The 72,089-nt window shown below is 39.3% G+C and overlaps 1 protein-coding gene across 1 annotated transcript; it reads right to left on the bottom strand.

Annotated features, from left to right (window-relative positions):
- Positions 1–29,461: 29,461 nt before the first annotated feature.
- syndig1l (synapse differentiation inducing 1-like) lies at positions 29,462–69,592 on the bottom strand. The gene is made up of 4 exons (XM_053488944.1): positions 69,394–69,592; positions 58,230–58,898; positions 37,874–38,011; positions 29,462–29,919 (listed from the first exon to the last, which is right to left on the bottom strand). The coding sequence occupies exons 2-4, from the start codon at positions 58,740–58,742 to the stop codon at positions 29,761–29,763; spliced, it is 810 nt and encodes a 269-aa protein (XP_053344919.1). The 5' UTR covers positions 58,743–58,898; positions 69,394–69,592; the 3' UTR covers positions 29,462–29,760.
- Positions 69,593–72,089: the final 2,497 nt, after the last annotated feature.

Below are 72,089 nucleotides of genomic sequence, written 5' to 3'. Positions count from 1 at the left end.
CCTAAAATCTAATCACCAATTAGCAGTGGTCACAAAATCCAATCACTGCTCCCTATTTTCCCCAAAATCCAATCAATGATCTCTATTGTCCCCAAATTTCAATTAATGATCTCTATTATCCAGAAAATCCAATCATCAATCAGCAATGTTCACAAAATCCAATTACAGATCCTTATTGTTCCCAATTTAAATCACTGATCCCAATTGTTCCCAAAATCCAATCATTAATCCCTGTTGCTCCCAAAATCCAATCAGTGACCCTGTTATTCTCAAAATCCAACTGTTTCATCTGTTTTTCCCTCAAAATCCAATTACCAATCCCAATTTTTCCTAAAATCCAATCACAGATTAGCAACTCTCACAAAATCCAAACACTTATCAGCATTGATTATAAAATCCAATCACCAATCACCACTGTTCCCTAAATACAGTCACCAATCTGCATTGTTACCAAAATCCAATCACTGATCAGCAGGGTTCACAAAATTCAATCACTGATCCCTATCGTTCCCAAAATCTAATCACCAATTAGTATTGCTTACAAAATCCATTCACTGATCCCCGTTGTTCCCCAAATCCAATCACTAATCTGCATAGATCCCAAAATCCAATCACTGCTCCCTATTGTCCCCAAAATTCAGTCAAAGATCTCTATTATCCACAAAATCCAATCATCAATGTTCATTGATCCCAAAATCCATTCACTAATTCACGTTGTTCCTAAAATCCAATCACCGATTAGCACTGGTCACAAAATCCAATCACTGCTCCCTATTTTCCCCAAAATCCAATCAATGATCTCTATTATGCAGAAAATCCAATTATCAATCAACAATGTTCACAAAATCCAATTACAGATCCTTATTGTTCCCAATTTAAATCACTGATCCCAACTGTTCCCAAAATTCAATCATTAATCCCTGTTGCTCCCAAAATCCAATCAGTGACCCCGTTATTCCCAAAATCCAACTGTTTCATCTGTTTTTTCCCCAAAATCCAATTACCAATCCAAATTTTTTTTATACCAATCACAGATTAGCAACTCTCACAAAATCCAATCACTTATCAGCATTGATTATAAAATCCAATCACCAATCACCACTGTTCCTTAAATACAGTCACCAATCTGCATTGTTACCAAAATCCAATCACTGATCCCTATCGTTCACAAAATCCAATCAATGATCCTAATTGGCCCCAAAATTTAATCAGTGATCATCAATAATCACTGATCTATTTTGTTTGTCGTCTTTTTGTGACATTCACAGTAACAAAACTGTAAACTCTCACATTATGTTCTCCATACAGTATCTATTTATTATGTCAATTGATTTATAATAACTCATTACTCCTGTTTCATGTAATTTAAATCATGCTACAAAAAAATCATCATGACGATGAACCGTCTATGCAAATTATCATGTGACATCATCTGACAACTTCTAAAGAGTTTTTTTTAATGCAGTAGGTACATTCGTCTGAAAAGACTTGGCAACACCGGATGCTCTCCTCTGAGGGAAAAACCCAGATGATGTGTCAGTCCTGACGGCCCACATGGACCTTTTCCCAGAACGCCTCCGCTCTTTTCCCATTTAGCTCTCAACTTTTTAGCTCAGTAAGCATTTGATGCTCGATTCAGTAGCAGTGAGATCAATAGAGGGGCGAAGGGAGGAAAAAAATTGCATGCTTATTTGGCTGCGACGCAGAACGGATCTCAGCGGTTTTACTTGGACGCGGTGTAGTGGAAGCATCTGGAGGTGTGACAGCAGGTGGAGTGTGAAAGGGTGGGCGGTGTAGAGGAGAGCTAAAGGAGTAAGAGAAAGCATGTGTGTCACTGTTCTCTACATCTTGATGGTAACAAGAAAGTGTGTGTGTGTGTGTGTGTGTGTGTGTGTGTGTGTGTGTGTGTGTGTGTGTGTGTGTGTGTGTGCTAAAGCTGGATAAACACTCCTGGAAAAAAAATAGTGACACAATGTCAGGAATTGAGAAACTGTCAGTCAGCTTGTCTCAAAATACAGATCATCCAGACGAAGTTTTAACACACTGTCTTAAAAATCCACAAAACCGCCCACCAAAGCACCAGACACCATTAAAGAGGGTTGTGTGTGTGTGTGTGTCTGTGTATATGTCTGTGTATGATTCAAACACACTGCAAGTAACTAATTTACTGCAAACTCACTTATGATGTTGGTCTAAGGCCAGTCAATGAATTCTGTCAATAAACATTTATGAGACATCTTTCAAAATCTGTGTTAAAAAAAAAAAAATGTTTGCTCCATCCATCCATCCATCCATCCATCCATCCATCCATTATCTATACTCTTTAGTCTGTGTAGGGTTGGGGTGCGTACCCATGAAGGGAACACCCTGGATGCGTCGCCAACCAACCAATCACACAGCAAACATGTTATAATTAAAACAGAAATTGATTTTCATTACAGAAGTTAACAGTTCTATGGATTTTTTTTCTAAATTTTTAAACAAATTTCAAATAAAGCCAGGCAGAGTCTCAGTGGTCGGGAAGCCTAACAATTTCCCGACTTCTGTGTCATAACACTCAATATTTTTGGGGGGTAAAAGATTTATGTCCATCTTATGGTCACACACACATTTATTGTTCCAGAGATTTGCTTTATATAATCCATTTATCTGCCAAATTGTCTCTTCGTTTTGATTTTCATTAAAGAACATGAAATGCCCTCGGTTTCACCTCCTTTCACCTCCAGTACAGATGCTATAAAAGGAGAATCCGCGGGTCATTGAGCTGAACTCGACTGAAACGAATCACAGCTCCACTCGTATTCAGTAGCGGGAGCAGCGAGGGTGACTTTTATGGCTTTCTTTTACACAGACAACAAAATTTACACAGGGTCACAGTGCACACAGGTGCCTCTACCTGCTGATCCCGAACACTACGAGTCATAAACTCTAATATGGAAGTTTCTTCTTAGCCATTTTAAAGTCTGTTGTCTACTGAATTTCCAGGAATTTTTTATTTATTAGTTTAATTTTATTAGTATGGGGTACCAATTATTATTTTTTGTTTTATCTCAGATATCATGCATCATGTACTGAAAATAAAATACATTTTAAGAGATACACTTTCGACTGTTCCTGTCAAGCGTTTGCCACAGTGGACCATCCGATACGCATACAACTTGTCACAGGTTTTACACCGGATGCCATTCCCGATGCAATCCTCCTATTTTATCATGGGTGCAATTGAACTGCACCACCAACGCATATATTATACTGTATATAAACGCGGCAAATGTTAATGCTTCCTGCCTCGGGGTGTGTGTGCGTGGAGTTTGCATGTTCTCCCGGTGCTTGGTTGGTTTCCTCTGGGTACTCCGGTTTCCTCCCACAATCCAAAGACATGCTGATTACGCTAATTGGTGTTCCTAAATTGTCCATAGTGTGCACCCCGCCTCGTGCCCAGAGTCTCCTGGGATAGGAGGCCCCCCCGTATCCAGGATGATGTGGTGTAGATGATGAGTGAGTAAAGTTAAGCCTATTATTATAATGTATCTCCAGCTTAAGTAGCAGTTTATCATCTAAATTAAGCCTTTATTTGTCACATATTTGTCCAGCATAACTGGGGTCAGAGACCAGGGTCAGCCATGATGCAGCACCCCTGGAGCAGATAGAGTTAAGGTCCTTGTTCAGGGGCCCAACACTGGCAACCTGGTGGACTCAAACCGCCAACCTTCTGATCAGTAACTCAGTGCTTGGCCAATCAATTCCACTTGTCTCCAAAATAACCTGCCACTCTGCACTATAAATGCTACAATCACAGTTCTACCACTCTCTGCCAGATTGTCTCTTCGTTTTTTTTTTGTGTGTTTGAGTGTCTGTTTTCTGGTTGTGTCTGCAATCCTGACTCCGCCTGCTTGACCTGTTCTCAACCTGGTCCTTCTCGGTGACTGTGAAAATCAGTCTGCTTGTTTGACTCAATAAATCCAAGTTTTGTCTCTGGCTCTTCCTTGTCTTCACTGTAGTAAAAGTTTACTGGATGTCTGACCTTTTTGGACTGTTTTAGCTTTTAATATTGTTGTTTACCTGATCTCTGACCCCTGTTTACCCTGTGGATTTGGATTCTGTTACTGTTTGTCAGCCTGTAGGGGCGGCTCTGGTGGTTGAGGCTCTGGGTTGCTGATCAGGTTCGAGCCCTGCTACCCCCCAGGTTATCGCTGCTGGCCCTTTGAGCAAGGTCCTTAACCCAATGCCCATATACAATATACAGCCACTTAGATGCAGGCCATGGAGAAAGGGGCGGGTTGCAACAGGAAGGGCATCTGGTGTAAATCCTGTGACAATAACTTGCAGACTGAATGATCGAACGTGGTGACCCGGAGGACAGAGGGGAAAAACCCAAGTGGTGGGAGACTTTTGTTTGCCTTTACTCTTAATGGATATCTATTTAAGCTCTGGGTCACTGAGACGTGCCGCAGCCTTTCCACATTATTGTCAGTTTTTCCAGACTCACCTGTTTACACCTTCACCTTCAAACCTCTTACCCAGCACCTTCAGCCTGCAAGCTCACTTCAGTCTCTCTCTACTCAACTGCTTAAATATTCCTTCACTATGTACAATAAACTTAAGAAAACTCTTAACTGGTGTCCCTACACTTGAGTGTCTTCCAGCTAAGACATAGCAGTGAATTTTCGTTTAAAACATTTTCAAGAAATCAATGTTTTCTGATGCATCAAACAACCAATGCAACAAGCACATTCATATAACCCTGTGATTTGCAGCTGCGCCACTGTCAGAGCTGTTATTATAGGAAACTAATCAACACCTGAAAAATCCAAACCCAAAATCCAGTAGCTAGTAGGTGTAACTGCCATGTAACTTGATATTTTTTTAACCCAGCTCTTAGAGGTTATTGCGAGCCACAGTTATGGGCAGGTAGTTCTGAGCCTCTGGTGATTTCAAGTGCAATATACCTCTGAAATGGAGGTCAGCATGTTTGTGTGTGTGTGTGTGTGTGTGCGTGCCGTCTCGGGCAGGTGAGGAAATAGCAATCCACCTTACATTAAGTGAAGAAGTAAACACTTGAGCTCTCACTTTAGAAGTAAATCTGTTTATGCCATGACAAGGTCAGTCTACAGTACGTATCATCCATGACACGTTTCTCCCGAGAGCTCGGCTGGTACGTGGTGTTGAGTATTAATAGTTATCTGATGGTTTCCTTGTCACCAAAATGCCCCAGTGGCCTGATATGAAGCTCGAGGCTTTTACAGATCTGGCCCTGCCACCCTGCTATCTTACACAAATAAACCACTCAGGCTATAAATGCCGGCTAGCTGGTGAGTCACTGCCTGTAAAACTAGCCTCGGCTATTAAGTATCCGCGCGCCGCTGAGGTCGACCCAAATGAGCGATTTTATATGGAGATAATGGCAGCTTCTGTCTGGGATTTTAAACCATCATTTAGCCCCACAGAGCGTGGATCTGAGACCGAGCGAGCAGGAGGTCTCATTCATGAGCTGAGTATCATTTCATCAATAGATATTTTCCTGGTGCTTGCATTAGCAGTGCCATGAAAATGTCTTGCAATCACAAGCTGCGTTAATGACACGCGGAAAAGTTTCTGATGCAGATTTAACACATTTTCTACTGAATTTGCTCTTCCAAAAAGTTGCTTAACCGAGAGCCGTAACGTTCCAGTAGTTAATCATTTGGATCCCCTGTAGAGCCTGAGAATGCAAAAATACACACAACTCCTGGGAAAACACACCCCACCACCAATCCCCTTTACAGATGTTTTAATAGTACTGCCATCACAATGCTGGGAATCTCGAACCTCATGAACTCATCAAATCAACTGACTGAAGTAAGAAAAGCATCTCAAGAAAAGAGTTTAAGCAAAACTTTAATACTGACTGATATAAATATTGATTTGCCGAATGTGAGAGGTGCGAAAATCATTACATTAGAGTCAAACACTGATTCACCCAACATAAAATGATCGAATTGCGTCCTAAAGATTCCCCGGATTCCTAGAACACTGATTTTCTGAAAATAAAATTAGAAAATAACAGTCATTACCGAAGTACTCACTAAATCAAACACTGATCCACTGAGGATAAGTGAAACTCAATTAGAAACAAAAGATTAACTGAGTCAAATATTGATTCACTGAACTATAATAAAATGAGTGAATCTCAGTCATGACCAAAAGACTCACCGAATCAAATAATGATTCAGTAAACACACACTAAACAGCGACTCGTAATCTCCTTACCAAAAGACTGACTCGGCTAAAGAGTCACTGACCCAATCATTACTCTAATAATAAGAGAGGACTGGATGGTGAAAGATTCATTCAGTCAAACACTGAGTCAATGAAAGAGAGATGAATCTAGCTCAACAAATGGTTTATTCTTTTCTGCTAAGAGGAATGAATCTCTTTCATAACAGACAGATTTTACAAATCAAACCCTTTTTTTGTAAATGAAAGAAAAACGTTGATGGAATTTGGCAGAACAGGTTGTTCTGAACAAGAATTTAGTCAATCTCTGGTCATGACTGAAATATTCACTTATTATTCAAACACTACTTTGTTGAACAAGACTGAACTGACCTCAAGGATTCGCAGACTAAAATACTGATTCACCAAGGATGAATCGTGATTCGAACATGCACTAGTGAGCTAATGAAAACTAACCTCCCTAATCCTGTTCAACTCAAACACTGATTTACTCAATAAGAGATGAGACAAGTTTATTCTTCCTCTTATTCAAAGCGCTGATTCAAGCACAGATTGTACATGAAATCTGTGCTTGATGATCATAACCTAGATATGTATAGAAAAGCAGTTTAAATGAGTTATAAACTTGTTTAAAAAGGCTGATTCATTTACAAATTAAACATATCTAGTAATAATAAATAAAAAAAAAGATAAGCTACTGTAATTACAGCCAGAGACCCAGCCATCTGCGTCAATACGATTTGCGAAAGCGTTCATGACAGAGCACTCAAACGGAGTAAAACTTCTAATCAGATTACAAAGTAATAAAGTGCTAACAAGTTCTGCTAATCGCTGGATATTCAATTAAATTACCGAATGACTTCGGGCAATTCATAATCTAAACGAAGAATCGATACAAAAATTACTCATGGGCCGAAAAGCGTTCGTTTCTGATGAGAGAAAAACACAAAGATTAATTGGAACAGAAATCCGCTCACAGCTCGGGGAGATAAAGCGAAAACAACTGTGATACGAGGCTAATTGACTTTCTACTGAGTTTGTAGCAAAAGACCGCCGCACATGGCAGGAATTATTTACTGAATGTATTCTAAAAGTGATTTAAAAAAAAAATCTTTGTGAAGTATATGAAAGATGTTTGGGGTGCTTTTGATTGAGAAAGTGCGAGAGAGCTCCTGGAGCTTTTATAGGCTGGTTAATTAGCTTGAAGTTATGAGTGAAAGTAAGATACTGATAAGGAAAGAAAGAAACAAAAGCCAATTATGAAACCCAGGAAGCTTCCTCAGACTACTCCGGCAATATGATAATAATGATCTGTTATTTTTTTCCCGCTCTTTGTTGACTGCTCAGGCATTGTGAGTGGCGTCACTTCTTATTCATGTCTCGTCTTCATGTTTACAACAACTGAGCACGTGGAAGACGTGTAGAACGTATCAGCGACTGCAGAACAAGTTAAAGTGATTAATGGCTCAAAGCATGACCACTGCACCTCGAATTATACATAATAAATGCCTAATTTGGATGGTATACCGCCATAATCCATTTTCTTTTCAAATATGTGATTTTCTAATTAATACTATCAAATATATTACCCCCTCACATTACTGGAAGATTTACTGAAGATTTAATGTTATGAATTTCTCATTTACACGAACAGAACTGAAAACAATCAACAATCAAAAGGTGATAATATTTAACGCACATCAAAGTGATTGACAGAATAACAAAATTCTTTTAAAAAAACAATTGTTTTTGTAGCGTAGGTAAGAAATAAGACACGCTGCTGTAGGAAAATAATCAACACCGTATAGAAATAAAGCAAACATAATGCGAATGTACTAGAACTTTATATACTGAAGTTGCTTAATTTTTCAGATAAAAACACTTTCCAAAATGTTTGTTCTTTTTAATTCATGTAAATGAACCAACAATCACAATTTCCATTGATTTATAGCTACATGTTTCATTCTGCGTCATGTTCCTGTTGGTAATGCTGCAGAACTATGCTACCCATCATCCCTGGGAAAATCACATGATCATGATTCATGTCACGCGCCTTATTGATCACTCACAACTGAAAAAGTTCTCTTGTTGACACTTCTTGCAATCACATTAGTTTTGAATATCTGACATTAAGAAACTTATGAAATAAGTTGTTGTTTCTTTAAAAACATCCAGAGACAATGTCGACTAAAAATGTGAATTTTTTTTTTACATCAGTGAAGAAAATTTAATTGCAACATTCCTCCAGCCTGCTTCCTGCTGTGATTAAATTGTACATATAATTAAACCAGTGGTTCAATTTTTAATTCAGAATTAAAACTTTTTAAATGATTTAGGTAACCTTACAAATGTTAAACAGTCTAAAATTGATGAATTACCTAAAAATATGCTTAGCTTGCTTTTGCTAGCTAAAATGAAATGTAAATACTCAAGTTTTGCAGGAGTATTGCCTCGTCTCTGTTGAGTTTCTTGATGGGTTTGTGCAATACTACCACCTACTGGACTGGAGTTTGGGGCCTCAATTGGCGGGAAAAAATATTTTCCTGTTGTATGGAACAACCAATAAAACACATTTCACAGCATTTCAGTGTATGTTAGATCATTTAAATAGTTTTCAATGCTTTAAAAAAATGAAAGAAACATAGCTGGTTGAGTCAAATCTAATCTAATCTAGTTGACAGTTGCAGTTCCCAATAATCCAATCAAAGCACAACATGAATCAAATGTGATACACAGTTCCACTGCCAGCGTTATCCTCTCGTGTTTGAAACAACACATGGCTACGACTTAATAACAGAACGATTTTACTTGATGCCACAGCTTAGTAACATAAGACATGGTGACTGCAGTATATCACCCTAATTGATTTAATGATGAAAATAAAAAGAAATCAGTTCACTTTATCCGCTGTCTAGCCCTGAGGGCCAGACGGCTCAGCTTGTTGCAGACACGCCGCAATAATCCGACCTTATGAAGCACTGGCTAAGACTTAATTCCCTCGTTTCTTGCAACTTGTTGAGCGCCTTAATAGAAGTCATAGATACGCATTATTTTTATGGAGAAGGGATGTCAGCGGTGGGGCGCGGATTACGCTGGTATAAGAGGAAATAAAACACTCCAGGACTTTACTGTTATAGTAAATTAATCAGCTCCGGGGTAGTAACAGTTACTCTGCTTCATCAAATCACCCCGATTCTCGTTAGTTTCCCCAGAACAGCACGACACGGAGCACTTTTATTCTTCGCTTATTTCACCATACACGTTCCAAAATGCGGGAGGTCCATCTTTAAAATCGGATGTCTGAACCCACTTTGAGGTTAAATAGCATTTCAGACTTTCATACATATGAAATGCGAGTCAGTGGATTCGTTTCAAAGAGCGCTGTGAGGTGAAACATATCTGCTCTGTCACAGGAGGAAGGTGGGATTCTGGCAGTATTGATTTATATGAGGTCTGGGGTATGGATGGGGGAAAAATGGATGTCCAGCAGCACAGTACACACACACACACATACAGTACACACACATACACACACCACAAAGTCCAGCTGGAAGGATGTTCATCTGAGAAACTTGCTTTGTCTTTAAATCGAAGTTTATTTTTTTAAAGTGTAAACTTGCCCGGGCTTTTCTTTAATACAGCTCGTATCCTTGACCCGAGTGAGATGAGGTCGAGGAAAGCACACTTAACGAAATATAATGGAGTGAGTTATGAAACGTTCAGGGAAGATGCTTCATGAGCAGCATATCATTAGGTCTGTTCTGGTTCTTATATACAAAATGCTTTTATTCCCAAAGGAACATAACAGTTTTAGGGCAAACCGGATAAGTTTTGAACTTTAAGTTGTATTATTTATCTTTAGTTTCTCTTTCTATGGGTGGACAAACAGGACGAAGAGTACTCTTACTGTCCATACCCTTATCCTGTACAGGGTTGAGGAAAGCATGAGGTGGGGTCCTTTCTGGATGAGGTACCAATCCATCCACAGACCAGAAGCAGAAACACACACACACACACACACACACACACACACACTACGAGCAATTAAGGGACACTAATTAGCCTAATCTCCATGGGGGGAAACTCACCAAGCACAGGGAGAACATGTGAACTCCATGCACACACAGAACTGAGACAAGACCACGGTGTTAACCGCTACAGCCAATTAGTTAAACAGATTAAATAAAGAGACAATTGATTTAAGAAGTAGTTCTTTGATGTATGTTTTACGTGCTTGGCTTAATGTCTAGTAATTAGCATTGTAAGCAGATTTGCAAAGCAAACTAACTGGACTAGCTCCAAACACTCACTAGAGATTTTGTAGCGTCTCTGAGCACATTTAATCGGATAATGTATGTTAAAGGATGAAATGAAAGCGCGTTATGAGTTTTTTTCCCCGCACTCCCAAGTGTGTGTATGTGAAACGTGCTGCTAGGAACTCAAAAATGCAGAGTAAAGCCATACATTCAAATGTTCAAACTGAGGACAGAGGATTCGTTGGGGTTATTTTTGGTTAGGTTTTTATGGTGGGGGTTTGGTTAATCTTCTCTGTAACATGATGAAAAAGAGGGAGAGAGAGAGAGAGAGAGAGAGAGAGTGAGAGAGAAAATGAAAGACAGGTTGGTAAAATTGCCTGCTGTAATGTAAGTCGAACATAGAAGAATGACATCATTCTTTAGTAAATAGAAATTGAAAAATTGAAATTGTTTTAAGATAAGGAGTAAAAATATAGATGCTATAGAGCAAGCTATTAAAGGAAAAAAAAAACAGTTTGTAGTGCTAATAGTAGATGTACTGTATGCTCACGGACCCTAATATTCCATGATTTATATAATATTGATGATTGGTATAAGAGCCCTCAGTCCATTCAGAAAGAATTTTTGATCATTAAGGCTCATGGTGGCTTAGTGGTTTGGTTCAGGTTCAATTCCCATCTACACAGGTTCTCCATGTGTTTGGTGGGTTTTCTATGGGTTCTCCGATTCCCTCCTACAATCTAAAGACATGCAGATTAGGCTTATTGGCTTCCCTAAATTGGCTGTAGTGTGTGAACCACAGTCGTACAAAATGGGAATAAATACAATGGACACCATTGAACTCTACGGTTCCTAGTTGGACTACAGAGGTTCCTAGATGGTTGGAGATATTGTACGGATGAGGATGAGGTGCCCATGTAAGGAAACACTTGTTGGAATAAATATTTTCTTTCTGGAAAGCATGTTTGCTCCACGTAGGGTTAACATTAGATGACGTGACTAATTTCCAGGAGTGAAGTTTTGCCACCAATCCTTACTTTCATCCACAGGACTGATTCCTAGTAAAGCATGTAACCAATCACAGATGAGACTGATATCTTGTTACCAATCATAATGCAGAATGCAGATTTCTTTTTTTTAATCTAAATGAATTTTTGTTGATTATTATATATATTTTTTATTTTTATGACCGCTGATCACAAAATGGTTTATTTCTTATTTAACACATATACTGTATGATGTGATGTGTTTGCTAGGCTCGAGACAAAGCATTCATGAGAGCAGGTTACTTTAAGGAGGAAGACGATTATAACATGCTGAGTTTTACAGCAGAGCGCTGTATTACAAATCAAAAGGGCCCAAATTTGATTCACGGAGCAAATCGAATAAGAATCGACTCACCCCAAAACGTCATAATGCCCATACACAAGGGTCACCTGCGTCTCAGTCCTGCAAGTGCTGCAAGACAATCGATACATTGCTTTTCTTGTCACGGCGTCAACCCTTCGACCATGACAAGACGATTGTTTCATAAACACCCAGACATCTGGCTCATGCACTGTAATTAAGAATTGATCATTTCATGATTATCTTGCCAGTCGTCTATGGTCCTTCTCCCGTCCACAGCTAGCTCCGCTCCAGATGGAGTGATGAGGACGGCTTGGAGAAAATAACAAGAGCTGTGAGACAGCAGATTTTTAAGGTATAATTAACACCACAGTGCAGGGTGATAATTATCCACCCTGTCTTCATGCCTCATACATTTTGGAGTGTCATCATCCAATCTGGCATCTAAAATTAAAAATGATTCCCACCTTGTCAGTTCCTCAGACTTGCTCATCTTCCAAAAGGCAGCCTTCCATTCATATTTTTTTTTTGTTGTAAGTCCTAGGTTGTAGAGAGCTGTTCTGAGTTTATCCTGAATAGAAGAAGATCTCTGATGGTCTAATTTGATGCCGGAGATGCCATAAACCTGGGCTAGCATTTTAGAAAAGCTGTCAAACTCATAAAAGAGCTGCACTGGTCCATCACGGAGAGATAATTGACTGTCATTTGAAGAACGTCTGCAGGTGAATGGTAAATGAAGACCCATCCATCTCAGACCTTGTTGTTCAGGTTATTATCCTGGGCAAAATGTCACCACTTAACACACTCGCATCAATCATCCCAAACTTAAATTAATCATCTTTTGTCTGTTTGGTTAGAATGAAAATCATGTCTGGAAAGTGATTACCTTCCCTCATTCTCACCTCTTCAATTATGGATCTCTTTGTGTCTGAAGCAGAATTGAGTTTAAGCTTCACTGTATGAAGATAAATGTGAGAGTTCTCATGAAGACAGCAACAAACTGCAATCACTCAGCTAAACGCTAACATTAATGTGCCCAATGCAAAACTTTTTATTCCTTATAAACTTTTTACAGTTTAGTTTTTTTTTTATGGACTTGCACTAGAGTGGATTAGATTTGACTTAAATTGGACTATTTGGGGCTGGACTGTATTAAAATAAACTAGATAAAACAAAAACATTATTTTGGACTTTTTGGGATTTCACTAAGCTGGTCTAAACTGGACTCGGCTGGATTACTGAACTATACAGATTGTTGATTGTTGAATATCCAGCCATCAGTTTGTGACTTCAAGTTCAAGGGCACTTGGGTTATGCAGCAGGTTTTACATCTATACCACTTTATTCTATATACGGGGTTGCAGGGCCTGAAGCCTATCATTGAAGACCTGGGGCATGCACCGTGGATACAGGATAAAGTGGTATAGATGCAAATCCTGCTTCATAACCCACGTGCGCTTGAACTTGAAGTCTCAAACTGATGGCCATGACTTCATTACTTCATAACTGATTGAAATCTTCTTCCCGCAGACAATACAGTCTCGTAAACAGTACACCACACAGTACTGATCCGTTGGCACATCCAAACATATGTTTCTTGCACTCATTTTGGACATTCTGGACATTCATTGACACTAGTGGTCACTGTACACCTGCACATTCATGGACATCCCTGATGCACAAAGTCTCTTTAAATATGACACTTTCAGGCATACTTGCACACCCCCTGGACATTTCTATTTATATACAACGTCTATTTATATACAACTTTATTCCCATACAAAAATTCCATTATTCTATACTTTCTATATTGTGAAGCTAGGTTTTTCTTATTTTTCTTATATTTTTCATATATTGTATATTTTTTTATATTGTACAAATATTTTTATTCTTTATTAGTTAAATTTACTTCTATTAACCCTTTTATATTTATCTCCTAATAATAGTCTTTTGTTTTAAGGTCACAGGCGGCCGTTTAAGCATTTCACTGCATATTGTACTGTGTTTGACTGTATATGTGAAAAATGAAATTTGAATTTGCAGGCTTTTCCTGCTCGAAAACCCTCCAATGTGGCTGAATTAAAACAGTTCTGCAAAGAAGAGTGGGCCAACGTTCCTCCACAGTGATGTGAAAGACTCATTGTCAGTTATCACAAACGCTTGAATGCAGTTGTTAGGTTTAGGGGGCAATTACTTTTTCACATAGGACCAGGCAGATTTGGACAACTTTTTTTTTCCTTTCTAAATGAAATCATCGTCTAAAAAAACTGCATTTTGACAGCACTCCAAGTGGACTGGTAATAACTGAAATACACTGGATTGGATGCGCCTGGAATAGAGTGGCTTTAATGGACTGTACAAGACTAAAGTGGACATATTAGATCAGACTGGAAATGGTGAGACTGGAATAAAATAGGCATGGACTGGAATTGGACTTGATTAAAACTAGACTTGGCTTTCAAGGAACTGGACTGTGTAGATTAGACTAGACATTACACAAGTGGACTGGGAATGAACTGGACTTTAGCAGTATTTGAGCAGACTGGTATTGACTGAACTAGATTCGCACCAGATTGGGGGTTTAGACTGGAGTTTTTGTTACAGCACAGTTCATGGATGTATCATGGATTGCTCTGGACTTTGACTGGGCAAGATTGGAATGGATTTAGTCTGGTTTGGATTGGATTGGATTGGATTGGGTGTGCTCCAACTGGGCAGCAGTGGCTCCGTGGTAATGTCTCTGGGGGTCTGATAAGACTCTTAGGGTTTTAAGCTAATTTTGGGTCTGTATCATGATGCCATCTTGTTAGAAAGATATGTGAAGAATGGAATTTCAGACAAATAAACCCTTCTCCTTTTTTCTTCTCTGATGCTACACAGAACTAATCCAAACTAGACCTGACTGGTATTCACTAAATTCACTTAATTGTTTTACTTATTTAGATTTAACTTGACCTTGATGGACTGGTCCAGGCTATGATTTATGAGTGTTGAGTCATTTTTGTAAATTAAAAACGTCTTTTTTTCTTCTGAAATGTTTCAAACATCTTTGAAGGACGTCTAGCATGTAACTTCTAATACATTGTCGAGGCACTTGGCAACCCTACAGCAATTAATAAAAAATGTAAATCCTATTAAATATGTCATTGATAAATCATTTGTAAAATTTGAGCCATTTTTTAAGGACTGTGAGCCTGACAAATCTGAGACCTCTTTGGAAAATAATGTGTGTAATTATTGACACATGAATAGAAGGCAATTTATTTCTCTCAACCACAAATGTCTAATTAGCATTGCATGGTTAAAATAAGAAACTGAAGAGAATCTTTAAAAGTACAAACCACAGAGGAGAAGTGTGGAGGCTTCGGCGTCGGGAGTCAGGGGTACAGGCAGGGCTTGTTATCAGAAATAATGAAACAGCGGGATTGAGAAGGGAAGCGATGGCAGTATCATTAGTGCAGGAGGGTAGAGAGAGGTGCAGGCTCATTAGGAGACAAAGAGACCCTCGCTGATGTATTTCTGAGTCTGGACATTTCCCCTGATGAGACAGCATTCGTGATGTAAGCAGAACCAGGTGAGGCTTGGAGAGCATTTTTAACATAATGTGATCTTTGACATTACATTTCTGTTATAGAAATAACATACTGGGTGAGTGGTTATAATTCAGGTGGGATCTTCAGGTTTAGCAAATCTATGTGTGTGTGTGTGTGTGTGTGTGTGTGTGTGTGTGTGTGTGTGTCATGCTGTGCTGTGTCACAGTGTGAGTTTGTCTACAGCATCTCAACATCTGCCATGTATTCTAGTTCTCCCCGTGCACAGAACAGGTGATGTCACTCACTCCTTTACAGTATCTGTCTGAAGAGCCGTGCTAATTAGAATCAGCTGCTTCAGTTAAACGATGAAAGAAACATGTGGCAGGACTTTGACTTTTTCCGAGGCCAGGATGTCCATCTCTGCAGAAAACTCCTTCTCAAGAGGAAATCTCCAGTGAATTTCTGTGCGTGATCTTTTTGAAGAGATCGAGCAGACACGCATTGAGTGATTGACACCAGAGTACTGCAGACGTATTTATGACTCCATGTCCAGCCGGATCCAACCAGCCGGTTTTGATAAACTCCTTTCTATAAAAGGACTTCATAGAAAATACTGTTTGTTGTATAGCAGTTTTATATGCAAAAAACAACAACAACAACAACAACAACAACAACAACAAAAAATGGTTATTATCATGATGCCATTATTTTACGAATTTGAGAATGTCATTAAAGCATTAAATTTCACTTATGAATATTTTGGCAGACAGTCTCTATATTAAAACACGCTGTGTGTTTGTAAACAAGCAAAAATATTAACAAAGCCCTATATTTTTCTTTTTATGATTTCATGCTGGCTTGCTTATTGATTGATTGATTGATTGATTGATTGATTTATGTATTTATTATAATGTCACACTCTAATGAGGAACAAACAAACAAATGGGATAAACAGGGGGAAAATATAAAATGCGTTTGCCTATTTGTTTGATTAAAGCAATCTTGGATTGATAGTTTTACTAAACATATAAAGTAGAAAAAAAATAAACAAACAAAGACATTAATAAAGTACTACATTTACCATTCAAAAGACTTCTCTGTTTATGTTTTGATGTTGGCCTGATGGTTTTGTTTTGATTTATTACAATCTTAAAGATTTTTTCTTATCGATTGATCTGTTTGTTTTATCTTTAGTTTTAGTTTTTTTGCTACTTTGTTTTTATGTATGTTTACTTAAATTGACCTGAATAAACAAATTAAACAAAAATAAGTAAACGAAAATATTAATAAAAAATGTTTTTTTATATTTTCACCCTTGCTTGCTTTTTTGTTTGTTTGTTTGCTTCATGGACTAACTCACACACTTCCAGCCTTCTCTCCTCAGTGTTCTAATTGTTCGAGTCTGTTGCAAGCATGAGTGTAATAACATTATATTCTCTGTATTAATGGTAATTCGAGGTCTATTTGAGCAGTAATAAATGATATCGGAGGAGAAATCTATCGAGTCTGCTCACGCTGTGCTGCAATGCATGAAAATAATGACACTTTTGCTCTCAATTCCCGTCGCCGACTCAGACAGCGCTGGATCTAACGACGCGCTCTATTCTCGCTGCAGGCTTTTTTTGAAGCCAATATCGCAGTAAGGAGCTCTGGCATCGGTCCCGAACAGGTTGTCTGCCCACTCCATTCTTCTTTCTTTTTTTCTCTCACCTTCATTTATTTTCCCCTCTCGTCTTCCATTCGCTTCCAGAGCAGACAGCTCTTTCGGATTTCATGAACAGACGTGAAAAGATGATCCTCTGGCTGAATGTTTATTAGCGAGACAAATATTCTCATAAAAAGCCAGAAAGGAAAGCTACGCATTAGCCCGACTGCTGCTATTAGCCGGCGTTTTTTGTCCACAGGCAAAAGACCGGAGTAACGTGTTTGTGCCACAATGCTAATACGAGTGTTTACTAGCGCGTATCTGCCTCGCATGCTAATTAATGTAAAGCCTCATGATCGCTCCTGATAGCTTGCAGTTACATAAATCACCCCAAATCACTTGCTTTTGCATTATCCATGTGCGACTGCTGCGCTGTGTGTGTTGTTTAAGTAACCCAAGGACAACACGAAAAAGACTTCAGAAATGGATTTTTGTCTCTTTAGAATAAGCTTTGGCAGCATCCACGGTACTAAAGGGTAAACACCATTAACTCTCACAGAGTCGTTTCTACAGAGATATAAAGCTGAATTATCAAGGCGAATTATGTCAAATTGCTGAATTTGCAAACTGAAATCCCTGAAGTAGCCGGCTTTCAGCACGACATCATGCTTTTAACTCCGCAAAACCCCATAAACAGAATAATTATCAATCAGAATAATTACAGCAGCTAGCAAAAAAGATTAGCACAGACTCAGCAATGACCCATCACCATAATAAAGAGAAAAGGGCTGGGACGGGGTTTATTGGACCGGTGGACGAGTTCAAGAGGGTTTTTTTTTTTTTTTTTTTGCTTGTTTTTATTTATTATTATAATAAATCTTTTACAATTGCCATTAAACAGAAATTTAGTTTAGCACGATGTTTTTATGGAATTATAATAAAATTAAAACATATGTAGGCTATAGTTTCCAGTACACATATGCGAAAATATGTGAAATATTACATTCATGGCCAGGTCATTGTTTTTATACTGTTTATTAGCCTTATATGTAATGTTCTCATTTTAAAACATTATCATTTCTATAGTAAGATCTGATTCATAGGCAGATATACCACATACACAGGTTAAAATGTGTGTCATTATTATTATTTTTAGTCATAGTAGTAGTTGTTATTCTTTATAAGAAGATGTTTATTTTATTTAGTCTTTTTGGAACTTTAGGAGCTTTAACTTTAAAGATATACTGTATATATATATATATATATATATATATATATATATATATATATATATATATATATATATATATATATATATTTTTTTTTTTGTTTGTTTGTTTGTTTTTTGTTTTTTGTTTTTTTTTTTCATTTTAAACTCTCTTTAATTCACTTCTTCTCCAAATGCACCATTTCAGTGTTTATTTGTAAATGACCTTCTTCTGAGCCACGCCCCAAGGGAATAGCAGAGCTGAGCAACAAGTCGGGGGAGGAGCTCTTCTTATATGAGGTCATATATGGGGAAAAATCTAAACAGCTTGTTGAAATGTTGGCCAGTCAAACATGCAGAAAGGGACAAAGTGCAGGTAATGTGTTTTTGCTTGCACACACACACACACACACACACACAGACAGACTGGTGTCTAAAAGTGAGTCTTTGCATAAAGGGTGCCGTTTAAGTTTTTCAGGACAGAGCAGTTTATGGGTTTGTTGCTAAGATGTTCAGTGTTCTTTTGTTTAATTAACTTCAAGAAAAGATAAAAGAAAAAATATTAAGTGAAGGACTGTGTATAGTTGCTGTAATGTGAGTGTAGTTATAAATAGATGATGTAATTTGTTGTGGTATAAGAATTAAAACAGTTCAGGACATATAATAAGGACAAGCTTGATGATGATTATTTTCCCATAACAGAACTTTTTCCTGCCCCTTTGGGAGAAGTTTACTTTAGGTGTCCTGCTTATAATAAAGTATTAAGCACAAGATCCCTACTGTACAGTGTATTACATCCCCGGTGAGACTCCAATCTGAGCACTAACCTAGATTTCAGGTTTGTATTCCATCAGAGGTGCAGTCTCTGAGGATTCGCTTGAGAATTGTCTTTGCGGTAATCACTGCACGACTCTCCTCCATGAGTCCGCTGGGCGGTCTGTTCGGCTTTGGAATCCATGAGGGAGTCGGTGAAGTGCTGGGAATTCAGTGGCTGGTGGCCATCTTCGTCAACAGAGAGCCAGAGGAAGTGATGGCGGGGCCGATCTCCTGAGCAAAGGCAGGGAGCCAGGAGGAGCAGGAAACTGTCAAACACCTGCCCTCATGAGGAATTACACAGACACATGCACCCCACGTCCCTGCTGAGTCCATGAAGCCACACACTGCTTTCAGTCCACCACATCTCCCCTGAGGACATAAATGTCTGATTTCTCACTTACTAGATGTAAGTGCGTATACTGTACACAGAAGGTTTATGCATATACTAAAGATAGCTGCCTCATATACCTGTGGTTCCAAAGTCTTGGAAATAAATGGGAGGTAATGCAACCTCAAAGTAAATAGTGGAGGCTGTATTTTAATCCCAGGAACCACTGGTGGTCGGAGGGACAGAGAAAACTACAACAAATTGGGTCTATCAAGTGACATGATTTGAATTGAATTTAGTCGTCTCTAAAGGATGTCAACATTCCGCCAAAGCACAGGTGCTGATTTCCTTTTTTCTATGATGAACATATAATACAGTAAATGTGTGCAGCCAAAGAAGCTACTTCTAAATTTTATGCAACATGGAAGTGACCGTGCTTCCTAAAAATGTCAAGTTGCTAATTTCAGCAGTTTTGGAGAGATGATTTTATATGTGTCCCCAAAATGGCAATTTTTCAAACAATAATCATTTAAAATGAAAATCATTCCTATTTCTTTTTGAGTATTACAAACTTAGTGTAAGTATCTATAAGGATATAATGTACAAATTGTTGCTTAAATAGTTTTTTGGTAAAAACTTAAAAAGCTAAAAAATTGTATTGTCCGTAACCATGTCAAATTCATGTTGCAATATCTTAATATTGCATTTTAAAATAATAAATATTTTTCAGATTTATCTATTTATATGTGAAATCTAAATTGGCCAAGTTTTATCAGAATGACAGTTTAGATCGTTGAAAGATTTTAATTAAAAATAAGTAACAGAAACTAAAATGAAATGAAATTGTATTTAGCTAATTTAGTTTAGTTTCTTTTCACCCGATGAAAAATATAAATGTGTATGCATGTTTACAAAAAAAATTTATTACATAACCATCAGTATTATGAAAAATAATGTTATGTGCTCCTATCTGATAATTGACTTTTTTACCTGTGAGACACTTTTTAGCACCGACATTGTTTTGGCCGGCTAGACGTCCTGTGACCAGCGAAACAAGTTATGATGTGTTCAATCAAGAAGACATTTTCTGATCTTATTGATAAATAAATTTCTTTGCCTCTGCAGTGTGTGTTTTTTTTTTTTTTTGATCATTAAGGCAGATCATTTTAATGATAAACAGAGCAGGTCAGTGTGAGTGAAATCGCCAATCGCGGTTACAGCTCAACTGGGAAACCAGATGGACAGAGATGTTTTGGCTCCAAAGCACAACCTAATATATGCTGCATTAAATTTTGCAGATACTGTATATGTAAGATGCGCAGGCGAGCACGTGCACACACTTAGGGGAAATTAAGTATATTTGCAGTTTACTGTAAGGTGGATATCAAACTCCAAGCTGCCTCCATTTACTCTGTGACTTTTTTCCATTTTTTTTTTTTTTGTGTACGAGATACCAAGATGTGGCTAAAGTTTGGAGACGTGTCCAGTACGCCAGGTTAGATGTAGAAATTGAACCCATGCCCATCGACCCCCCCCCCCCCCGATACTAATGATAGACAACAGTATAAAAGAGACAATATAGATATAGAAAACAAAGGCATAAGAGATATAATGAGCCTCATATTCATTCATGTATTAGTATTTTTTTTTAGAAAACATCATCAGTGCTTCATTGTGAATAATGGATTTATTTCCAGCTACATCTCTTCTCTATTCATTATTCACTCCTTTTTCTATTCTTTCTATGATTATAATTTCATGAGGTCCAACAGCGTTCTCCTAATACCATTACTGCAAACACTGTCAAAGCATCAAACCCACCTCAAGATAAATATGTTCAAACCTGTGTGTTTTTTTAAGAGAACTTTTGTGTAGTGTATACACGTCTAATTACGCATAATGAGTCCGGGAACTTTGAAGAACTCAGTGACTCGAGGGGGTGGCTAAAATATTCTATGTATCCTCCAACTCCATTGTTTTGTTTTGTTTTTCCCCTGTTATTCTTGTATTACAGGTCGAGTCTGCCAGGTATGTCCACATGGATTGGAGAAAAATATCCATTTCAACCCATCTGCTTGCCTTTTTATTATTATTATTTACCCCTGATATTTTCTTGGCAGCAATACACTAGCAGGCGGTACACCTCCCTGTTAGAGTGACCTAAAAATGCTTAATCAAGTGAACAGAAAAGCAAGTGGAGTGTAACAGAGTTGAAATAAGAATCAAACGGCATATTAAAGGTTCCATATTTTACTATTAATTGAAGAAATTAGCATATGTCTAAACCTTCCCGAAAGAGAGAGAAATAGAGAAAAGGTTTTAATGCTCCAGTTGAAATGTCCCTCAGGTAACGCTGGGGGAGGGGCTCTTCTTATATGAGGTCACAGTAGATGTGAAATCTATTTATTAAATCATGGCTAATACAAAAACAATATATATATATATATATATATATATATATATATATATATATATATATATATATATGGAGACTCATGTGACTGTATAAAAGTAACTAAAAAGTGAATTTAGCATAAGCGGTGCCCTTTAAACTGAATATGTATCCCACGTGGTATGATGGTGACTAAAGTTACATCCATTTACTATTTATTGTGTTTTATATGGATGAGGATGTTTTATGCAGATGTTTTTTTTTTTTTGTAATAGTATTGAATTGGAAATGAATTAGCAATGAGACAAAAGTTGTAATTTTGGGTTTATTAGCAAATGAACCGCCAGCATGTGACGTGTGAAGTCACAAACAAGAGTCCAGATATTACAGACAGATCTGGAGAAGGAACTAATCTGAAAGGAGGTCGAACTGGATTTAGCAATAAATTGTGAGATAAAAGCAGGATCAAATGAAAAAATATCTGTCAGGGATTTGAGGAAAAGGTCGCCTTTTGCAGCTAAAAGGAGTTTTGGTTTTGGCAGAAGACAGTGGATTGATGTTATTGATTTTGACCTTCCAGACATCAAGGCTGGCATTATGCTGCTTATCAGAGCTGTGGAGTTCGGAGTAAAGACGGGTTCAGAGCCACCGGTAACTCTCACAATAACAGACAAAATTAGGATCGTTGAAGCCGACAGACACACTTTACAGCTCTGGCTTCAGCAGGAAGCTATGATGACGAGATGAAATACATCGCACTGAAGTAGGTCAGAAGTGGCATAATCTTGTTTCTACATGACCAAATGCTAGTGTTGACATTTTGGAAGAAGAAACTGTCGCAAAGCCGAACCAAATGAGCTCATTTAAAAGCAAACAAAGAAAAGAAAAATGCAATCTTATAAAATATACGGTACATCTTCTCTTTAGTGGTTTCAGGAGTAAGCAGGCCTGAGTCTTAGTAAGAGACCAAGACAAGAGATTGCTCCATTTCTTAAAACAGGCGATTTCATAAATAAAGTCTCTGTTTTGTGTGAAAAAGTTAATAATGACTGCACATGAGTTCACCTTGACATTTTAAAGTCTGTTATTTCTATTTTACTTCATAAAAATAGTTATTTCCATTTACTTCCGCTAAATTCTGGGTTCTTATTGGTCAAAAGGTGTTGATTTGTTTTCTATTTTGTCTGGCCCCCAAAAAGTCACATACTCTAATACTTAATATTTCATTCACCTTAATCTTTGATTACACACACACAATGTGGAGTCCAGTTCATGTGTGAAAATGATGTCTCATGCACCCAGAGACACTCTTTCACAATCCGAGTCCTGGAATATGTCCGTGTCAACAGGAAGGAAAACCTCCATAGATGTGTTAACCTAGTGATTCAGTACATTCAGGTGGTCAGCTGACTTCATTTTATTGCCCCATAATGTTGTTGAGTCTAGACCTGAGTAACTGATCAACCCCAGATCATAACACTGTCTCCAGAGGCTTGTACAGTGGACACTAAGCATGATGGGAGCATCGCTTCATGTCCTTCCCTTCTTATCCTGACACGCCCATCACTCTGGAATAGGCTCAATCTGGACTCATCAGGTCACATGTCCTTTTTTCCATCACTCCAAAGTCCAATCTTTATGGTCCCTAGCTAACTGAAGCCTTTTTTTCGAAGTCTCACTAACAAGTGGTTTTCTTATGGACACACAGCTGTTTAGGCCATTTAGTTCAAATGAATTCCTGTCATGTGGGGAAATTTTGTAGTGTATGTTCTTGGCCTGTTTTGAGGCAATTTAGCCATCTAAAGGGTGAACATTTAGACGCAAAAATTACATTGACATTATAGAACTGGCTACGTAATTGGTGGGTTAAAAATAAAACAGGACTTATAGTTGATCCCTGAGGTACACCTAAAACAGCAGGAGTGATAATACAATGATATTTAAATATCTTAGCTTTAAATATATAATATAATATAATAACTCTCTTTGGAGAGCCTGGAGCCTAGAACAAGGGAATTGGTGCACTAGGTGTTGTACACCATGAATGGGATTTCAAGAGCACAGACACACTCACTCACACATTACAGGCAATTTGGAATCGCCAATTAGTCTAAATTCCATGTCTTTTGACTATTGGAGGAAACCGGAATTCTCTGGGAAAATCCACAAGAATAGGTAGAACATGCAAATTCCACATACACACACATACAGACTCAAGTAGAAAATCAAACCCTCGAATCTGGAGGTGTGAGGCCACAGTGCTAACCACTACACCACCGTTCCACCTCCACAAAATAAGTTTCTTACAAAATTGAAATCTTGCTAATATTAAAATAAATCCGGTGCATAGTAACAGATTCAATTTTAATTCCTGAAATGACTTTTCAGCAGGAGGATTAATACAGTTAGGCTCTAGCATTAATCTCTTTAATCCCTTTGCAGTATAACTATAAAGGCTCTACTGTATGTGCATGAGATCATTGTGTTCTTTATGATCATTAAATAATATTAGATGCAATATGAAAGTCATGGAAGGCACATTCACCTTTCTCTTTTAGACACAAACCAAATCCTCACACTTTTTTTCCCCCATTTTGTCTCAAATGTGGTTTATTTTATACAGCATCATTTTTTTGTTCATTTTTTTTATTTGCAGTATGTACAGGCTCTTGACTCACATCGTGACGAGAAAGAGATAGAAACACAATACTTAGAGAACACAAATCACCTCAGCATTATGATGATGTTCTTTTAAATACCTCTCTTACAATTATTTTAAAATTATTATTTTTAATGCATTAAAGGAAACTTATCTTAAATTATGTGAATTTGTTGGACCAGCACTTTACTCCAGGTCAAAAACACTTTTGAATGAATACAGTACATCGTTTTTTTTATTTTTTTTAATTACAGCATTGGTCATGTTATCATTGGACACCAATCTGAAATTAAGAATAAATAATAAGTAAATTAATAAATAAGTAGATAAATAAATAAATAAACAAATAAATATACAACATTAGACATATGAACGATTTATAAAAAAAAATAGACAAAATTAATATAATTCAGATTTGATGATTTAAAGATCAGATCATAGATCGCCTTGTGCTTATTAACGAGAGAAACATCCACTGAAATTAGGTTTGCATCACAACAAAACACTTTTTTGTCACAAATTCAGTCTTTCAGCATACATCGCGGTCTGTGCTTTACTTTACATTTCCATCTGGCTTTGTTCTCCGTCCAGACTCCGCCTTGTTTATGTAATTGCAGTGTTATCTGCTTGTGTTCACCTGCTCCATGTTAAGTCCATAATAAGTCTCCAGTTATACCTCTGTTTTCACATTTTATGAGCGTTATCTCTCCTGCATCAGTTTTTTTTTTTACTATTAAAATCATGATTTATACTTTGGCATAATAAAGCAAACGTTAGCTTCCCTTGACTCCAAATGACATATATATATATTTTTGTTGTTGGTCATTTTCTTTCCCTTTAAGCTAAAGACATACGGTCAGGCTTTAATGTTCCCTCTTGACAATATTCGTAGACGTGATTCCATTGTGCTATTCATGTTTAGGCTCCAGAGAACAGCATTATGGGAAGCTAATTGTAAAGCGTGAATAGCAGGTATAGTGGATGGCGGTGCTGCGCGACTGTAAGTGCCTAATGTTGCCTTTCAACGCTTCGCTGCTTGTAATGGAAACACATTTACCCAAGCCCACTTTTGCATCGACATCAGCAAAGCGCAAATTATGAGTCACAGGTCCTCAGAGATGTGAAGAGGCTCGAGCGTTTGAGTCATGCACTGTTGTTTGAAAGGATTTTTTCCCCCCTCTCTTTTTTTCCCAGGGCTTCGGTGAACAATAAGAAAGCAAATGTTCTGTTTTGTGCGATCGGTATTGCAGTTGGTAAAATGGTGACATTTAATGGGCCGGTGAATGCAGACAATGCCATCAGCTCCTGTTTGCCCACACAGGACAGTCGGGGTGAGTTCAGATAACAGATGAGTCACTTCGAAAAACATTGCGCATTGATATTTTTTCTTCTTATTAATGTTTACATGGACACAAAAGCCAATCTTTAGAAGCATGCCATGCAGCCTGAATCAGGAGCGAATTGTCTGTGAATGTGGGAGTCTTATTATTAAATCTAAAAAAAATAATCATAATAATAGCTTCAAGCTTTGGTTTTTCAGGGACCAAGGACCATACTTATTTAGTCTACAAGTTTTTTTTGTTTTGTTTTTGTTTGATGGTTTGTCAAAGAACTTGTGATTTGGTTTAAAATATTAAACACTGCACCATAGCGCCACCACTAGGTCACTGTGACTGTGATTTCATTTGCCTAATAAGTAAATAGAAAAAAGGATTACTATCTACTTTTGTATCACATACAGATAGCCTGATGTTGAAACGCATAATAATAATAATAATAATAATAATAGCATTGACGACCTTAAGTGTTTGGACCCCTTATAATCATAACCTTCAAAAAATGTGCGGTTTAAAAAGAAAATTAAAGTCAAGCTATATCAATATCTTAATGTTTAGTGACTTAAAAGGATTGCTTTCAATAGAAGCACAATGCAAACACAAAGTACGACATTAAAACATAGCCCGGACACACTAGCGCCACCTAGAAGTAGTCCAGTCATGTAAAAGTGACTTTCTTCATAAGCCACACATTCCAATGGGTCCAAACAATGTGTTATCTCAAAGATAGAAATGTCGTAGACTACGCTACATTGTTCAATTTTGTTTTATTACATTTTTTTGGTCAAATTGGATGTCCATTTTATGATGATTCACATTCATAATTACAAATGACTTTTTTATCTGACTCTAACGTGAACGCGGCTGTCCTCTGTCCCCCATATGATATTGACTCAGATCCCAGAATTTTTTTTATTTATTTATTTTTTTTTCTGATTTTCTCCAGAATTTAGTCATGGCCAATTCCTCCCCGTCACTAGGGGGCTCCACATTAAGGCTACTACTACCACTCAGTCGGGAGGGCCGAAGACTATCACGTGTTTCCTCCGAACCGCGTGACGCCAACAGACTGCATCTTTTCGAACTGCTTGCTCACGCACGGTTAGGGGCGGAGTAACACACTCGGATGAAAAGCGCTAGCCGCTTCCTACGCGTGCGCCTCTGATTGGCTGTAGAGCCGTGATTAATGTGGGAGCACTAAGTACCTCTCATTCCTCCCCTCCTGAGAGAGCTCGGCCAATCAGCTCTCTCTAGGCCTCCGGCTGCGAGAGGTTACAGCATCACCCGGGAACCAAACCAGCGATCTCCGGATGATAGGGCGAGCACTTTACCACTGAGGCCAACTCAGATCTGATTTGAAGAGCATCAGATTTGTGCGTTACATCCAATTTGGGTCACTTTAGGTAATGTGAAGGTAACCTTAGTGGGATCTGAACGATGGGACTTGACTGCGTTTTCAAAATAGTAACTGAAACACTCTATTTAAAAATACTTTGTTCTTTTTTGCCTTTTAGAAAATCCATAAAAGTTCAGGAACCATTTAACGACCCTTTGCTGCACCTTCTTTTTTTTCTTTCCAGTAGCACGGTTCAAGAGTGTGGCTCCTGAGCGAACATGGTGTTATGAAGAACCCACGTCTGTAACCTCGCCCCGCTGCCTCCAACATTATGCTAATGTTCACGCTCCATCACAGCCTCGCCTGGAGCTGTGCCATACATCATAAACTATTTGAACAGATGCTTTGAAAACAAAACCTTATCTTTGTCATTCTGAAACATGCTGGGAAATGACTGTGTTTGTTCTCGTGTGAACGTGAGCTTAACAACAATTAGAGACAAATGTGGGCGGAGTATAAAAACTGCTCTTCTGCCGATGTCATACTTGCCAGAGATTTTTTGTGCTTCTTTTTTTTAGCTTTTGATCCTCATCCACATGTGTGAATAAAGTCTTCTCTTTGGGGATTAAAAAACAATTATTTATTTAAATTTTATTTAGCATTTCTAAAAGAAATTTTATAATATTTGCCTTTTTGTTAAGTTGTGAGTTTTTTTCTCTTTTTTAGTAAACCACACTTTTAGTATCACACTGGAGGTCGTGCTGTTGTCCCGCATTTAGGCGCGACTACTGAAGATATCACAGCCGTGCTGATGTTCAGTACAACAGCATGACCTCAAAAATGATACTTCTTTTATATAATACTGCAATTTTGATTGACAGATTATGAGTTGTTTGTTTATCCAACTAATTTCTTGCTCTGCCAACACAGCTATCCTAAATGCGACTATCGGAGCTGAGAACAGTTAGTGAAAGTATTTTTTAATTCTTACTGGTACTATGTATAGGGTGGTGGTGGAGGTGCTGGACGGTCCTGGACTTTAGAATATCAGCTCCGTTAATTTCCGGGTTCAGGGGTCGAACCCGAATAGTGTTAAATTGAAAAAACTAGTGCACTATGTAGGGGGTATGATCCCTTGTTCCACACACTAAGTAGTGCCCTTGATCAGGGGTTAGAGAGGGATTTGGGATTCAGCCTTGTGTTAGACGCTAGTTAGCTTTGTAGCTGGCGTTAGCCGTGAACAGAACGACACGGACGGTTCGGTTCAGAGGCGGATCAGAACGACTTACACTAGAGACGGCGTGTTGTTTAAGACGCCATAACGTTATCAGATGCGTGTTCTTACTGAAAGTGTTTCTGTGACGGGGTGTGAATGAGAGTTTTGTCAGGGTTTTGTTTAATGAGGAACCGAAGAAGACTATGATGTTTTTTTTCTGTATTTATAACCGCTGGTTGATAATCGTCTGGAAAGCGAAGCTCCTACAGATGATGTGTGAAATGGGTTGTGTTGTCAGGTCTGGAATTGAAAACCAGTCAGGTAAAATAACAATCCGATTTTTTTTTCTGAGCACCTTCTGACAGATAAGCGCTTGAACGTCGGCTTGTTTCCCGTTACTTGTATTCGCTCCGTGTGTCAGGAGCCACACCGAGCCGGAGCTTAAACCACACTGACACGAGGGAAAGCCAATCTGAAATCAATCCTTTTTTTCTTTTCATTTCTTTTAATTCAGACACATCTGAAGTGTTTACGGCTTCCTGCCTCTTAGGATTCAGATCCTTTCTCATCACACCAGAGCTTTGTGTTCGACTAGAACACGAAACAAAGAACACGGAACACGAAACAGGAGCCGAGCCCGAACCAAGAGAGGGACGAGCGAGTGAGCGAGCAAGCGAACGAGTGCAGAGACCAGTACAGGCAGGGTTGTTCCTCTCAGACAGGAATACTGAGGTGGTGTGTGTGTGTGTGTGTGTGTTTGTGTGTGTGTGCAATCCCCAGCACAGCCATGACCCCCCCCCCCCCCTCCTTAGTGATTCCTATAGTTTTAATAGCGTAGCACATTTCAGGTGTCAGTATTCAGTATTCATGCCATTAGCTGTTCTGTAAGTAAACATTAGATTTTCTGAAACCTCCCTTGATTTTTTTTTTTTATGTTAGCACACGTACGCACACGTGCAACAGCAGGAAAGAGTTTATGGTATCAAGCAGAGATATCTTCAAGCCCTGTACACCGGCGGTGCATTGAACCCAAGGTGATAGAAGGAGAAAAAAGTAGATTTATATCTCTTGGTGTTAAAAACAGAGCTCAGCTTCAAACAGAGAGAGAGAGAGAGAGGTCCTTGTGTTCCTTTGTTCTTGTTATGTTTTTTTTTTTTGTCCTTTGTGATGTTGTCCATTAGGATTTCCTTAATCGAAAAAAAAAAAAAAAAAACGTCTGGGTTACTGCAATGGCGTCTCTAAAATAAATAATAAAACGAAGCAGAGTCTCCGGTTAAAGCGCGACCCAAGACCACGACCGCGAGAGACCCGGCATTCCCTCCCGTCCATCTTCAATAAAGAGTTCCCGAGATTTCCCAAATGTCCTCTTCTTTTCATTGAGCAAAAGGAAATGAGCAGGGGATGTGTTTGTGAGAGGGAGGTCTGTCGGAGGTGCTACTCCAGTTTCCAGTCATTTGTCAATCCTAGCGATGCTATATATGTCCGGGTTTGGAGAGGTAGGCAATGAGGGCCACCACGACCCCCACGTACACCCCGGTGCCGATGGTGATGGAGAGAGCAGCCAGGAACAGAGCTCGTCTGGACGCGATGCTGGCCATCGGGAAGTCGCCCTTCGTCACGGCTTTGCTGGTCTGAAGAGAAAAAAATAAATAAAGATGAGAAACGAAAGCGAGAGTGAATTAAACCGATCATTTATTACTGCTACAACAAAGGACACTTAAACAAGGACGAAATTCACAAACAGTACGTTCCTAAAACACACACACACACACACACACACAATTAGAGCTCTTCACCAAGCTTTGATATGTGGGGACACTGGGACGAATCAAACCCGCAGCTCTGAGACTCATGCAGCGAAGGTTAATAGAACAATAAAAGAAAACACACATTAAAGGCTGCGCGTGAAGAGGATGAGATTCCGACAGTTGAGACGTGAGAGGCTGCATCACGCCCGAGCTGTCACGTCGTCTTTAGATCATATTGTCACATCGAGGAACTAATCACACGCAACAAAAAAATCCATTTACATGCATTTGAAGCCTCTGATGCAGCTGTTTAATGTGGGACGAAGTTTCTACAAGTCGGAAAAAAAATCACAAAGAAAAAAAAAGGTTTCTGTATAAATAGTTTGTTCACATGGGTTGGGTATGATGGACGCTTAACAAAAACGTGTCAAAACATTGATATTGCAAAGTTTTCTTTAGGGTTATTTAACATGTTTGGAAGAAGTCTCCAGCGTCAGCGCTTCGTAACAGTCGGCGGTAAAGCTGTAGCATTACAGATGTATTTAGTATAAACCAGCAAGATTACAACAATCTTTCGAAATGCTTTCTGGTGCGAACTCTACACTGATACAAAAGTCAAAGCGTGACGTTGTACAGAATAACAGAACACAGTTCTGAGTGTAAGATCTCCCTTTATGTCTCTATATAATCTCCTGCTACACTAATGCACTTATCCCAGTGTTTCACAAGTGCTCGGACACCATCAAGTTAGAAAGATATCATGATTGGACTGACTGTATGATTCCCGTCTAAAACTCCGGCCTCCCAGGAACTCCTTTAATGGCACCAAACGTGGAAATGTCTTGGAGCGAGGTCAGGACTGGACGGGCGATGTGGCAATAACTCCCAGCCGAGTTCCCGTGTACAGGTTACACAAACAGATCTATCTTTTCCGCAAGTTGGCGATGAGTTATCCGTAGATTTTTAAGGATCGGGCGTTCCACTCACTGAATGTTCATGGGAACGACTGCAGTGGGCTCCGAGCCACCTCACCCAGGAATTATGGAGTTCTTTAAAATGTTTCCACCCTTCAATTGTTGAACTGCAGCTAAGGGTCTCTAGATTCACGAAATCTAATCACAAGTCCCAGTTGACTTGAACGCCAATCGTATAACACAAGACCCTCAGTGGTGGACAGTATCAACGTAAATGTGATTTGTTGTTGTACTCTGTACTTTGGAAGACTTTTTACTTTTACTCCACCACATTTCAAAGTAAAAGATGTACTTGAATATCTGTCTGTCCTTCAGCTTAGCACTGTAGCCTCACACCTCCAAGGTCCGAACACCAGTTGGCGCTCCCAAATTGCCCGTAGTGTGTGAATCCAAGTGTGGGTGTTTGTTTGTGTGCCCTGTGATGGATTGCCTTCCATTCCAGGGTGTACCCTGCCTTGTGCCCTAAGTCTCCTGGGATAGGCCCCGCCCCCGAACCCCTGTATACAGAATGAAGTTGTATAGATAATGAGTGAGTGAGTGTCTTCGCTTCTTACTTTGACCTGTGCTAATATTAATAAACATCGAGCGTAAATATTACACGATCAGTACAACAGGCTACAATATTGAGATCGTGCAAAAAAAACACCGACAAATGTCCTGACTCAGCAACCCATAGTCTTATTTTCAAATCGTTGAACAGAAGAAAGAGTCATTCATTTTGTCTGCCTGCCTCCATAATTCTCTGTTAAAACCCATAGAGCTAAGCCCATTTATGTGCTAGCGGACATTTTCTATAATGAGTATTCTAATGTTAGCTTGCAGCAACAACATCTTTCCTTGAGTCTCACACACTCTTCATTTATAGCACTTTATCCTATGTACAGGGTCTCTGCGGCCTGGAGCCCATCCGAGGAGACTTTGTGCATGGGGCGGGGTTCACCTAGGACGCGGGGACATTCCATCACATGGCGCACATACAGTACTACAAGCAATTTGGGAACACCAGTTCTGCATGTTTTTGCACCCACCAAACATGTGGAGAACATACAAACTTCATGCACACTGACCCGGACCCTGGAGGTGCAAGGTGACAGTGCTAACCACTACGCCACTGTCCCGCCACCTTTCTTTGCGTATGTGTTTTTTAAATTAATCCGTCATTACCATGATTATGTCGTGTCCCTCTCCAGTTAGTAATTGGTAAGTAAGTCTTGAGCGGAAAGTCATTTCTACACAACGGCAGCACCGCAGACCAGAGCTACTGTAGTACTCACTTAAAGCTTCGTCCATTTCCTTCCATTACCTTAGTATGTAGGGGACACGACATAATCATGCGCTGTTAATGGCGTAATGTTTCCCCCAGCACAGGATTTGTGTACTTCGTCCACCACCGGAGATCATCCAGAGGGCTCACGTCGCCCAAGGTTAAACGTTTAAAATGACGCTCACAGACACAGGCACCTGTTCACAATGCACCTTGGGTAGCACTGACAATTACTTCCATGCCACTGGGGTTTTGCCAGCCGGGTCACTTATTTTGGATAGAGGTGACAGAGAAATTCTCCATCACTGTGAGCGGTGGAATCGCCCCATCCTAACCACACTGTGGTTTAACAATCCTATCAGACGAGTTCCTTTTACAAGTACTTATTTAAATTTAGAATTGTGTTATTTCTTTATTTTGAAAGAATCCTCACTTCACTGTAAGAATATATATATATTTTTTAGTCAGAACTGAATACTATTATTTCGACCTACTTTGGAAGGAGTTAAGCTTTAGCAGCTGACAGAGCGCGTTATTATCCGTGCACTGAGGTCTGTTCCTCAGCGAGATGCTCGTACCCTTCACTCGGTCTCGGCTTTCACAGTGAAGCAGCTCTTCGTCTTGGTTACAGAGGGAGAGGAAGCGCGGATGTCATGAATAGCAGGACAATCCAACAAGTGGGTAGACGAGATGGTGCGTATCAGTATCCATGGCAACATTAAGCATTCTCAAGTGCCATTGTTTTTAAAAGTGCGATGATGGTTTCTACTGAAAGCTTTTTAGGATCAATCGCTTATATTCTACCATTCTTTAATAAATCAATTACTCAACCTGTGTGTGTGTGTGTGTAAGAGACAAGAGCTGAAGACTGTGGCTCAAAGCATCAGCCTCGCTCTCATTTCGCTTCTTTCAGCACATCGTAATTGTTTAGTGCATTTGATTCATGAGTCAGGAGATGGATGAACGGAGGGAACATTTGAAATAAGTCGGTTGATGCACATTCAAGGTCTCACGTCAATATCATGGAGCTGCTACTAAACAGTGAAGGTATTTCACAGTAAAAAAACAAACAGGTGATGTTACTGAGGTGCTGAACTTTGCTGTATAGAGATATGTATGTACAGTATGTACAGTATGTAAGATTTACAAAAGGAGTCTTCAGTGTCAGACATCTGTGGACATCATCAGGACATTCAGACCTTACTTTTCTTTGGGGTTTCTTGGTCAGATGCATTTTGTTTCAGGTTTTTGTTGGGTGAAGAAACAGCTTCGGGGGTGGAACTTAACTAAGTAAAGTTACTGTACCTAAATACACACGAGATGGTATCAGAAAGTCTCGGGAGTAGCTTAGTTTTTTTCACCGTATGTCCTCTGTCAGACGCCTTGAAACGCCGTTATTGACGGACTGGCGCCCTGGCTACGAATTCGTGATGAACAATGCCACAAATGTGGAAAAAGACGATGAGCACGCACTCAGTCGAGCCGTGGAGATGCCGGACTCTTCCACTGTGAAGACTGTTGCTTGGTCTCAGGGTCACACCCAAGTTTTGTCACCGGTAATGATCCTCAACACAAATCCTTCTGCTCTTGGGTTGGCAGCCTGGAAACAAACTCGGCAGCAACACGGCGCATGTTTTAAACCACACGTAAGGATCGTCTGGACTGTTCCGTACGACACACCGACAAAGGCAGCGTTGTTGTGAATTGTTCCCTGACGATCATCATGCACTAGTTGCTGAATGGTTTCAACATTTTTAGGAAGTGAGCTTGTTGAAGGACTTCCTGATGCATCATCGCCTTCCAGTGATACTCTTCCACTCTTAAAGTGCGTGTGCCACCGAAAACACCTCGACCAACCCGTTGCAGCATCTCCGTCACGTGAAACATCTCTGTGGCAGACCCTCCCAGTTTCACGCTGAATTTCACATTCGCTCTTTGTTCAGACGTGGTAACGTTATGGTCAGTAAGGCACGAGTCACACAGCTTCCGATGTACACAGGACGATGTCTTTTGGCACACTGACTTATGAAGGTCGGTGCTCCCTGTGACTGTGTGTGCAGCCTGGTGCTGCCATCTGATGGCGTGTTACAAAACTAGTCTCCAAACTTTTTGACACCACCTTGTATTTCACGTATTTTTGTACTTTACTTGAGTACCTTTATTCGAGGATGTTTTTTTTTTTACTGTTACTCCATTACATCAAACAACAACATCTGTCATTTCTACTACTCGGTTACATAACCACATGGTGCATTTGAAACCATAATATCGCCACCTTCTGGCTATTATGCATAATCGCTTGCAATCAGAAGTGGAGACGAGGCGGGTATAGGATTCCTCTACTGTCTCTACTTTTACTCAAGTGCAGGATTTATGAACTTTACCCACCACTGATGATTTCAATAGTGGAATTAATCACATGGAAATGTTGTACAGCGGAGAAAATCATCAGTGTTATGGAGGTATCAGTAACTCCGCTTCATCACACCAGACTGTTATTGATTACTTTTAAAAGTTCCTGACACAGAGTGTTTTATTCCGTACGCATTGCACTAGACAAACCATGTGACAAATGCGTCTTTTTATCCAAAGCCTCCGCTCCGTAAGTGTCCGTGCCGTTCCGCGATTTTAAATGAATTCAGATTCATATGGCAGATGGGCGACAGTCAGGGAGAGCACATCAGCCTAAATGAGGCTCAAAGCTCCGTCTGAGCACCGCTCCTTGTTATTAACTCGCGCGTCGCATCCTCCGTCTTCCTTCTGCAAACATATCGCAGTAAAACTCCAGTTTATTTTGTGGCTGTGTGTTTATTTGCCGTTGCCTTTCCCAGTCTGATGTCTGTTTTAGCCTCCGTTTCACACACTGTGAGCTGCAAATCCCGTGTGACTGCAGTGTGTGTGTGTGCGCGTGTGTGTGTGTGTGACCTCCTAATCCCAGGAAAACACTATCGATTTTTACTCCTTCATTCTGTGACAGTCAATAATGCGCTCCTCGGCCACCAGTGTGGCTATGCCCGGCTCAGAGCTGTACAAACACATTGCTGCTAGTTTTTATTCATTGAAAGAAATCTTTCTGTCAAACTCACTGCTTTTCCTAATCTCTCTCCCTCTCTCTCTCTCTCTCTCTGTCGCTCTCTCTCTCTGTCGCTCTCACGCGGCTAATTGAATCAGTATTGCACTAGATAAAGGACAGTACAGAAATGTCTTTAATGAACTCGAAGCTATACACATCTGTCTCAGGGATCAGCACGGAGACACACGTTTTTTTTGGGTGAAGAAAATTAACCCCTGATCAGATGCGATTAGTCTAACATGATTATACATGATACAGTAATTATTCCAGTGATTATCTCTGTTATTCCTGCTCAGATGTTATAAAGTAGCCGGAGTAATGGCACCACTGACCCCTGGTTACCACATGTCCCGAAGGAAACACCGCAGGTCACGAAATGCTGGACATGACAGAGGAGGAAAAGTGCAAAATGTTTGTAATGTAAATGTTTCATGACAACATGTTAAGTAAAAGAAAAAAATAGATTAGAAACAGAAATGCTAAAGGAGTGGCTGAGGAAGAGAGGAGAAGTGAATACATAAAGGGAAAAAGAAAAAAATGTGGACACTGAGGAAGGAGGGTTAGAGGGGACACTGAGGGAGGAGGAGAAGCCGGGGCATTTGGGGATATGAGCGGAAGTGGGTACTCTTAAGTAAGTGTCCCTCTTCCACTTCTCCCTCTGTGTCACCACTTCTCCTTCCCCTTCAGTGTCCTCACTTTTCCCTCTGAAAAAGATGGATACGCAGGGACACTGAAAGCAAGAACATTGAGCAAGGGAAGTGGGGACACTTATGGTGAGGGAGGAGGGGAAGCAAGGGCACTGAAGGATAAGGGGAAGCATGGACATTGAGGGAAAAGGGGAGATAGCGAGCCTGAGGGACAAGTTTAAGTGTGGACATTGAGGAAAAGGGGAGATAGGGACCCTAAGGGACAAGTGTAAGTGTGGACATTGAGGGAAAAGGGGAGATGGTGAGCCTGAGGGACAAGTTTAAGTGTGGACATTGAGGAAAAGGGGAGATAGGGACCCTAAGGGACAAGTGTAAGTGTGGACATTGAGGGGAAAAGGGGAGATGGTGAGCCTGAGGGACAAGTTTAAGTGTGGACATTGAGGAAAAGGGGAGATGGGGACCCTAAGGGACAAGTTTAAGTGTGGACATTGAGGAAAAGGGGAGATAGGGACCCTAAGGGACAAGTGTAAGTGTGGACATTGAGGAAAAGGGGAGATAGCGACCCTAAGGGACAAGTGTAAGTGTGGACATTGAGGAAAAGGGGAGATAGGGACCCTAAGGGACAAGTGTAAGTGTGGACATTGAGGGAAAAGGGGAGATGGTGAGCCTGAGGGACAAGTTTAAGTGTGGACATTGAGGAAAAGGGGAGATGGGGACCCTAGGGGACAAGTTTAAGTGTGGACATTGAAGGAGGAGTAAAGAGAGTAACACTACAGAAGAAAGGAGAGACAGGGACATTGAGGGTGGGGGGAAGCAGGGACAGTGAGGCAGGAGGGAAAATGTGGACATTGAGGGAGGAGTGGAAGCAGGGACACTGGAAAAGGGAGGAGTGGAAGTGGGGACAATAAAGAAGGAAGGAGTGGAAGTGGGGACATTGAAGGCGAAAGGAGGGGCAGGGATATTGAGGAAGCAATGGAATTTGGGACATTAAAAGAGGGGAGGAGAAGAGGGAATCCTGAGAGAAGAAAAGGTGGAGTCCCTGAAAGAGGAGAAGTGGGGGAGCTAAAGGATGTGAAGCATGGATGCTGAGTGGGAACTGAAGGATGAGAAGAGGGGACGCTGAGGGAGGAGGCGCAGGATGAAGTGGGTGTAATCAGTGGTAACATTCTGCCGAGCTCTGCTGCAGAGGTAAGACGGTTTATTCGGTGCTCTGAGGACGCACACGCTACAGCCAGCCCCCGTGTCTCCACCTGCTCACCTCCAGTGCCGCATTCGGCTCCTCTCTAAACACCACCACTATTATCATAATTACTGCAGCAGAATGAAATTAGCTTCTGACAAGATCATTTAGTCTGTGCCTCCACCAGCCACGACCTCCATGCCACATACGAGTGAAAGTGTTCGCTTCGATATAATAATAAAAAAATAAATAAAAAAGAGAGAAAGAAAAAATATTTCATGATATACAGTATAATGGGAGAACTGATAAAGGGAAGGATAAAAAGAAGTAAAGCAATACGATGGTGAGGGAAATAAAGAAATCTGTAAGTAGACACAACCTGTAAAATCAAGAAGGGGAACTTTTTTTATTTAAAAATTGTGTTCGCTTTTAATGGGAAAGTTTAAAAAATGACTTAATATGTAAGAAGAAGACTAGAGGAGGAAGAAGAAGAAGAAGAATGGAAGTAAAGGCTCCTGTCCATGAAGTGAGATATTCACAGCAGGCGTTAAAGAGAAAAGCTCCCATGCTGACAGAAACCAGACAGATGGAGAAATTCAGATGTTCCTCTACAGTAGCTTCGCTAATGACATGTGAGCAGGAGCTGGTACGTGAACGTGTGTGTGTGTGTGTGTGTGTCTTCACACACTCTGTACCCACCCCCTGAGAGAAGTAGAAGGCTGCGATGCCCAGAGGCCAGAAACAGCAGAGCATAGAGAAGATGGCCAGGCCCAGGTGATCACGAGGAGGAATGACGATGAAGTTATCTTCACTCTCGCTGTCGCTGGAGCAGTCCGTCTGTGGAGAGACACACAACACACTTACGATGTGTTTTCACACCATACAGGAAGATCAAATTGTTATCGCACCTTTTTGCTGTTATTGTTTCCACCGAGTGAGTCACAGAAGTCAGAAGTTTCCACACAAAAACTCATCATGAACATGAACACCAAGCCAGTTCTTTCCCAACTGGACTTTTTTAGGGAGCTGAATGATTACACACATTTTAAATAGAAGAAAACCATAAGAATCTGGAGCACAAGGTTGGCCTTTCTGCTACTGAAACTGCATCAAAAAATATACACTCCCATTTAGATTATTATTTTAGTGGTGACCTGGAATATCTTTTACTTGGCCAAACCCAAGGCCTTTTAACTTCCTGTTAGTGATGATGATGATGATGATGACATCACAATGCAATGGGAAAAGTCCAAGGAGCTCTAAGGATGGTGGACACAAGGACACAACTACAGAGAAGAAAACGCAGGAAATACAGTAGTTAAGGAAGAAATTAATAAAAAAAAGCAGAAACAAGAAAGAAAGAAAGAAAAAAAGAAACAGATGGAATAGTTAAGAGATAAATAAGGGAAAAAAGAAAAAAATAACATAAGAACATAAATAAAGAAAAATATAAAGACACAAGTAAACACATCATGCTGTTTTTAAATGAAGCTTTTTATTATTGAGGGAAAACAAAATCCAAATCTACATAGCCCTGTGTGAAAAAGTGTTTGCCCCCCCTGTTAAATCATAACTTAACTCTGGTTTATCAAACCCAAGTTCAATTTCTCTAGCCACTCCCAGGCCTCATTACTGACACACCTGCTCACAATCAAATAATCACTTAAATACGACCTGCCTGACAAAGTGAATAAGAGCAAACGATCCTCAAAAGCTAGACATCATGCCGAGATCCAAAGAAATTCAAACTAATTGAGATCTATCAGTCAGGATAAGGTTATAAAGCCATGTCTAAAGCTTTAGGACTGCAGCAAACCACAGTGAGAGCCATTATCTACAAATGGCAAAAACATGGAACAGTGGAGAACCTTCCCAGGAGTGGATGGCTGACCAAAATTACCCCTAGAGTTCAGCAACGACTCATCTAAGAGGTCACAAAAGACCCCACAACCACATCCAAAGACCTGCAGGTCTCACTTGTTAAGGCGGGCGTTCATGACTCCACCATGAGAAAGAGACTGGGGGCAGAAATGGTTTGCATGGCAGCGTTCCAAGACAAAAACCACTGCTGGAGGACCGCTGGACCTGGAAGACTTGCCGTGATGAATGGAACCTTGAATTCTGCTGTGTACCAAAATATCCTGAAGGAGAATGTCCGGCCATCTGTTTATGACCTCAAGCTGAAGACAACTTGGGTTCTGCAGCAGGACAATGATCCAAAGCGCACCAGCAATTCCACTTCTGAATGGCCGAAGAAAAACAACATGACTTTAGAGTGGCCTAGTCAAAGTCAAAGTCAGTGAACTGAATCTAATTGAGCTGCTGTGGCATGACCTTAAAAAGGCAGTTTGTGTTCGAAAACCCTCTAAAGTGGCTGAATTACAACAATTCTGCAACGGTGAGTGGACCAAAATTCCTCCACAGCACTGTAACAGACTCCCTGCAAGTTATCGAAAGTTATCGAAAATGCTTGATGGCCCAGTAAGTTATTAGGTTTAGGGGGAAACACTTTTTCACACAGGGCTATGTAGTCTTCCCTTAATAATAAAAACCTTCATTTAAAAACTGCATGATGTATTTACTTGTCTTACCTTTGACTAATATTTAAATCTGTTTGATGAAATAAAACATTAAAGTGTGACAAACATGAAAAAAAAAAAGAAATCAGTAGGGGGGAAAAACTTAGTGTAAAAGATTAATAAAAAGATTTACACAAAGTTAAAAAAAGAAAGAACAAATATAACAATAAAAGAAAGAAAATGATTTTTGGAAGTGGTAATAAAGTGTCTGTCATGATGTTCATCTGTCACTAAAAAGGGCAAAACGTATAAAAGAAAGAAGGAAAAGATGTAAAAAATAAACATAAGAATCATAAAGACCCTAGTCAATCATGAAAAGTTGCGTTCTTAACAAGACGGGTAAGAATTGGACATGAGCAAATTATGGAGAAAATCTGGGTGGGGGGTGTTTCCTTTACATAAGGAAAAAAATAACATATCCCAAAAAAATAGTCAATAGGAAATGTAACACAGAAAATGAGAAAGAATGAAAAAAATAGAGGATTTTTTTTTTTATTCTGAACATCACTACGTTGAACACTAAATCAATAAAAATGTGTCATTAAAACAATTATTGCCAAAATGTCAGATGAGGTACTTTACTTTAGACTACAAGCATATCTGATTAAAAAAATAATAATAATGGAAACGAAACAAGAAAGACAAGAAGACGGTACTACCAAAAAAACATGAGAAATATTTACGTGTTACTTCGGCTAAAAACATTGTTTCTATGACAACTCAGAGGGTTGAAAATGCAAAATGGAAAAAAAGACTCGAGTGAATGTGTAACTAACACGAAGCAGGTGAACACGAGCAGGCAACAAACCAACAGACATGGGGACAGACAACAGGACCGGAAGGAAAACCCAAACATACACAAGCAGTGTTTGTCAACATGAGAACCTCAGCATGTAATCTGTTATAGTCTTACTTTTACATATTTATATTATTATTGTTTACATTTACACCACCATCTGATCAGGAGCGAAGGAGTCTCCAGTGTCAGGACTCTGTAACAGTCAGAGGTAAAGATGAAGCAGATCATTTTAAACTTGTTTCTCTCATTTTTCCTCAAGATTATATTTAAAGAAATCCTGACATTTTGTACGAAGACGATTAAAAACATCCATCTTCATTTCTTATTGTAATATCACAAAGTAGAAAATCAGTCAGACTTCAAATAAAATATTTATGTCCTCTTATGCAACAGCAGGAGTGCGGATACCGGTGGAGAGAGAGCGGAGAAGAGGAGCGCCGGGTCATGATAGACCGAGTGAACTCAGCGATCTGTGTAACATTAATTATTAAGAATGAAAGAAACGAAAAAGCACAGTTTAATATCTAAATGTAAAAAAAAATAATGCCAAGGGAATGTTTCCATGATGATCCGTCATCTAAACATATTATAGTGTATATATATATATATATATTGACAAACAGTAGAGAATGACCTTAAATCCGGTCAACAAGCGCATGATCCAGACGCCTAACTCGCCCTCGCCGTCTCACCGGCTGACATCCACTCTACGCTCCGTCGTGTCTTATTTATTTTATTTTTGTAAAGCAGGTCTTGGTGATGGGGACGAGTGTGACTTATTGCTGTCTGAACAACCCGTTTTTCCTCACTGCTCTTAAATCTGCGCCTTCTGCAGCATAAAATATTTTCATCCTTATCTCATCATCCTCCTGTGAATCAACGGAAACGAGGTCTACGCCCACAGAAGCTGCTGCCGGCGCTGCCGCTGTTGATGTTGTTGTTTGTATTTGTGGCCTAGAAATATGACCGCATCGTGTTCTCATATAAATCACTGCTGATAATCCACTTCTACCTGCAATAATAGAGCTGGGATGTGGTTCAAGCGTTGAAGGATGCAGGAGAAAATAATCTGGTTTCCTCACGGATTTCTAGATGTCAAATGACGCTGATGTGACCTGCGGATTTGTTTTTAACACCATAAAATCATTCTGCGTTTATTAAAGTAAATAAAACACTCGTCATGTGAATATTGACCTGAATTTTGACTATTTTCTAAATGACTGCATGTCCTGATGTGCTTTCTTTCTCATATACCACAATCATTTGCTAGCATTTAATCTGTAATTATATTGACGTACATCATTTCTACAGTCACCGGACGCTTCATAAGAGACACCATACGCTCAGCGTATACTCCACCAGCTGTTAGAAATATTCTTCTGAGGATTTGGTCCATTATGAGTTGATGGCATAATCGCTGCAGACCTCCTGTTCTATTACATCCCAAAGATGCTCTATTAGGTTCGGCTCTGGTGACTGGAGGACGTTGAATTCTTCTGCTGAACTCATTTCAATGTTCATGGAGCCAGTTAGAGTTACTGCTCAAAAGTTTGGGATCACTTTCTAACTCCAGGGTCGTTCCTGATTTCTATTTCCTTATACACTGTAAAACAATACTGAAGATGTTTCTCCTAGATACACAATAATCTCCAGTTGATATTAAGATGTTTCTGCTACTTCTGTTCTGTAAAGCTTCATAACGGCTCTAATATAACGTGCTGTTTGGTTATTGGTTATTGGAGCTTGATGGGTTTTGCAAATGCACTTGACACAACACAAGAACCGTTCCAGAACAGCTGACCTTCATGTTCTAAAATAACAACTGACTGTTACTGTTGTTGATGTTACATAATTACCAAATTCCATACAGTATGTGTCATTTGATGGTTTTGAAATCCCCAGTATTGTTGTAGAATGTAGAAAATAAATTGCTTAACAAAAACAAAAAAATTTGCAAGTCACCCCAACCTTTTAAGCAGTAGTGTATGTCAGGGAGCGTTCACACTACGCAAACGTACCCAACTTTAGCGCCAAGTGTACTCAGGTCCATTCCCGACTCTGTAGAAGACCAGACTGAGAAGACGTGACCCCTTCAATTTAATCATAAAGAGACTGAAGGAGATGCATGTGGGTTTCTGGCCATTCGTGCTGTCAATCATAGCGAAGCCAGACAGTTATGGGTGTCTGCGAGCCCATGTAAGGGGAAGTGGACAAATAGTGTTAGCAATTGGAGAAGATTGACAGAAACCAGAAAGCACACGATAGTTTTCACCCTCCCTGCTTGGTTGTCAGTGACATGACTCAGACAGAGCACGGCAATCACAGCATGTTCGATTGGTATTCAGCATGCCAAGAAACCCTTCCCCACACCATTACACATCCACCAGCCTGACACAACACCGGCTGGGGTCACGGAGTCATGTTGCTGATGCCAAAATCTGACTCTACCATCTGAAATCAAGATTCATCAGACCAGGCAACATTTCTGCATTATTCATCAGTCTGGTTCAGTCGTGCCTGTTACACACTGTAGCCTCAGATTTATGTTTTTCACTGACAGGAGAAGAACCTGATGTGATATAATGCTGCTGAAGCTCATCTGCCTTAAGTTTGTGTTCTCGCACCAGCCTGTCCGAGAACACAAGAGAACCATCTGTTCTTCTCCGACATCTCTCATCAGCAAGACATCTACACTCACTGGAGGGTTTTTTCTTGTTTTTAACACTATTCTGTGTGTGTGTGTGTGTGTGTGTGTGTGTGTGTGTGTGTGTGTGTGTGTGAAAATCCCAGGATCTCAACAGTTTCTGAAATACCCAAACAAGCGCTTCAGACATCAGCAAAAAACCCACAATAAAAGTCACTAAGCTTGCAGATTTCCACAATCTTATGTTTGATGTGAACATTAACCGAATCTCTAGACCTGTATCTGCATGGTTGCATGGTAGCTCCTGCCACATGAGTGGCTGATTGGATACCTGCAAGAAATGAACAGGTGTGGGGGGTGTTCCTAACAGTCTACCCAAAATAGTGTCTACGATTTTTCACATGAAATCTCCATTGGGTTAGAACAAGCTTCCTGTTCCAAGTTTAACCGCTTTCACACCCAATAAAAGTAATAGCACCCCCGGCTTAGCTTGGTTGCCATTAGATGCCACACCAAAGAAACAGCAGAGCTGAGAAAAGAGCTGGAGAAAGGGGAAGAAGAGCTTCTTATATCAGGTCACAATAGGGGAAAATCTAATTGTATTGTTTAAGCCCAATACAAACACAAAAAAAGGGAACAACACTCAATAATCATCTGTACCAAGTGATCTTGTACAGGTTTGGGGCCCTGGAGCCTATTCCAGAAGAATTAGGGCACGAGGCGGGGTACATCCTGGACATGGTGCCAATCCATCGCAAGGCATGCACACTTTTACTTGCATGCTCATTCACACTCTACAGACAATTTGGGAATGCCAATTAGCCTAATTTACACGTCTTTGGACTGCAGGAGGAAAACGGGAGTACCTGGAGAAAACCCACCAACTACGGGAAGAACATGCAAACTCTATGCACACTGACCCAAGGTGGGAATCAAACTTGGACCCTGAAGGTGCAAGGCAAGGTGCAATCCACTACACAACTGTGCTGCCTTGTAAAAAAAACAAAAAACAAAAAAAAAACACACACACTATAAACAAGTATAGTTCTGTCCATTCAACAAACAAGTCATCCATTAAGTTAAGACAAAAACAGTGATGTTATCAAGAAACCACAAACAGAAAAGACACGTATAGTTCTCAGCAACAGCCCCGATCCCAAGCTTCATTCCTCTGCTTCACCATTACAACAATCCCTCCTTTAAAACCTTTATATTTCTTTTCTTGAAAACTCTTTTACATGTCTCTACTGAAACCCAGGCTTCACATTTCTGTCTCAATAAACTATGCTCTGTGCATGGCTCCTTTTTTGACGTGACCTGTGCCTTCCCCGGAGCCCGAGACACGTCTGAGCAGATTAATGAACAATTTGGTCAGATCAGGCGACCGGTGCCACAGGAGAGCGAGTGAGTAATTTGTGTTGCCATATTGCCTCCTGAGCACGGGCGAACCCATCCCCCTGCAAATCCTTCCTCTTCTTCTGTCCTGGTGTCTCTATTCATCTCTCTGTTACTTTTCATTTCAGGGTGATCGATCATTGCTCTTTGACACTGATTATGTGCGTGTCATGTAGAAGGCTTTGGCCCGAGTGTCCACTTGAGCTGAGAGAATCGAATCCGTGTGACGCCGGTGATTAGCCGCTTCATCAAAGCAATTCAGTCTGAATTTCTCCTTTTTTTTTAGGATACCTCCTTTTTGTGTTTTTTTTCTCCAGGTTTGGGCAAACACAGCCCTGTAAATGTATTCAGCTCTCCCATTTGTGTTAACACACGGTCTGCCAGGACAAATGGAAAGGAATGTTTTGGTTGGAAAGCGAATAAGGTTGCTCTAACGGGGTGAACGAGGGGCCCGAGCTGCCAGGTGAGAGCCAATTATATTCCAACAAAGGGGCAAGTGGCCGTATGAGCAGCGGCGTTAGGAGCTGAGCGTCGCACTGGGGTTTGGTGGCTGCAGAAATGCGCCGCCATACATTTTTAATGTCTTCGATTCAAGGTTCGCGAGAGCTCGGTGGCTGGGGAAAAGAAAGCAGGTTATGTTAAGTTATGCCACACCAGGTCTTCTGAAAGCAAGCCACTGGTGTGCGATTCCTCAGAGGGTTGATTAATGCTCAGCGCACACCAAACGCACATAAAAAAAACAAGCTCGCTGGGGTTTAATAAGCCTGTCTGATTTATACTGAAGACCTCCAGCCCTGTGCTTAAGAGGTGCTTTGGGAGTCTCAATCACTGAGGGTATAATCGATATGCCAGATGGGCATGAGCGCCCGAGCCAGACGGAGCGAAGAGAAATACCGATGCAGGCACATGGACTCACATTGATGGATTTCCTCATAATGTAATCTGTTAGTAGGGTTTGCATCTCGTATAACTCAAGGTTCTCCCAAGGTGTAACTTGTTAAAATCCGGGGTGCGAATCCGGCAACGTTCCCGTTACTATCCTTTCCCATAAATACTAACTCCCCCAAAGTGTTTAGTTTCTCTTACATCACATCTAAGAAAAAAAGTTTCTAATTAAATACTAACATTAGACTATTTTAGTCTTTTGTAGCTACATTTAAGGCTTGCCACATTACCAAAAAAAACCTTAGACTGTTACGAAGCGCTGACACTGGAGACTCCTTCAATAATGATTATGCTAACATCAGCATCACCATATCAGCCGCTATACACACTTTTAATGAAAAGCGTCCCCTTAACACGTCTAGAGACCATAACATAACATATCAGAATAAATGCATAAGTATTTATGATTTACAGCAAACTGTTCCAATAAACATTGTATTTATTTTAAAAATTGGCTCTAAATCTTCTTCCAGGACGACACAAGCACAGCGCGTAAATCCGCAACTCCGTTCGACCTAAAATCTCATTAGCGTCGTCTGGATTAATTTGCGGAATTGATATTCTGATCTATAACGCGAATGTGAATGCAATTTAGCGAGAGATTTGTTCATTTCAGGGCGTTTGTTGTTCCTAACATATCTGTTACGTTAGTAAAAAGCCATAGTAGCCTCTTTTGTTTAGTGTGTGTGTGTGTGTGTGTGTGTGTGTGTGTGGGTGGGTGTTTTGTGTAAACAGCCCTCGATCACCTGAGTGCTGCGCTTGCAATAAACCACTAATAAGATTAAAAATGGGTTAGCTTAGCGCTGATGGATGTCTACAGGCCGTAAATGTTTAGAAACTAATTGATCGCTTGGTAGCGGAGCAGGAACATCAATCTGCCCGTAGCTGTAATGACTTTAGATTATACCTCCTGTATTATGCTACAGAAACGTACAGTAGACTGTATGAGCTACTGGTGATGTGTACTTTTTTTTCTAGCTCGATTGCCATCCAAGCGTAAAGAACACAGTTGATTTGGATAAATTAACATCAATTCTGCTGGATTTACCGCGTTACTGCATTTCGAATTAAAATTAATGCTGTTTTTTACGAGGAGAAATATAACGTCTGGTTGTGAATATAAGTTTCAAAAACATATTTTAGAATTTCAGTTAAACATGTTGCAGCTTTATATCACAGAGGAATAAATAAAAACAATAATAAACGCATACATTTAACAAACCACATCATTCTATACAACAAATATAGATATGGGGGGGGGGGGGGGTTAAGCACCAGGTTAGTATCACCTGTTAAGTTAACTTAAGTTGTTTTAAGTCTTATAAGTTATGCGTCTTAAAGTCAGTACCATCTGCATGTTAACAAAAATTTCCTTGCAAACAGCCTTGCAAAAGTATTCATACCCCCTGAACTTTATCACTTTATTTTTGCTATGTTGCAACCACAAATGTGAATGTATTTTATCAGGAAGAAGGCCATTGTTGAAAGAAAGCCTTTAGAAGTCTTGTTTGCAGTTTGTGACAAACCATGTGAAACTGCAAATGGTACTTCTTATGGCTTTCTTTTAATGATACCTTTCTTCTTGCCACTCTTCCATAAAGACCAGATTAGTGGAGCCTGAGCTGTGGATCTCTGCAGCTCCTCCAGAGTTACCATGGGTCTCTTGGCTGCTCCTTTGATTAATGCTCTCCTCGCCCAACCTGTTATTTCAGGTGGACAGCCATGTCTTGGTGAATGTCATGTCACTATAGGTTTGCAGTTGTGCCGTACTCTTTCCATTTTCAGATGATGGGTTGAACAGCACTCCATTAGATGTTGAAAGATGTTGTTTTTTATACTCTAACTCTCCTTTAAACTTTTCTATAACATTAACCCTGACCTGTCTGCTGTGTTCCTTAGGCTTTATGATGCTATTTGTTCACTAATGTTCTCTAACGAACCTCTGAGAGCTTCACCGAAGAGCTAACTGGATTTTAGTTAGGCGTATCAGAGTAAAGGGGGCTGAAAACAAATGCACACCACAGTTTTTTAGACTTTTATTTGTAAAAACATTTTGAAAAATCATTAATAATTTTCCTCCCACTTTACAATTGCCACTTTGTGTTGATCCATCACATAAAATTCCAATAGAATACATTTGTAACGTGACAAAATGCGTACAAATCTAAGGGCTATAAATACTTTTGCAAGGCACCGTATGTTGTATACTGTAGATATATAAAATCAGAACATTAACACTACCGCCAAGTTAATTGAACTGGTTATCTATTATACCCCCACCATCCCCAAAGATACAGATCACAGAATTCTGTTCTGAAAACCGAGCTGTTTGTGGACTGGACTTTTTGTTTATATTTTTCACAGTTCCTCATTTTGCCCATTCTGTTGAAGGAAGCAAATAATGATTCTTTTATGACTCAATAAATAAATAAATGAGTAAGTTTGGCCAATAAAATCACTCAGTTGCTGATTTGCTTTCTGCAGTTTCAGCATTTTCAGGGCCAACACTGAAACAATTATGAACATGCGATGTGTCGCGCAGCCATGTTTAAGACACCACTGCTTTCAAAAATCATTTTTTATAGAAATCCGCTTTATGTCAGAGTCTGTTCAGGATGAGAAGTTTAAAAAGTTTCAACGGTTCGATACTCTATTTCTCTGAAATGTCCCATTAAACGAACAGCACTTCCAGATCCGATGGACGACGTCTTTTCTGTTCTCAGTAGAGCGCTGGTGTTAATATGGATGAATGGGTCTAAAATTAATGTAATGATCACACGCTTGTGTGCAATAATTCTTGTAGCGGAGCCGTGTTAGATGAAGTGGCAAGAGAAATAGTTTAGTCATGTTCTCTATGTATGAATTAATTATAAGCCTTTAATAAAGCTGGTTTATAATAAAACTGGATGTGAAAAAGGGAACATAGAAAATAAAGGTAATTTGTCAAGATGGGGAGAGAGAATAACATTTTAAAAGAATACAAATGAAAAACATATTAAATCTATGTATTATGTAAAATTAAATGGAGCATGAAAACAGATTAGGACAAAACAAAAAGCTTTGGGGGAATAAAAGCATACAGTAAATATGATGTACAAACAGATGAAAGACAAGTTGGCAGCACAACATGAAAAAAAGCTGTTGTAAGAAAGAGAAGAATCAATCAAATGATTGAAATTTTTAAAGGGGTGATTGTAATTTTTTTTTTTTTAAATGCAAGTAAATGCTAAGTAATGGATCTGAAAAAAAAAAAAGGTTGGCTAATCATTCTTGCATGCTAACACATTAGCTAAATATTAGCCAAACTAAAGTTTTACAAATGTATAGTACAGTATCTTAGAAAACATTTTCTTTCAGATATGAGATGAGTATGAGATTAAAATGTTCAAAATAGAAGATTCAAAATAGACTTTTACTGAGCTCAGAGTTCAAACGCTAAACCCTTTAGCTTCAAGTGCTCGTATTTCAGCCATCTTGCTAACGCTAACCTTTCACACGTGTTCACATCTATGCTGTGTTGTTTTATCTTCTAAACTAGTTCTATTTTTACAACTAGTTCTAGACTTGTTTTTTTTTTTTTTTTAGCTAACAACCAAAACTGTTAGGGTTAGGCTAACTAGATAACTGATAAACATTAGCTAGCTAGCTGGAGTGGACACAAACAAATCTTTGTGTGTGTGTGTTTATTGTTCCATGGGAAGTGTGTATAATGATGTCCAAAATCACTTGTGTTAAATGTTTAAAATGTCCAACACTGCCTAGTTAAAAAAAAAAGCCAGTTGCAACCTGGTCGCATTAGCTAGCTAGCTAACTAGCTGGAGCATGGTGAAAAGTGTCAAGCAAAAAGTCAGTTCCTGGTTGTTTGTGTGTGTGTTTACAAAAGTTTATATCTAAACAGCAAGGAATTTTAACATGCATAAATATGAATATAAATGATCTTGGCTGTTAGTGTATTATGTGAGGCGTAAGATCAAAGCCTCGGACTGAGAAAGGTTTCTTTGTGATCATGCGGTGAAGGTTAGCGTGCGATCATAATTGTAGGAAATAACCGGAACAAACAGTTTCTCGTATTCAGTTTCTTAGCAGCCCTGTGGCCAAAATAACAGCCATTTCCTTAACACGATAATCATCATCATCATCATCATCATCAACATCTTAGAGGTAAAACATAGTCTGTAAAAAGCTGTCGTATATCAATGAGTTTCTCAGAGCTGCACAATTTAGCTCAGGCTAATCTGTTTGAGATGAAAGAGATTTTTTCCCCCCTTTTCATCCTTTCCTGGAGAATTCTTTTTTTTTTTCAGCTCGTTCGTTCACTCTGTCTGTGGAAGAAGGTGAGATCTTAGCAGAGAGTAGAAAGCTTTAAATTGGGGTTTTAAAGAGGTGAAAAGCAGCTTCGGTGACACCGAGGGAAAAAGGAAAAAAAAAAAACCTCACGAAAAGGGAGTACAAGGGCTATTAGTGTCTTCTTCCTGTTAGAGCAGGCACAGGTATGGGGAAAGGAAAAAAAGGTAGAAAGAAAAGGAAAGAAAGGAGAGTGGCTAAAAGCTCTGACTCAGACATGATACACTGCGATACACGGAGGTGGGATTACAGAATCCGAGCAGCAGGAAGAGCTTCAGTGAGGACACTTTAAAGCTGGGTTTATCACAGATACAGCAGGCGGACTGTGCCACTTTTAAACCTAAAGAACACACACAAAAGAAAGCTGGGAAATGTTTGATTGAAGTTCTAGAACAAAGCCATGGTTCTGTGTACACGCGTCTTCTTGTAACTCTACACATCTACGTAAAAAACCATGAACAGGAGTTTATACTAACCATATTCCAGTTGATTTGGTTCTCAAAGGGACATCATTTTAACGGTGACTCTGTTTTCATGCTCGCAATGACAGGAGGCTATTCCTGCTTTCTTCTTTTCTACATGGGTACGACACATAGCTGTGATTTCAGCAACAAGAGAAATTTTAACTAAGATTTTCTTAAGACTAGAAATAGAGATTTTCTCAAATTTGGTACGATTCAACTCAGTTAAGGAACAAGAATATGTCTCATAAAGTATATTATATATATAAAACAAAACTGTAAAGTTGCCATGTCTGTCTGTACATTGAATATATTTTCCATAAAATAATTTGATAGGACGAAGGATGAGTAAGAGACAACATCAAGATGTATTTTGGAATTTTTCTCTGTTTGTTTGCATGCATCACGTATAAAATATTTTAATGAGGTTTTCACAGGTGTATTTGGCCGAGCTTAAGGTAACATATAGGCATTAATTTATCATGGGAGGAGAGGTATGTTATGTATAGATACTGTATGCTACTTTGAAATTTAAATGGAAAACGCCCCTACTGTATATCATATACAATACTCAACCTTGAAAAAATCTTTGGTCTATCTCAAAATTCAACAGATGCTGTTGTACATTTTTTTTTTAAATGCATTTGTGTGTCTGCAGTTACATTCTGTGTGAATGAAGTCAAGGGCACATTTATATGTACAGTATATAAAGAACATAAATTCTGCATATAAATTGTGGACTATTTCATCTTACATTCTGTACATGGGTAAAAGTAGTGCAGTAATGAGGAGAGAGCAGCTGCCTGCCAAAACCCACATTCACAACCAGCCACAGAAGCATTTCAGCAACAACACACATCTAAAAACGTTATGTCGTCTTAAACAACACGCTGTCTCTGCAGTGATCACTTCTAAGTCGTTCTGAATCGCCTTCTGAACCGTCCCTGGTGTTCTGTTCTTAGCTAACGTGACTTACAAAGCTAACTAACTTCTAACACAATGCTGAATCCCAATGTCCCTCACTAACCGCTGATCAAGGGCACTACTCCATGTGTGGAATAAATGATTGTATGCCCTACATAGTGCACTAGCTTTCCATTTAACGTTATTTGAGATTTAACCTCACATTTAAAACTACTTTTACCCCTGATATTGTATGATCGAAATCACTATTTAATAACATTATTACATTTATTAAGGTATATGCATTCTACATCTAATCTATTGTGACATCATCACACATGTGAGGTACTTATTTATTTTCAGCTTTTGCTGGTGCTAGTATTTAGTAATAAATCATTACAAATGGCGGCAGAATTATTAATTCTTTGAACTAATTACAAACGATGGAAGAAGCATCTTGAGATCTTTGCTTATTTTCATGTGTTTACTTGTGTGAATCAATCTGAATAGGGCAACTGCACTTGTGTAAAAGTAATACATAAAATAAAGTTATAGATAGTAAGTAGTCATAGTCAGTGGTGTCATTAGGTCCGAAGATTTAGCCCTGAATATTTTAATCTTGGCCCCTTTCCATCTTGCGACAGAGGTGTTTTATAGCAAAGTATCAGACAGACATGCAATCACCACTGATGAATTAAGTGGAAGACACAAAGCTGGAAGACTCCCGCACCCAGACGTCAAGAAAAGCTTCATAAAAAACATTCTGGGCTAAAAAAAAAAGTCAAGGTAAAGTGACTGTCAAGTTCAGTTCACTTCGGTTCAGTTAAAATAGGCTTCACTGGCATCGTCACAGTATGAAACAGTATTGCCAAAAGCATGTTGACTAATTTGACAGTAAAGGAACAAAACCAGCAGCAACAGTAGATTTAAGAATGTAGAGATAAAAAAGAAAGAAAGCATCTGTGTCGTGACAGAAAAAAAGGGATAAGATTCAGAGGTTTAGCCATATTGCAGTTTATAAACTGTGGCATCTTAGTATAAGCTGGTTTAGTGGGATAGAGAGAGAGAGAGAGAGAGAGGGATAATACAGTGCTGGTAAAAGTATTAAGACAACATATGTCATGTATTATAGTTCTCCCTGTTCATACATCAGATGATGTCACTAATTAGTTCTCGTCTATCTGGCTGATGAGTTGTGCTAATTAGGATCTGCTAGTTTAGGTAATGGATGGAACTAATATGTGGCCTTCTACTTTTAGAAGCCGAGATCCACCTCTTTAAAAAAAAGAAAAAAGTCTAAAACTCGAACGCCCAGTTGGATCCAGCAGGTTTTTTTAAGAATGAAGAAGTTACAACATCAGCAACTGTCACTGCATAAAATCACAAATTATTCTTATCATCTAAATTTCACTTTGATCTCAGTACTTTTGACCACCACTGTATTATTTTTGTTTCTATTTATTATAAAGGTACATCTATCCCTAACCTACTGATGCTGAATTTCCTACAAAAAAAGACAATCTCCAGGCAAGACTCAGCCTCTGATCTTTTCAATAGCCACAAACACCCCCATAGCTCCAAGTAATATATTACTGTTATGGAAAAGTAATAAGTAATAGTAATATATTACATCCACTGAAAAGTAACTAGTAATAATAACATAACTGTCATTATAGACTAGCAACACAATTAATCGCATAAACATCAAAATTGCAATTCTGACCTGCGCAATCATTTAATAATGAATGATTATTTAAAAAGCAGGCAATTAATCGCAGGTAATACACACATAGTTGGGAATTTATGTAGTTCACATACACTTAAACGAGGGCCCGAATATTCTGTATAACTCTCGCTAGGACGATGCAATCTAAATAAAACAATGTACAAAGCTAACATGTTAATCCAGAATATTCAGGGCCTCTTTCGAGTGAATCAGCACCCTGTATGTGTATGCTTAACGTCAGATTAAACGCAGAGGACCGCTATCCAAGGACGTCGTGATCTTGCCTAACGACGCATGTCCTCACACTTCTGCACACACTGTCGACACTCTGGAACAACTTTATTTGGAAGTGTTAAGGCGTCCTCCCTATAGTCCTGATCTCACTCCATCAGACTCTCACCTGTCTGGTCCCCTAAGAGCAGAACTACGAGGACGAAGGTTCACTACTGATGAAGATTTGTCTTGTGTTCAACTAAATTCAAATCAAATCTACAGCCTAAGTGCTGATAAGTACACGCAATATATCTTTGATTATTGTATATATTGTATATTGTAACATATATATATATATATGTCTGATGTAATGTCCCATGGCTTCGTCTACACACCTACCTGCTTTTTATAAATTAACAAAACACCTGTTTTTACATTGTTATCGTGGTACAGTATATTGTGTGTTAAACGATGAGAAAAAAAGTGTGAAACATAACAAAATGTGGAAAACTTGAACGGAAATGAAAACTTTCTGTCACCTCTTTATACTGTATATAGCACATGTGACATGACGCCTGCTAGTGTGAACGCAAGGTGAGAATGCACCACGTCTGCAAAGTCCTGCAGCTTTTCTCCAAGGCTTTTTTTTTTCCCATTAGGCCATCTATACATCTTTTTCTGAATTATTACTTTTTCATCTCTCGCTTAGGCAGAAATCGGAGATCTTGTTAAAGACTCGAAAGAAAGCTTTAAATTGAGGTTTAAAAGGTTAAGAAGTGGCTTTGGTGACACTGGAAACTTTCTACAAAGGGAATAAATAGGATCCAGAGTACGGCTCAGCTGTGAGCTGACCATGACTCCAGGTTCAGTTAATTAATACAGCCAGACTGCCTGCGTCTACATCCAGTCTGTTAATAAACTTTAGAGTCGTCAGATGTTGTCTGACGTTAGGGGCGATATTACCTCGCAAATCATTTCACTGAGGCTTTTAAGGCCAGAATGGGAATGAAACTCAGAAGCCGGTGTTTTATAAAAGGATGCGTCGTCGGGACGTCTTTACCCATCATCCCCTGCAGTTCACGAGATCACAAACACCTGAGTCACATTCGCATCTAATGAGGATGGGTATTTACGTTACGTTCTGTCTGGTAGCGCACTTCTTCTAGCGTTTGTCGAGCTCATGACTTGTTTTTTGCATTCCTGCATTTATCAACTTGTTCTTGTTTTTGTCGAGTACTGAGCAAAAGTCTTGACCCCCCTCATTTCTTCATACAAGCCAGACTTTTGTTTTTTTTTTATGTAATATTGAGGAATAGCTCTCCAGGCTTCTCGAAGGACTTTTTTGTCTCTCATTTTTCAGTCCAGTCCCTGTACCGAAGCAGTTTCAGAGGAATGAAGCAAAAAAAACAAACATCTAACGCAGATGATGACAGATGATCAGACCGGTGCTGATGCTGAGTGGTTGGAATGGGACGAGAGGGGAAATGAGGTCGCTGCTAAGTTTCTTACACAAACATCCAATTTTTTAATTGTATCTTTAGTAGCATGTTAGCAATTTGTTCTTATTTAATTTCAGAAGATAAAATAGCAAAAGATTGCTTAACAGTACTGTACTTGGTGTATTTTGCACTGCACTGATTAAACCGCACTTTCATTCATCTTTTATCTAAATCATATTAAAAAATCTTATTTGTGAGCTTGGACATCTGTGGTTTAGTCAATTTCATTTTTTCCCCCCTCAATATACAGTCATACTAAAGGTCATGATTTGCAGTAGTGATTAGACCATCAGACCGGATCTCAAGCTCCAGCCAGCCATGCATTCATTCATCAGCTCATTTTTCACAATCTGGATGGAGTGAATATCAACGAAGTCACGAATCTCATGCACGGACTATTCAAAGATGAGATCTGGTCTTGTCCAGGCTCGTGTGATGAATCTCTGCTCCTCGACATCCTGATATTCAGGGACACGACATGAAATAACATCTCACACACATACACACACACACGCGCGCACGCACACACAGAGACACACCGTCCTCATTAGAAGCTGCATTTCATCACCTGATCAACCTGCGATAGAGGGGACTGAAGCGTCGTGTTGATGAGGCACATCTCACACTCGCATAATCAGCAGGTAACAAGCAAGTTTTAGCTGAAACGTTTTTACTGTCTGAAAAAAAAAACATGACCTCTGTGTTACACAGTTAAAAATGACTTGCACAAAGCACAAGTAGGGAAGTTTTAATTTAAATTTAAACTAAATGATTGATTTATTATTATTATTATTATTATTATTATTAATATTGAAAATAAATAACTAAAGTCTCAGGCTGACATCTAACCATGTAAACATCCCGGTGCATTACGAAGTGTTTAGTAATGCAGAAAGATAATATTGTACCTAATGTCATAAAACATTAGCATGAATTATTACAAGCATTAGCCAGCGACATGCAGTGTGATTAATAAACTGAATCTCCCAGAAACATCTATTATACGCTTTAATGTATTTTCTACAGTGAAATGTTCAGAAGGAGAGAGATTTGTTGTTTATCTGAATTCAAACACAGAAATGTGGCGCCCTTGACCTTGGAGAACGCGTACCAGAAAAACAGACCAGAAATGCATTTATCATAATAATGTGGCATTAAAATTGATTTCTGTGCCGAGTTATACATTTTATATTTTGTTTAATGAGATTAAAATGATTTTGATAGATATATTCTATCTATGTTAATATAGTATGTCGTTTTAGGTAGCTGAACATTTAAAACCTTGATCTTAAATCTTCTCTTCACCCAGACAGAATCTTAAGAAACTCAGACCAAAAGTTAGACTGGTACGTTACATCTCAAGCAACAGATTCATCTCAGGCTTTAACAAACCTAACAAACCTATGGCCTGACAATTCCACCCCACACCACCAGAGGTCGCCACCACCAGAATACAACACTGCTTCCATGAGCCTCCTTACTTCCTCATTTACTCAGTGTATATAAACTCATTACACACTCGTTAAGAAGTCTTGATTTCTTCCTCGGTGCATTTCTAAGATGTTTCCGTATTTTCACCCACAGCTGAGCCAATCAAAATATTGATCTGGAATGTCATTGCCTGACCTCTGGGAAGCCACGCCTACTCGTTACCGCCTCACATCAGTAAACCTCAACAAGTACTCTTGTCTTTACTTCCAACTTGAATGATTTGCTGATACAGTGACCTTACCATGGAGAATGGTTTATGGTTTTAGTAATGTGTATCAAAGCATTAGCCTTAGCTACTGTAGCTAACAGTAAAATACAAACAAAGCCTGGCCACAAAATGTCAATGCTTTAAAAATTTAGTAAAATGATTGATCTGTATCAAGCAAAGACAACAACTACGAATATTGTTAAAAATGACTGGAATTGGGTTAATAACTGTCTAATACTCATTAAAACCCGCAGGAATACTTCACAAATAAATGAACAGTAGAAATTTGAGCTATAATTAATAGTAAAAGTAAAAGAATTTCCATACACACACACACACATACACATAATATGATTAGAACTAAACAGCTGTGTGTCTATAAGAAAACAACTTGTTACTAAAACTCATCAGTAAAAAGGCTTGAGTTTGCTAGAAATCATAAACATTGGTCTTTGGAGTGATGGAAAAAGGTCATGTGACCTGATGAGTCCAGACTGAGTCTATTCCAGAGTGATGGGCGTGTCAGGGTGAGAAGGGAAGGACATGAAGCGATGCTCCCATCATGCATAGTGTCCACTGTACAAGCCTCTGGAGACAGTGTTATGATCTGGGGTTGATCAGTTACTCAGGTCGAGACTCAGTAACGTTATGGGACAATAAAATGAAGTCAGCTGACCACCTGAATGTACTGAATCACCAGGTCATCACATCCGTGGAGTTTCTCCTCCCGGACTCAGATTGTGAAATAGTGGTTCTGGGTTCACGAGGAATCATTTTCGCACATAAGCTGGTCAAGACATTCCACTGTAATGCACTTTATTCTGGATGTAATAAAAATTTGGGGCTAAAATGAGAAAAACTGCGCACTTTAGGTTTTCATGGTTTATCTAAAAGAGAATAAGGACATGAAACTTTGATTGAAATAAGAAAATTAAATACAGGCTAACACTGAGACTTTAAAAATAAATTTCATGCCCAGTATAATTAAAAATTATTAAAAATGACATATTTTCCTTTACTCAGTTAAGACACATTCAAATTAGGGGGGGAAAAATGCTGAAAACATTACATAGTCTTTCGAGCCAAATTACAGAAGGATTAAGTTCATCAAAATTTTTGCAAATCTGCTGGATAAAGTCCACTGATCCAGATCCTCTCTCTCTCTCAGACTGCGCAGTTTGTACCAGACACATGGTTGTAAGGGTAGAAAGTATGAGAGAACATATTTTCTAATTAACGCCGTTATATTTCCAATAAACACGCCTGAATCTGCAAGCTGTTGCATCGAAGGTTCTCACGCTCTAATTAAAGCGCATAGTAAGTCAGGACAAATGCTGCTCCTGAGAAATCAGCTGGAGGTGTTTGAGATGCTGACAAGCTGTTCTTTGGTTTTATTATTCCACAGAATCCTGCAGCAGGTGGAAAGTATGTGACACAAATATAGTGCATCGCTCCACCTGAAATAGCTGGTGCACAGGATGTGCAGGTTATTCTTGAACACTACCTTATTCCTATCGCAGAAGATGGTGATGTGTGAGAGGTGTTTAATCCGTTCACAAATCCGCAGAGATTCGCTTTGTAGAATTATGATTATTATTATTTTTTTATTTAATTCATACATTGAAGATTTATGCCTAGAAGCAGGCTGCATAGTGACAGGTCATCTCCATAGCAACAAGAGGGCAATATGTAGATTATTTTTGAGTAAATTATTCCTGATCTGTGGTTGTCAAACATGCAGCTAATCTACGGTGCGTATACTAATGGGCGTGTCCTGGTAACACGCATGCCCCTTACTTCATGCTCATCAACTCTACGCAACTTGCATAAAATGCATTGAATTTTTACCTCATACTCGACGTATTCCTCCTCCTCCACTTCATAGGACACCGTCTGGATCTTCACCTCGTTTTCATCTGAGAGTTTAGCCTGGGGATCTTCAGCACTGGGCGTCTCCACACACACCTCTTTCTCTTTCTTTTCAGTGAAGGTAGTCTCGCAGCACTCGCTTTTGTAGTCCTTGGCTTTGACGGTGACGTCGTCTTTGTAGAGGATGAAGTTGGGCTTGTAAAACGCTTCCACTGCTAGGTGGAGCGAAGTTGCATCCAGTAGCTGAGCTTTAGCTTTACCGTTTGTAGCCGTGACCCCAACCTGACCGCCAACACCTCCTCCACCGCCTCCTCCACCACCTCCACCTCCACCTCCACCACCTCTGCCTCCACTGCTGGTCACGAAGTAGTTGATGATGTTCTCCTGGTACTGGCTGCTCGGGAAGTCACTCCTGTAGCCGTAGTCGGCCTTGACCACGTGCTTGCTATTCTTGTCCAGCAGAGGGTTCTGCAGCTCGCTCAGGCTTTCCATGGTACACCCTGACTTCCAGAAGGAAGTACGTGCCTGTCTTACACTCACGGCTGAAGAAGGAGGCGATGGGGGATGTGGGGATTGGAAGAATGAAGGAAGCGATGACCTTGCCTGGACCGAAGTGACGAGGGCTAATGGTGTTCAACAGGCCATGAGCTGAGGGAAGCGAGAGAGCAGGAGGAAGAAATGGGTTATTGAACACATGCAGTAAAGACTTTTAATAAGAGATGGCTGCCAAGACAGCTGAGGGAGAGAAAGTACACAGTGCTACAGTAAGTATGTCAAGATGCAAAGAGGAAATTCTGCTCTAAAAGCAGCTGAACACATCGGAGCGCATACTGATGTCCTGAAGGGGAACTCAAACATTTTACCATGTGGAGACTTAGACAATTTGGTTTAAATATGATGATGTTGGGTGGGGAGGGTAAACATTTATAGTTTTAAAATAATACCAATATACGTTATAATAAAAAAAAAAATCAAGCAGTTGGCATTCTCAGAGCATTATTATATATATATATATATATATATATATATATATATATATATATATATATATATATTTTTTTTTTTTAAGGGTTATTTTACAATTTCTTTAATGCCAATAAGCAGTTGGCATTCCCAAAGCATTAATATATATATATATATATGATTTTTTTTAAGGTTTTTTTTTTTACAATTTCTTTAACAAGTTAACTCTGGTTAAAGAATGTGTGTGTCTGTTAATACCAATACATTGCGTCTCAGATAATTCTTTTTTTTTTTTTTGACATACTTCACACTCCATTTTCTTGTATGATTTGTACTTTATTTATTACACTGCTCTAGCAAACATGCTGTTCCAGTGTGAATGTAAATTAGCTACCCCTGAGCCACGCCCCTCCAGAGAACTGCAGAACTGGGCAACAAGGGGCAGTTAATATAAGGAAAAAGGACAAAAGCAGTAAGAGTATTATTTATCATTTGTAATAATAATGGTAGATATAATGACTTAGCATGCATGAATGGAGTCTCCACTGTTATTAAAATAGATATACTGTATACTCAACTAAAATGCTTTGAAAAATTCAAAAGGGTCAATTTATTGGGCTTCACCAGGCAAAGAAAACAACGAATAAAAGTTTACATTTCTAGGTTATTGGGTTAAGAAATGCTTTAACAACACCTGAACTCTCGACTTCATGTAAGAAATATGGTTGGAAAAAAACTGAATTGAGACTTAAACACTTGCTGAAGTTGCATGGAAAAAAATTATAATAACAGTGAAAACCAAAGTTATGTTTAATAGTGAAAGTGAGAACATTTCCATACACACACGTACACACACACACACTGATGAGAACTCACAGGATTGAGACTAAACAGCTGTGTGTCCATAAGAAACCAACCTGTTAGTGAGACTCATCGGGGGAGAAAAAAACAAACACTTCCATTTGCTTTGAAGCGTAAAGATTGGACTTTGTAGCGATGGAAAAAGGTCATGTGACCTGATGGGTCCAGACTGACCCTATTCCAGAGCGATGGGCGTGTCAGATCTAATTAAATCTTAGAGTGTATATATATATATATATTTTTATATATATAATTTTTTTCAACATTTCAGAGGGGTTTATGCTTTTTAAAATGTGTTTAAAAGTGTTTAATTTAGTTATCAGCTATAACATACTGTATGCATGAACAGGACCTAACATGATGTTAAGATTCTCTGACATTCCACAGCATTAAATTGAACTAAATATGTATAGAAGCATGACACAGCAAATTTAAGTGAAGAAAAAAGCTGAAATTGTTGCCCGATTCTTGTGATATCAAGAGGAACGAAACACACAGGGACATGCTGGTGTAAGAAAAAAAAATCAACCACATTTAGGACAGGAAGTGTAACAGCTACCGTTCTTTATCACGTGAATTATTTCCTACGACAGGACGAGTGTTTTATTCCATGCTGGGCGTGATGGTGTTAGCGAGCAGATGGAAGCCTCCAGTCACTGCAGTCTCTCCTCACAGTACACATCACCCTTTTAATTTTAATCCCACGTGTTAAAATAAATAATATTAATAATGAACCAAATTTTCAGATATCACCCCGTAATCACGCAGAGTCACACACTCCAAAACACAGGTTCACTCCGAATGTGTCTACATATCCGGATTACTGTAATCATCATCATCATCATCATCATCATCATCATTATCCAGATTTCAATTAAATCACTTCTGTCGTCCCGAACCGGATCTCTGATAACATCCTCTCTGTGTATGTGGGGAGAATTGCGAGGGAGGACATCTTAATTAAACACCAGAGCCAGCTGTTCAAAACTCATCTCGCCGCTTTAACTGATCTCGAAGGTTTGTTCGGCTTTGCGCCGCTCAAACAAGAGGAAAGGTAAAATAAAAATGACAGGTAATCATTGACTACGCCAACGTTCATAACTCAGTCAGCGGGCTGCCAGTTCTCCTGCCTGTTATCTGTAACTCAGGGTCTGGACGTGAAATTTTTATATGAAACCCGAAATCCCAACCTGTACTCACGCCCACTTTATCCACATTGTCTTTAAACAAACAAACAAACAAACAAATAAATAAATGTTTGCTTCGTTTGTTGTTTCATTATTATATTATATGAAAGATGGCTCCAGATTTATTGGCACCCTTTAGGCAAATGGACAAACATTATCCTTTATAATAAACAATATTTTTTAAATATAAATATTTAATTAATACTAAATAATAGGCATGGAAATAACACCCGATACTCCCGATAATACCATCACGATACTCAGGTTGATACCAATTTGATTTATATCACGATTCTATACAGTATTATCCTTATCCTGATTTGATATTATATTCATTTAAAGATTTTGTAACAACTCTAAACAAACTTAGTAAACCATTTGCTCATAACATGGTTTAGAATGCACCACCTGCAGGATCATGGAGGAACTGCAACACTTTACCGCCTCGAATGCTAACACGTATAAATAAAAATTCATTAAAAAAAAAAATGTAATAATCTTGCAGTCAGTGTCGCGATACATGAACTGCAACATGAGTATTAACACGTGCATATGCGTGCAAGTATCATTTTCTCTGTGTCTACTAAATGGTTTGTAACAAGAATATTAGTTTTAATTCTTTTTAACAAATGCAGTAGGGCTGCATGTTAGGAAAGTTTAAAATATTTAAAAATATTTATTTATTCACTTATTTATTTATTTAATTTATAGAAACGTATCTGGCAGCAGTGGTTAGCGCTGTCGCCTCGCACCTGCAGGGTCCAGGTTCGATTCCCGCCTCAGGCTCTGTGTCCATGGAGTGTGCATGTTCTCCTCGTACTTGGTGAGTTTTCTCCCACAGTCCAAAGACATGCAGTTTAGCGTTCACAAATAATTGCGCCCTGCAGTGGATTGGCACCCCGTCCACAGTGTACCCCCTCCCCGTGCCCTAAGTCTCCTGGGATAGGCTCCCCCCCTATGTGTCCATCTATTCACCCGTGACCATGAATACAGATTGTCATATAGTGCTTTGCAACGTAGAAATGTCCAGAAATTACCTAGTCAAATGATTACCGCCTTTTTTGTGCTTTCTGGGTAAAGAAATGCTAACTGAGCAGAGGAAGTAGCTGCACAATACAATGAAACCATCACAGCTGATTTTCCTCACTTTCCCGAGACAGACCTCTTCCACCGTACCGTACTGTACCTCTCACTACTCAGAATTAATACCAGTACGTTTCGGGTTTTTTTTCCTACACCTAGCGCCTGTGTGGTGAAGCAGACCGATGAGTTTTGATTGAACTCTCAGCGTGACTCACGGGCCTGTGCGCAGAACCCAGAGTGTCCATGTTTTCCTCCGCTTCTTTTCATCTTCTCTTTTCACTGCATTGAATCCTGTAGAGTATTGACCTGAATTCTGTATTTAGCATCTACTGCGGATCCATCATCTCCTCCCAATTGTTTCTTCATGCAGCTCAGCTGCCAGTCCTGCTCTCCTTAGGAACGAAAATTAAACGTAGTGCTACATGGAGAACACTTTCTGTTCATGGCCTTTGTTGAATGAAAAAAAAAAAAAAAACAACAGTACAGTATTTGCTCCTGATATTATTAAGTGTATACGTGGACGAGAGCAGAATAAACAGCATTTGTTGGATCTAATCCCCGTGCCTTGTTAGTCCTGTTATAATAATTTCGGCATGTTTAGCCTCTCATAAGCTTGTTTGTGTTCTGTATTGTCAGTGTAAATAGTGTGCGTGTATCCCGGGGATGTAAATGAAGCCGCCCTGAGAGGCGAGAGAAAAAAAAAAAGAAGCAAAAACAAAACCATGTCAACGCTGCGTGGTGCCGGTGGTGTATTATGCAGGTCACAGCAGACTTCATTTCCATTTTCAACACTGTCGTGTCTTTCGGAGATTTGTTATTAATAAAAATGAGACGTGCCAAGCTCGGTCCATAAAAAAAAAAAAAAAGAAACAAATAAAATAAAATAAATAAATAATACATTCCGCCCAAAAAGGGTGTCAGAGATTGAGTTGTACCTCTAAAAACAAACGAATGCAGATGAAAGCAGTAAGAGCAAAGAGCGAGGGAATCAGTTTTTCCTACTCTTTTCTTTTCCAGTACAACCGATGCATGCTGGGCTGCAATCTCAGCCGAGTGCTCAGTCCTGATACTACACACTGTAGTTGTGTTGCGATTTTTATTTTCTCTTAAATGAATCATCTACCGGAAAAAATGGCATTTTTACTAAAACAAAGGTGCACGTACAGTACAGTACAGTACCATGCAAAAGTCTTCAGCCCCCCCCCCCACTCATTTCTTTATAATCAATGAAATAAAAGAAAAGAGTGTGACTTCAATCACAAATGCTAATTAAAAACTAGTTGTTTACATAACAACCTCAGCAGCGAGCTTATTTTCCCTCTCGTCTGTTCCAACCTCCGGCCTGATCACCTGTTTCTCACTGGGTCATGCCCTTAAGTGTGTCTTAACAAACAACTCTGAAACTGCTCAGGTACAGGGACTGGCCCGGGAAAAAAAGGTCCTTCATGAAGCCTGGAGAACTAATTCCTCAAGACAACATTGAACATACAGGAAAGTCTGGAGCTTTGGACGTGAAATATAAAGAAATGACGGGGCTCAGGACCAGCTCAAGCAGTCTGAGGTAAGGATGGGATGCACCAGCCCCTGAGCATACAGGAAAAACGTCTTCTAATCCATTAGTGAGAATGAAATGAAGAAGCTGCGGAGCGTTAATCAGAGAGAAAGCATTTTATTTTGCTCTGTTTATGTTGGTAAGCGGCTAGCAATGAAACCCGCCATGCTGGTGAAAAGGCACATTGCGCTCACTTTCCCGTCCAGATCGATGTCATTTTCTGACATCAATTTATTAACCTAAGAATAGATCTGCATCACACAGTATCGTGTTGGTATTGGATGTTGGTATTGCAGAATGATTGCGAATTGTTGACGGGAAATCTCTAACAATCATCTTTGGACCCTTATTTATTTATTTATTTATTTTTTTTTTATGTTGGTCGCAAAACCTCACTAAACTAAACTGGGTTCCTAAATTGTCTGCACTATATATACTTTTTCTAATTTCCTGAAAAGTAATGGTTTTGGACCATCTTTCCACCCAACAGTGATGACATGAGCATGATACTGTATCTATACATCTCTAATCATAACATCATATTACCAGCAAACTAGTATCCAGTCATGGGGGGAAAATATCCTTCAGTTTTTTGTCCCCATTCCTTCATTTCTCAGATGCTTTTATTCTGAGCAAGCTACTAGCAAGGCAGTTTCAGATTAAACATCTGGCTCCAGGGTCCAACTATGTGGCTCAGTGCTGGGATTTGATTGAACAAGTGCAGACTCCTAACAACACCGGGTTTGTTATAAAAAAAATAAATAATAAAAAAAAAAAATATATATATAAAAGCATTACTTACTTTAACTGCATCTTAACTTTAATGTGGTCATGTGATCCTTCTGGGAACCAGATATTGACCACGATGGTCCAATTAGATGTGTGTTTTGTGTATAAAGCCATCTATTAAGCGGTGTAAGAGGGCTGTGCGTGCCTGGGTGCATTAATTAATAATGAAACGGCTGTAACTGGTTCTGCTGAGAGCTTTTACACGGCTGCTGATTAAGATTTGTACGCCGGTTAAAGACCTTAATGCTGATCAGGACATTTGCATCTCCATGCAGTGATCAGTTTGTCATGGGTTTCATTCCTGGGATTTTGCAAATCCAGAATGCAGAATATGAAGTGTGCATGAAAGTGTGTTTTAAAACATCCAAATGATGATGTGTTTTATTTATAGAACATAATTTATGGGTGAATTGAGTTTCTCGTAAGCATCGTAGCACAAAACATTCATTCATCTTCTACCGTTTATCCTGTACAGGGTCACAGGGGCATGGAGCCTATCCAAGGAAATAAGGTGGAGCACACCCTGAACATGGGGCAACCCATTACACGGCACACACACACTCTCCTGGCAATTTGGGAATGGCATTTAGCCTAATCTGCATGTGTTTGGATTGTGAAACCAGAGTACCCGGAGGAAACCCACTAAGCACGGGGAGAACACACAAACTCCATGCATACAGACCCCAAAGCGAGAATCGAACCCAGACCCTGGAGGTGTGAGATGACTGTGCTAACCACTACACCACCATGCCACCCTCACTGTTAAACAGCACTGTTAAAAATCACATTGAATACTTCCTCTCCTAGGTAATATGATCTTAAATTGAGATGCTTTGAGGAACCTCAGCCCCAAAAAGTGGTTCCTTTTCCCAGAATCTTAGTTGTTTCATTTCAGCATGTAAATATATTTATACAGTATATTTGTATTTATCCAGCAATTTGTATATATCTGTCCATCCATTTAACCATCTGTCCTCTGATCCATCCATCCATCCATCCATCTAACAATCCTTCCATTTATTCATACATCTGTCCATTTATTAATATAACATCCATCTGTCTGTCCATTTATATGTCCATCCATGCAGTTGCCCATACACATAACCATCCATCCATCCATTCATCCATCGATCCATTCATCTATTTATCCATCCATCCATTTAACCATCTGTCCTCTGTCCTGTGATCCATCCATCCATCCATCCATCCATTTAACAATTTTTCCATTTGTTCATACATCTGTCCATTTATTAATGTAACATCCATCTGTCTGTCCATTTATATGTCCATCCATGCAGTTGCCCATACACTTAACCATCCTTCCATTTGTTCATCCATCCATCCATCCATCCATCCATCCATCTATTCATCCATCCATCAATTTAAACATCTGTCCATCCATCTGTCTACCCATTTAACCATACATGTGTACCTGTACATCCATCCATCCATCCATTTAAACAACTGTCTGTCTGTCAATCTACATGTCCATCTATTCATCAATTCATCCATCCATCCATTTAGCAATTTGCAATCCATTTATCCATCCACCTACATATCTATCCATCCATCCATCCATCCATCCATCCATCCATCCTTTGGGCAACAGTCTAAGTCTAACCAAAGAACCCCTGACCTCACACCCAGGCCAGATGAGAAATATAATCTCTCTCCATCTAGTCCTTGGTCTGCCCCAGGTTCTCCAATCTATTGGATATACCCAAAGTGCCCCCCAAGGGCACATCCAAGACAGTTACCTGGACCCACGGGAAATGGCTGCTTTTAATGAAGAGAAGCAGTGAATCTTCTTCAAGCTCCTCTTGAATGTCCAACACATTCTGTGAAGGAAAGCCCATATGAATTGACCTGATCATAGGTTAGGGCTGGAATGCAGTTTGACCGGTATGTCAATAACTCTGCCTTTTGACTCAGCTCTCTTTTTACTACTACAGTGTCTGCATGATTGATTATGGTGTACGAGTCCATCTGCCGATCTCTCGATCCATTCTTACCTCACTGCTGAACAAGATACAGAGATTCTACTAAGAATAATCCCATTGTATTGTATTTATTGTATTGATTTGTTTTCTGAAAATACTACCTTTTGAAGTGGACAGATATTACACCTAGCATGTCGCATCACAAAAACCACCAGAGCTCTACATTTAGGGTCTTGGCGGAACAACTTACAGTAAGACTATTTCCTGTAGAAATACAGTAGGAGAAGAAGAAGCCTAACCTACCTAATTAAAGGTCGTGAGGAAGAAATCAGCTATGTCTCTGAGCATCAAGCCTTCCTGTCGTTATGACAAACTCGTACCTCATCCTAATAACGTCCCTTTGCTGCCAATCAACGATGCATTTTATTGGATTTTCCTTTACAAAATATTGAGAGATCTCTGCTTTGGACAATGAATAATTAAAGACCAGTCTGTCAATATCTTTCCTGTCTCACTCTCACACTGCAGAACACTGGAGCAGGGTGGAAAAAAGTGTGAGGAAATGCTTTCAGTGCTCATTGATTATGACGCTTCGTTAGTGCTGCTGAGAGACAAGCACGGCTCACGGCACGACGGCCTGCATAATCTCGGCGCAAGAACAAGAGCTGGAAATGTCCCGCCTGCCTCAGTGTCAAAGCTTAACAGGAAAGTCTTCTAAGAGCAAGAACTCAAAAATCTCATTAGAAGTGAAACTTTAAAATCCAAACATTGTTGGATTTCTTAGGAGCTTAGGAACCCTGTGGATCTGATCTCGGGCCATTTTATCAGACCTTAACGTGAATCCCTCAGGGTTGGAGGCTTGGCCCAGGAAGATTTGGATGGAGTTTTATCCCACTGAGAGCTCTTCACAGGGGGGTTTACTAAACAAACCAACATTCATTTACTTATTTAAATGACTTTTAATAAACAAACATCAATATATGTTAATATCCAATTAAAATAAGACTGAAATAAGGTGTAAAAGCATTGACGACCGGTATAATACACTCTGAGCCATGCTGCTAAGGGAGAACAGTTACTGTTACTGAGGTTATTGATTAATTGTTTTTCCATAGTATTATGTCCCTGAGTGTTTTATTTCTCTTATACAGTACCTCAGCAGTGAGCCAGTGAAAAGGTTTCTACGCATTTATAGTGGTATATACTTTAGTTTGTTCTCACTTGTGTCATGACAGCTATGAACAGTCCATTTCTCACCAGCCTCACTTTATTCTCTGTATTAAAATGAATTAGGGGAAATGGTGCCAACTCCTTTTCCATGTTGGAAATCTTAAAGTTACAGCTTTAACTCTGTCTGTTAAACATAACAAAAAAAAAACTTTACAGTTAGGGACATAGTTAGAGTTTGAATCTATTTTTTTCTCTCATTTTACATGAAATTAATCATTCATTAAAAATACCATTATTATTGCTTGTTTAAATTAATACTGTTTTCTAATAACAACTGCTTTTGAAAAAAAGTAAAAGGTAAAAGTTTCTAATGTGTAATCCTAACCCTGTGGAACTGAGACACGTGCATGAGGTCAAATCCAGATTTTGGACATATTACAGTAGGTCAAAAAATATTACAGAGGTTAAAGTTATAGTTAGGTTCGAGGATAGCGTTTGTTCATCTCCTTTACAAATGAAGTCATTAAGCGAACAAATTCATTCGGATGTGGACAACTTTCTCATGAGATCAGGATTAAAGAGTATAATCTAATCTTGGGGCATTATTTTAGACTTCAGGCTCAGCGTCTACGCAATCAAACAATCACTAATACTGTGTGTACAGCATCGGTTAGTACTTAAATTTTTCTATGTTCTTGGGTTTTTGTTTCTATCATTGAAAGGTTGTTAGGTTTGAACCCCAGTCTAACAATGAACTCTAAACATCTTCCTCTAACATCAGACACATTTAAGAGATATTTCACATCACACACCACTTTATTTTATCTAAATTCACCTCTGTTTTTTTTTTTTTATCTTCACACACACACACACACACACTAGAGTGTCAGATCAGTCCCAGAATACTTAGTCAGGTCTACGACATGATCAGAATCGACAGTGGATTCAGAGATACTGTATCATGTTCAGTAGTTGTGTAGTTGCGGTTATGTGACACCGAGCTTGTGAATATGTTGAGCGCAGGGTTTTAATCATCCTTGTACATTAATCGCCTGTCAGCCCACACGGACACTGTCACACATACCGACACGTTTCTGAATTCTCTTCATGATTCTGAGAATTTTATTCATTGCATGTACATTCGATGATTATTTAGTTCAGCTTTTGAGGTGGGAGGAAGAGATTCTGAAGACGTTTACAGGACAGGAAGGAAGAGAACTTATGAACTACAGTAATCCAATACACACACACACACAGAGGAAAAATGAACAGAGACAGTACTGAACTGAATTCATGCGTAGAGGAATGAAATGATGACACATGCAGTGTTGACTGGAAAAAAGTGTCTCCGTCCTGTTGAATGAGGGATTAAATATCTATTGAAATGAAGATGTAACCGGACTTCTTTCATGCCACTGGACACTCTTTTGTACATTTTTCTTTTGATCTGTGCCTTTTATCATTAAGGGAATTGTTTTCAGCGCAAACCTCTACAGTAATTCATTCAGTAATAATAATAATAATAACAACAATAAAACAGCAGCATAATAAATAAATAAACAATAAAATAAAGGAATAAAGGAGTGGAAGGAGCTCACCTCGGCACTCGGATCATCCCAGGCGGATGATGGGCGGAATTCTCACAGCTCCATCTCCTCCACTCAGCATCGCTGCTGATCAGAAATCCGATTGTTTCCTCTCCGGGGGGAAATAAAACAAACAACAACAACAACAACAACAGAGCAGCGCGTTATAAGCCTGAGATCAACATATGGGTGCGAGCGCGCGCGTGTGTGTGTGTGTCTTCAGTCTTCCGCAGGAGACACTCGGGAAGATCTGCTCTCCTCTCTCAGCGCTCCGTGTGTGTGTGAGTGTGTCTCACCAGTGCGCGTGCACACACACACACACGCACGGACGCACACGCGCGCACGAACGCACGCACGCACGCAGCAGCTCGGTTAATAGCCCATGATCAGACAGCGCGCGCGGTCGTGCACGGCTCATTGGAGGCTCATTCACGAGCTGATCGGAGTGTCTGACTCCACCTGCTGTACACCCAGGCGGCGGATCGGACCAGGTCACATCAGACCGGAGAGATCGGACACGGACATGAGGAGATACAGGATTACTGCCGTACAACTTCTCAGGGGTTACAGTCAGGGCGAGTGTGTGTGTGTGTGTGTGTGTGTGTGTCTACACAAGATTAACCATTCATCTCCTGCAAATCTGATGGAATTAAAAAAAAAAAAAAACCTCCAGCATGTGAATCTGAGTTAAAGCACGTGTCTTACAGTGATGGAAAAGTGTGAAGATAAAATAAAAAGGTTGAGGAGAGAAACGAAGAAGAGCTACATTATAAAGTGTAGGAATAAAGGATCAGGACAGAACAAAGACTGAGAATTTAAGAAGTGGAAAAGAGAAATGTTGAAGAGAGTAGGAGGAAAGGAGGAAATAAGCAAAAGTGTACTGATACCAAAGAAAGAATTGTTTCATATGAAACAAAAGAAAAGAACAAAAGAAAAAAAGATGGAGAAAAGTAAAAAAAGAAAGGAGGAAATGAAGAAGAAAATGAAGAAATAAACAATGAAATTGGACTAAATAAAAAGGAAAGAAAATGAAGAAAAATGAGGAAATGAGCGTAAAAAGAAATTGTACCAAATTAAAAAGAAAGAAAGCTAGAAGAAAAGAAAAAATGAATGTGTACCAAATTAATAATTTAAAAGAAAGAAAGGAAGAAAAGGATAGGTAGCATAGGACAGAAAATGGATGTGTACCAAATAAAAGAGAAAAAAAGAGAGAAGAATGAAACGATAAATAGAGGAAAGAAAAGAAAATGTAGCAAAAACTAATGCCAAAAATAAATAGGGAAAAATTAGCAAACATATACTTATAATATAATATTTAAAGAAAATAAAGGAAAAGAGGAATAAGCATTAAAAAGTTGCCAAATCAACAAAAGAAAAGAAAGAAAGAAAGAAAGAAAAAAATGAGAATGTGCATAGAAAGGATGTGTACCAAATTAAAAGAAAAAAAAAAGGAAAAAGTTAGAAATAAACATAAAAATATACTAAATAAGAAAGAAAAAAGAAAGAAAGAAATGGATAGAAAGTGTACTATTTTTGTTCATATGTTAATTGTATGTTTTGTTCATATGTTTAAATACATTTTAAATAGAGTGTGGAGTTTGCGTGTTCTGCCTGTACATTTCGAGTTTCTCTAAGTACCCTGGTTTTCTCCCACAGTGCAAACATGCAGTGCAGGTTTTACCAAGGAGTGCCAATAATTCTGGAATTAACTGTATTTCCACAGCACTCGCCTCTTCATTCTGCATGGCTCTGAATAAAGGTCTCAGTGTGACACAGCTTGATTATAGAGTGTGTATAATGTTAATTGTTGCACTGCAGTGTTACCAGATTCTTGCAGTTGTGCATCTGTGGGAGATCAACATGTTTGTGAGTCAGTGGTTTGTGCTATTGTGCAGCTCTGAATCTGTGTCTCAGAAAAATCAGTCTTATTTTCCAAACAGTGGTTAAAAGCTCTGGCTGATGTTGTAAGCTCTGTGTCAGTTAGCCGCCTGCTCTCGCGCTGCTGTACAGGAAATGACTAACTGACACAGGGACTGCAGTCTAAAAGACGTCACAGCTCTCAGACTCATTTTTCATCATGAGAGGACGCTGGGTGAGAACAAAAAGAATCAAGTGTCTCTAGCAGAGCGTATAATAACCTGCGAGAGGAGCACATTACAAGATGGACTGTCACTTTACTGGTTTCTCCTGAACCATGGCTGAATCGACAAGAGTCCCAGAATACTGACCTGAGGGACACCACAACTTAGCAGGAAAATAAAGGAAGGTAAAAATAAAGAAGAAAATAAATAAAAATGTCCTGAACAACTGGCTCTAACATCTGTGGACATGAAGTCTTTCGAGCAACTTGTATTGGCCTACCTAAGGAACATCACAGAGCAGCTGTTAGATCCCCTTTAGTTTGCATACAGAGCAAACAGGTCAGTGGATGATGCAGTTAACATGGGACTGCACTAGATTCTCGAACATCTCGACTGCCCAGGGTCCTATGCAAGAATTCTGTGTGTCGACTTTAGCTCTGCTTTTAATATGATAATCCCAGACATCCTTTCCGCTAAATATTTTACTGTACCCCTACCATATGCCAGTGGATCACCAGCTTCCTGACAGACAGGAATTAGCAGGCTGGGATGAGTTACTTCTAGCACACAAATAGTCAGCACTGGTGCTTTGGTGGGATGTGTCCTCTCCTCGTACACTAACGACTG

Source organism: Clarias gariepinus, chromosome 27 (genome assembly GCF_024256425.1).
Source record: "Clarias gariepinus isolate MV-2021 ecotype Netherlands chromosome 27, CGAR_prim_01v2, whole genome shotgun sequence".
NCBI lineage: Eukaryota > Metazoa > Chordata > Actinopteri > Siluriformes > Clariidae > Clarias > Clarias gariepinus.
Note: the sequence above shows the minus strand (reverse complement) of the source record. Positions and strands in the feature narration are given on the sequence as shown.

Excerpts from the sequence above, each read along its gene's own strand:
- syndig1l (XM_053488944.1), bottom strand. The coding sequence starts at position 58,742 with ATGGAAAGCCTGAGCGAGCTGCAGAACCCTCTGCTGGACAAGAATAGC. Across the intron at positions 38,012-58,229 it reads AGGAATACGTCGAGTATGAG|ACGGACTGCTCCAGCGACAG; the intron begins GTAAAAATTCAA and ends GTCTCTCCACAG. Across the intron at positions 29,920-37,873 it reads CCTTCTACTTCTCTCAGGGG|ACCAGCAAAGCCGTGACGAA; the intron begins GTGGGTACAGAG and ends TTTTCTCTTCAG.